The 72,089-nt window shown below is 35.5% G+C and overlaps 1 protein-coding gene across 1 annotated transcript; it reads right to left on the bottom strand.

Annotated features, from left to right (window-relative positions):
* Positions 1-21,693: 21,693 nt before the first annotated feature.
* LOC139853964 (uncharacterized) lies at positions 21,694-22,335 on the bottom strand. Its single transcript, XM_071843299.1, has one exon. The coding sequence runs from the start codon at positions 22,333-22,335 to the stop codon at positions 21,694-21,696; it is 642 nt and encodes a 213-aa protein (XP_071699400.1).
* Between the last annotated feature and the right edge of the window lie 49,754 nt (positions 22,336-72,089).

A 72,089-nucleotide genomic window follows, 5' to 3' on the forward strand; every position in this document is an offset into this window, starting at 1 on the left:
AAGTTAGGGTTAATCTGATGACTGATGTGCTTTGAAGATTGTTGAGTATAACACTCCGGGTATCTAAAGAGATTTTACTCAAAGGTTCAACGAAAGTGTATTTCCTGATGATCGTGTCGACTTGCGATTATTATTGGAATATTACAAGGATAAAGATGAAGAGAGAAAGTATGTACCATACAAGGGAGTTTATTGGTGCATAATGAAAAGTCAAGTGAAGCTAAAAGTAACGCCACATCTTAGGGGGAGTGTGTTGATCTTCAATGATGGTGTATAAGTCTGGCTAAAGAATGATTATTGATAGAACTAGGTCCTAGGGGGAGTTTGTTGGTGCATATAAGTCCCTAGTTCATATCAACGGAAGTGAGAATCAAGTTGAACGGGCCGGACGAAAGACATTCCGGCCAAATGAATGACCGAAGCCCATTGAGTATAAATAGAGGTTCAAGGCTTCATTTGTTGATTAATCGCCTCATTTGTTCCAATCGGTTCTCTCTAGTTACAGTAGATCCAAAACCCACCCAAGTCGAATAACGACTCTAGGCGTTGATCTAATCCAATCTACATGATCCGGTTCGACTAAATCGACCCCCGAAAGTCAACGATTCGCTAGAACATCGATCCGAAGATCCAAATAGCTCCTATAATATATATATATATATATATATATATATATATATATATATATATATATATATATATATATATATATATATATATATATATATATATATATATATATATGTTGGTCCCTTAATAACAACAGGAGTATTGTAGAGGGGGGGTGAATACAATTCGTTTCTTAATTAACTAGTCAGTTAAACACGTTTAGTATTCTGTAGTAAATAAGATAGAGTCACAGGTAATTTTCAACGGTTATTCTTTATTGATTAAATCAGAAAGAATCACAACTATCCTTGGCGGAAATGATAGTTGGTTGATACAGATTACCTAGATTATAGCTAAGAGATAAACTAAAGCTATTACACGGTTTGGACTCTAACAGATAAACCCACACCACTAGTTTTTACAATAGTGGATACAACAATATATATAGTAGTTCTATTAACCGTGTAATTGATCTATTGTCCACTGGTACATAGGATGTCTGTACTTGAGGGGACAATTGTGTAAGGAGGCGTGCTCCCTTTCTTTCCTCTTTAGTAGCTATTTGCAGGAACACCCCAATTTAGTTTGGCACCACTATTTGATTAAACAAATAGAATGTTGTGTTCCCTAGGTGTTGACAACGGATAACTTATGTCTGCACATAAGTTAAACTTCTGCATTCCCATGCGGTCTTGTAAGGTCACTTGTCAGCCGCCGACGCGTGTCCTTCTCTGTTCAACTTTGTCTTCGACTTTTGTTGAATAGTACATTTGATGTAGACCACTCAGGGAAGCTTATCATGCTTGTAATGGAGCATGGCTGTCTTGTGTTGTATGCTGATATCCAGACTTACTGGTCCTTCATATGCTGAGTCACTTGATATTCTTGATTTGCTGGGTGCACATCCTGTGCTGATTCGAAGAATACATTTCTACCTTGTGCTGATAGACTAGGCAGCATACTAAACACTCGACACAGCTATATTAGCTGACTATACATAAACAAACTTGTGCTGGCTGCACATAACACTTTAGTGCAAATAAATATTGTTTTGTCATAATTAAATCCTTAATTATTTTGGGGACTCAACAATCTCCCCCTATTTGATGATGACAAAACCTATGACTTGAAGAGAAAACACTAAAGCCAGCACTTAGGGACCTAGTGAGAGTAGACAGTAAATTCGTCCCTTTAAGTTTGTTTTGGGATCTTTTGCTGAGTTATCTATATCTTATAATTTGATATGATTTTGACTTTCATTACATCAGATATATACAATAATTACAAGATAATTCGTAATGAAAAGTAAATTACAAAAGATACAAGTTAAGCACATAGGAGACTATCTATCTTTATCCCTTTCTCTTTCTCTTTCTTCATCAGATAGCTCCTCTTGTTTAATCTTCCAGGCTTCAGGGAACAGGAGAGGTAATTCAGCAGGGTCATAAACAGGGATGAAAGGAGGTAGAACAATTCGGCTTCTCCCAGTTGGTCCTTCACCAGTAGGTTGTTTCCTTTTAGGCTTTTGAGCAAGAAATTCATCAACATCAACTACTGGTGCATTCCCAAACTTAGTTGCCTTCTTGAACAGCTGTTGGAGTTCAGTCTTAAGAGCACTCTTGATAGCACTTTCACCTTTACCAATGAAATACTCCAAGATTTCTATCCATTCACTGAATCCAAGAGTTCTTAAGTCATCAAAACTAATCCTTTCTTGAACATTGTTATCCCTGACAACATTGAAAGCCCTTTTTGTCCCTCTGTTTACCTTGATAATTCTGCAGGGATTAGATGTTCTATTCATCACATTACAAGATCTTCTATTCATCACATTACCATACCTGCTCTTATAATAAGTATCAGGAAACTCAATATTGTGATCAGGTACTACAGGAGCAGTGGTAGGTACTTTCTCAGCAGCTTCTATCTTATCAAAAACCTTATCCTGTTCTTTGACAATGGCTCTGGCTAGTTTGAGGGACTCAGCCTGTTGCTTTCTGTCAGCAGCCAATCTGTCTTCAATATCCTGAAGCCTTGATCGTTCAGCAAGTTCAGCATCAGCAGCTTCTCTGGCTTCCCTTTCAGCAGCTAAACCCAACAGATAATCATCATAAGAAATGTTCAGGGATCTTACTGCTTCAACCATCTTTCTACCCTCTTCTGTACTAAGGGCAGCACAATACTCCCTTATATCCATACCCAGCTGGAGAGCATCTTCAAAATGAATTCTTTCATCAGTAGTGGAGAGCCTGAGGCCACTGTTATTCAAGTACACCCTAATGTCAATGCCAGAGGTTAGTGCAGCAATATAGTGTGGCTGATCAAGAGGATGATGCAGCAGCCTGACTTGACGAATTCTTTCATTAAGCTCAATTTGTCTTTGTTCAATCAGCTCTGGAACAGTGATCTGAAGTCTGTAGGCTTCTCTTTCATCTGGGTTCATTTTACTGATGTTTGGCTCACCATGGGTTACTGAGTCATCTTCCCAAGTGATATGTTTGTCATGAACCCTTGGGGAAGATGGAGGATACATAGATGATTCATAGCTGCCAGATGAACTAACTGGATGCTGATTGACCCGGTTATCCTGTGTTCTGTCAAAGTAAGCTTGAATCTGGGGAGGAAGAGGAGATAGAACAAATGTTTGGCCATCTCTTCCCCAGACTGTGAAGTCAGCAGGATCAACCGTTTCATCATCTACTTGTTTAGCACCCAGCTCAACCAACTTTGCTGGGTCTTCAACACTTGTACTACCCAGCAGCACACTTCTGGCTGGGTCTTCTATCACAGCACTCCTTGCTGTGTCTTCAATGCCAGCTGACTGATTAGTATTAGCTGGCTCAACCACTTCAGTACCTTCATCAGCTGCCTCGAATAGGGGTCCTTTCCTCAGGGGCTGATTGTCCCTAGGAGCAGATTTCACCCTGTGTTTGTCAATAGGCCTGGGTTCAGCTGATGGTTCTTGTGTCGATACTGGTTGAATAGGAGGCAGGTAAGGAAAAATAGCAAGATGCTCCCCCTGACTAATAACATCATCATCATCAAGGATGATTGTTTCTGTTGGCTGTGTTTGTTGTGTAGCTGGCTGAGCAGCAGATGCTGGTTGAGGAGTAGAGCTGGCTTCTAACATAGCATCAACCCATTTCATGAAAATATCAGCTCTAACTCCTCCAGTTGACTCAGTAGAATCAAGGTAATCCTTCATCTCAGCAGGAGTCATGTTCCTGATTCTTTCTGCTCTCTGTGCATACAGCTTTGCCCTCTGTTTGTCGTATTTGACCATGAACTTGGCATTTCTTTTTCTTGCCTCTTTTCTGTGTTTATCAAAGGCAGTCAGGTCATCATCGATTGCCATTGCTTTTGGACTCAGCCATCTTCTGTGCATAATCTTACGACGTTTAAGTTCAGCAAAGGCCTCAAACTTGGCATTGAAGGCATCATCTAGTTCCTGCTGTCGCTTTTGATGTCTCTCTAACTTCCTCTTCATTTTACGTTCAATAGATTGAGACAGCACAAAAGCTTCAGCTACAGCCATATCAGAGACATCACTGGGCTTACTGCCAGAACCAATATCATCCACTGGTGTGGCAGACACACTGGGTTGAGTACCACCAGTTGCCTGTGCACCACCAGCTTCAGTATGAGCGTTGCTGGGCTTAGGGCCAGTGTCTTGACCATCACCATCACCATCTCCATCTCTCCTGGGGTGTTTAGGAGCCTTTTCATGTTCATGCTCCCCCTCAGACTGTTTTCTCTTTTTAGATTTCTTTTTGGACTTTTTCTCCCCCTTTTTGTCATCAGCATGGGCAGTAGGGTGAATAGTAGGGGAGACAGTAGCATCAAGATCACTGTCTGACTGAGGAGCAGAGAAGGCAAAATTGTTCCACTCAGCAACCTCTGGAGTAAGATGGGCACCAGGATCCACACCAAATTGTCTTAGCAGAAGATTGGAGGATCTAACTTCATTCCTGGCTACACCCATAGCCATTTGTTCAACGATGGCTCGAACATCACCTTGCAAAGCAGCCATTCGTTGCATGTTTTCAACCATCTGAACATAGGCAGCAGCAGGAATCATGTCAGCCATTTGAGCTTCCTGCGATTCCAATCTCTCATGTAACACCCTGTTCTCCTCATTTAAGAAAGTATTTCTGCGGTTAGCAGCATCCAAATCAGCTTGGAGTCAGGTGATATTTTCATAATACTCATTGTGAGAGATAATTCGCCTTTCAAGATCCTCTTCATCTTCGTGGTGCTTTGTGATTGCTTCGACTGCCACATCAGCAAAAGCACACACCTGCTGGAGTTTAAGATCAATAGGAGTTGTAACAGCCTCTCCAGCAGATCTGACAGCAACAGAGACACTATCAACAATAGCTCTGCGAATAGTTTCCTCCAAATTTGGTGTGATCCCTTGCAGTGTCTTATAGACAGCAAAGGTGGAAATATCAGCAACCTCATCTGCATTGAACTTTAAGTATGCAGAGGTTGAAGGTTGGTCAGCACCAGCTAACAGAGGAGTATCACCGTGGGGTGGTGGAGGTGGAAGGTCAGGAGCTGACTCATCACCATGATCACCATCGTTTTTACCTTCGCCCGAAGGCTTAGAACCACTGATATCCTTGTCAGCATTATTATCAGCATTGTCATCAATAAGATCCACTGGTTTGTCTTTGGAACCAGTCACATTATCATGAATGGCTGGTTCGCCCTCACCAGTACCTTTATCAGCATCCCCAACAGAAGAAGATGATGAGGAAGAAGCTGAGGAAGAAGAAGGTACTGGCGAATCAGGGACATTTTGCATAACACACTTACCAGTAGTAGGATCGATGACAAACTTGAGAGGCCTCCATGTACCAGGAAATGGCGAAGCAGCTGGAGCCATACCAAAAACATGATAGTAAGGTTGTTCATTGATTTGCTCCACCAGGGCTATCCTCTCATAAATTTCTTCTCTAGCTGGTCTATCAAGCTGAGATAATAGCTCAACCATCTCTTCACGAGGTAATCTGCTGGCTGAGACTATTGCAGATTCGGGATCAATGGTCAGCTGATCGACCAGCATAGCAATCTTGGGAGAGATTGAAGCTCCCTTGAAAATGAAGTTAGGAAAAACTTCATCTGGATCTGGTACCTGCACAACATATGGCTTTTTTTCCTCAGTAACAGGAGCCTTAGTCGAATCAGTAGTTGTGTCAGCAGAGGTATCAGCATCCTTAACATCAGCAACCTGTGCACCAGTATCAGAAGGAAAAGTAGCACTAGTACCAGCATCCATAGCAGAATCAGATGGAAACGTAGCACTAGCACTAGCATCAGATGTAACAATACCAGAATCAGAACCAGGAATGACAATAACATTAGCTGCATTCGGCTGAATGGTTTCAAACTCCATCTCAGCAGTTGGTTCAGTAGCAACCAAAATTGGACCAATAGGATGACGAACTGCAGATTCTGTAAGAACTTGACATTCCATAGTAGAAGAATTAGAAGAATCAGCAGGCTCATCAGACATTAATGCAGAGTCCACTCTTGGCTGGGTGACAGGTTCATCAAGAAGAACATCCTTGACAATATTGTCAATAACCTTCTCAAGAACAGGAGGTTCTTCCATGATAACATCTTCCACATCAGACTCAGTAGTGGAAGTAGTGGTACTGAGAGTTTGAGGAGGAACAGTAGTAGCAGTAGTATCAGTATCCATCTCCTCAGTAACAACAGTTGGACCAGTAGTAGTGGCCAACTCCTCAGTAACACCAGCAGCAGCAGAATCAACAGTACCAGCATCAGCACCACCAGTAACAGAATCAGTGGCACCAACACCAGTAGCAGAGGCAGCAATATCACCAGTAGGAATAACAACATCTTTATTTTGCTCCCCCTCTGCCTATTCATCTACCCTGCTAAGAACTGAAACAATAGAACAAGTTATGTTAGCAACTGTAGAACCAAATAAATTTGACTCAACAATTGCATCTGTTTTTGGTCTCTGGGGACAGACTTGTGATTTGGTCAGCCCTTCAAATGAGACAGAAGAAGGTGTCTGTAAGTACAGCGGTGACTCTGCTGACTCATTGGCAACACATGTTGACCCAGATAGTGTAAGAGATCTGGCTGGTAATGATGTAGGAGTGTGACTCTTATCAGTATCCGAGTAACATACTGGCAGTGCAGTCACCTGAGCTGGTTCAACACGATGAAGACCCAGCTCAAGCCTGCTTTGGGGGTCAGTTATGTTCTCTGCTGGTTGTACTGTCAGCAGAGAGTATTGCATTAAGTTCATTTCAGAAAAATGTGGAAGTGCCTGGTTAGAAGAGTATGGGTTGCTACTCTTCTTGACACCTGTTTTAAAACCAGTCAGCTTGGGAGCCAGGGTTATACCTTTAACTCCCTCAACATTTTTCAAGTCAGCAGTTAAAAAATTTTCAATTAAGTTAGATTGTTCTGCTGTTTGGTCTAGAAACGCACCAGGTTCCATAGCTACATCCTTTGCAGGAGCAGCAGCTGAGACTGGTGCAATCTCCCCTATGGTTCGCTTGGAGCCAGCTTTAGCACGCTTAGGTTTGCCTGTTACCAAGAAATAGATGAGCAACGGATTCCAACACTAGAATAGGGTAGTCAGTATATAAGACTAGGGCTGTTCTTTATGATAAGAGAGCACTAGATTCTAATACAACTACTGCTTTACCAGTATATGAGACGGTGGCTGTACTAGTTGAGGTAGCTGGCTGCTTCCTTCGCGTTGCTGGCTTTCGCTGAGGACCCTCCCCCTCAGCTGGTGCAGAACCAGAGGCAGTCGATTGGGTGGCTCCACGACGAGCAGCAAGATACTCGTTCATTGCTGGTGTCAACTCAGCATATGGAGCAGCAGGTACATCCTTTGGCATGCCCCCTTATTTTACTGGGACCTCAAATGATTGATCAGCAATTTGCTGATAAGCTTCACCCAGTTCACTTTCAAATACCAGGCTTAAGAATCGTGGAAATGGAATCAAGTTGGTTCTTACTCTAGCAGTCACCATTTCCCTTAGCCTCAAATAAATTTCAAGGGCGTAATCGATGTTCCTGTTGAACAACAACCCATGACCAAGCTTGAGCTCAAAATCTGAGCATTGGTCAAAGCTTCCTGACTTTTGACTCATGCACTGAGTCATCAACCCAAAGAAGTAGTACCACAGTGGTGGCATATGCTTTCTCAACGGTGTATGTGCCACTGGTCCAGCAAACCCAATGGTCTCCAACACCTCCCTTCTGAATTCATCACTAGTAGGTGAATCAACAAATGGTCCACCGGGCAATTGAAGAGCACGTCTAATAGCTTCGACAGTGACAGAGCAATTTAGGGTTTCAGTCACCATGCCACGAATACATGGAACGTTGCCGGGAGTGGTGGCAACAGTGGCAGTATACCAAAATCGTGCCAAACAGGCAGCATAGAATCGGGAAGGTACACCGGTGATGGCTCTTGCCAGAGGTGATTGACGGATATATTCGATGAGGGCCTCATACCCTTTGTTAACCTTCGATTTGGGGATAGAGAGGGCATGTGCAGCATTTCCTCTAGATAGGCGAATCAGTGAGTGATCAGGTGCATTGGGAGCCCTAATCAGGTTGGGGTGGAGATTGAACAGTGGTCCTTGAACGACTTGTTCTTGAACCACCGGTTCCTCCGGTGCCGGTGCCGGTTGCGGTTGTGGGGCAGGTTGTGGTTGCTGTTGTGGTTCGACTGTTTGAGGTTGTTGTTACTGTTGTTCCTCTTGCTGGCTTGCAGCACGTGGTGATTGTTGTTGTTGTTCTGCCATTGATGAATGTAGAATGAAGATTTGAAGATTGAAGATTGAAAAGATTTTGAGAGTAAAAGTGTGTGTGTTTTGAATAATGAATAACCGAAGGTTATTATGGAAGATGAAACACACTTTTATCCGTTGTGATTGGGTGAAAAAGTGCAGGAGAGAGAAAATTACTGTCATCTGCAGGCGCGTGGGCAGATGTGACAGACTGGCACGTTTTCAAGGGGACACAGACTGTTGACATGACATTTATACGGCTTAAACACTCATTACTCCCATTCAGCATTAAATGCATCAGATTTCATTTCAAACAAATTGATTTAAAACCTCAAAAATAATTTTTGTATTAAATACAAAATACTTTTGTTACATTTAATATGTCATGAATTTAATTTAAATCATTGGAAGTAAATGAGTTTCCAGTTTTAAGGAATCATTAAATTTGGAGAGCTCTTTATTATTTCATTGAAAACATTTAAGTAACCAAAATATAAAAGACCTTGCTGTACTGGTTGTTTGACATGTAGGCAGTAAGTAAATAAATGTGACTTACTGGTTTGCCCTACACGTTGTAGAGCCAGCACACCAACAAAAGTTGTCTTTTATTTAAAGTTCAAGCATACCCAGCTCAGAGATGAGATAGTTAAAACGTTTCTCATCTAATGGCTTTGTAAATAGGTCTGCTAATTGCTGGTCTGTAGAAATAAAATGTAACTCAACATCACCCTTTTGAACATGATCCCTTATGAAATGATACCGAACATCGATGTGCTTAGTCCTTGAGTGCATCACAGGATTGTTGGTGATAGCAATTGCACTGGTGTTGTCACAGTAGATTGGAGTTTTTGTAACATGAACACCATAGTCCTTTAGCTGGCTTTGCATCCACAGTACTTGAGCAGTACAACTACCAGCAGAGACATATTCTACCTCAGCAGTAGATGTGGACACAGTATTTTGCTCTTTGCTTGTCCAGCTGACTAGCCTACTACCCAGTAACTGGCAACCACCAGTAGTACTTTTCCTGTCTATTTTACACCCTGCAAAGTCAGCATCTGAATACCCAATTAGTTCAAAATCCTGGTCTTTAGGATACCAAACACCACGTTTAGCAGTACCTTTTAGGTATCTGAATATTCTTTTTACTGCCAGCAAGTGTGACTCTTTAGGATCAGCTTGATATCTGGCACAAAGACATGTGGCGAACATAATATCTGGTCTGCTGGCTGTGAGATAAAGTAGGGATCCAATCATACCTCTATATTCAGTGATATTGACTGGTTCACCATTTGGATCAGCATCTATTTTAATGGATGCTGCCATTGGAGTCCCTATGTCTTTTAAACAGGTCAGACCAAATTTCTTTAACATATCTTTGATATATTTATCTTGACTTATAAATATTCCATCATCAAGTTGTTTGATCTGCAATCCTAAAAAGTATTGCAGATCTCTTTGTAAACTCATTTCATATGCCTTTGACATACGTTTTGACAAATCTTGACAATGTTTTTCATTTTTAGAACCATAAATAATATCATCCACATATATCTGTACCAACAAGAGATCACCATCTATCTCTTTTGAGAATAGAGTGGTATCAATTGTTCCAACTTTAAAACCTATACCAGTGAGATACACATGAAGTGTCTCATACCATGCTCTTGGAGCCTGTTTAAGGCCATAAAGAGCTTTGTCTAACTTGTAGACATGGTCTGGATATTTACTGCTTACAAAACCAGGAGGCTGTTTGACATAAACTTCTTCTTGCAGCTTCCCATTCAGAAATGCAGATTTAACATCCATCTGAAATACTCTAAAGTTCATCCTAGCAGTATATGCTAAGAACAATCTGATAGCTTCCATCCTAGCCACTGGTGCATAAGTTTCCCCATAATCCAATCCTTCTTCCTGTCTAAACCCTTGAGCAACCAATCTTGCTTTGTTTCTGATAACGACACCATCTTCATCCATCTTGTTTTTAAACACCCACTTGGTACCAATGATCTTCTTTGTCTTATCCTCAGGTTCAGGTACCAATGTCCACACTTTGTTCCTATCAAACTGAGTAATTTCTTCTTGCATTGAACCAACCCAGCTAGGATCTTGAAGTGCTTCCTCAGGACACGTGGGCTCAATGGTAGACACAAAATTAACATGCATACAAAAGTTGCTGGTTGCATGCCTCCGTGTTTTAATACCACTCGCAAGATTACCAATAATCTGCTCAATCGGATGCTCCCTTGTCCATTTGGTGTTATGAACAGGTGAGCTGGTTATAGAACACACAGCATCTTGATCATCAGCTGGTTCAGATGAGTGAGCAGCAACAGAAGGTTGCTGATCAATATCAGTAGAATCAGTACCAGCTTGTGATCTCTCAGAACCAGCAGACCTAGGCTCAAGTTGCAGCACTTCAGTAGAGCCAGTAGGTCCACTTGGTTTAGACACAGATGGAACAGAATGTTTCATTTCATCATCAGAGAACCCAGCAGCATGGATTGGTGAGGGTTGTGCTGCTGGCTCTTCATCATCAAGAGCTTGCTGAGTAGGCTCTTCAAACAGTAACACTTCATCTTCACGATCAGTAGATGAAGCAGAGGCAGTTTCATCGAATGTAACATTAATGGATTCTTCAAAACAACCCCTTCTTTTGTTGTAGACCCTATATGCCTTTGACATGTTGGAATATCCAAGGAATATACCTTCATCAGCTTTAGCATCGAATTTGCCCAGCTGATCCCTATTATTTAGAATGTAACAGGGAGTGCCAAATACATGAAGAAATGAAATTGAGGGTCTTCTTCCTTTGAGAACTTCATAAGCAGTTTTCTGATGTCTTTTCACAATAAGAGATCTATTCTGGGTAAAACAGGCAGTATTCACAGCTTCTGCCCAGTAGGAATTCTTCAACCCAGACTCAGCCAACATAGATCTTGCTGCTTCAATGAGAGTTCTGTTTCTTCTTTCTGCAACACCATTTTGCTGAGGTGTTCTCACAGCAGAGAAATTTTGGGAAATACCTTTGTCAGCACAAAATTCTTCTAATGTAGCATTTCTGAATTCTGTACCATGATCACTTCTTAGTTGCTTCACCAGTTGCCCATTCAAAAGCTCCATTCTTTTGATAAAATTGATGATTTCATCAGCAGCTTCACTCTTTTGCCTCAAAAAGAACACCCAAGTGTATCTCGAGTATTCATCAACAATAACCAGTGTATACTTCTTCCCACTACAGCTGGCCACATTCACTGGACCAAATAGATCCATATGAAGTAAGTGAAATGGTTTCTCAACAGATGAGATTTGCTTTGATTTGAACGAGGCATGGTGATGTTTCCCCTTTTCACAACCAGGACACAATCTGTCCTTCACATAAGACATTGTGGGTAGCCCAGACACCAAACTTCTACTGGATAATTTGTGAATATCTTTGAAGTTGAGATGTGAGAGTCTCTTGTGCCATAACCACTTCAGGTTGTCAGCTGCCTTCGAATAGAAACAAGTATCAGTTGTTGTGACTGCTGTGTTCATGTCAATTTGATACATGTTTTCATGACGTTTTGCAGTCAGCAGTGGCTTCCCTGTCTTATCAAAAATAGTACCAATTTTCTTTCTGAATTGGACTATCTTATTCTTGCTTGTCAGTTGGCTTATGCTGAGTAAGTTATGTTTAAGCCCAACTACATATGCAACATTTGAGAACGTGACATTCCCATTTGTCAAAGTACCAAAACCCTTTGTGTAACCCAACGAATTATCTCCATACGAAACAACTGGACCATCCTTTTCCTGATAGTCCATCAGCAGGGACTTACTTCCGGTCATATGTCTCGAACAACCACTATCGAGATACCAGATTTGCTTGTTTTGAATGCCCTGCACAATAGCTTAGAGATTAGTTCTTTTTGGGAACCCATCCAAGGATGGGTTCTGAAGGAGTCACCTTTGATGACTTCTTCTTTTCTACTGGCTTGCTAGAAGAAGCAGCAGATGGGGTTTGGGTTTGAGTACACTGGTTAGCCAAGTGAGCTTTGCTGCCACATTTGTAGCATTTTCTCACTTTTGGCTTTTGTGGCTGGTCATGCACAGATCTAATAGGGGCAGTAAGATCGGGTCGACTTTTGGTTACTGCCTCAATTAGCTGGTCAAGCTTGACTGTCATTATCTCAGTGATAGACAGCTCATCAGTTGAGTCAATTTTTGCTTTTCCCTTATGGGCAGCTTTCCTTTTGGAACCAGTACCATGACCATGGCGAACTGTCTTTCCTTTATCATTTGACAAGTTAACGTGGGAAGTTGCTGGCTTGTCTTCTGATGCTGATGAACCAGTAGGTATCTTAACTGCTGCCTTAGATTTGCCAGTATTTCGTTTCACTGGCTTGTCTGCAGCTACTGGGTGACCAGTAGATTGGTCATCAGCTGGCTTAGCACTGGTAGAACTCGAACACGAAGGGGAATCAGTTGGTTTAACTTTTCTCAAATTGTTTTCAGTGATTTCCCTTTTAATACGTCTTTCTTTCGGAGTCATGTAGTAGATGCTTGAGGGGTCAGTAGTCTCATCAATTGAGTTACTGGCTTCTCTTGCTCTAACTTCATCCTCCAAAATTTCTTTCATGGCAGGTGGTGGGGACACAGTAGGTCTAACAAATTTGTTTGTCACAACCTTTTTACCTTCAACTATCTTGGCAAAAGTATTTGGCAAGACAGCTTCAGGATCAGTTTCAAGAATCGGGTCCATGAAAGTAACTTCTGCAATAGCAGCAGCAGCAGCATAGTCACCAGCAAAGAAGGCTTGAACTTGGACAGACACCTGCTCGTTAACACATTTAGCTGTGCGTTGAGCAGATGTGCACCATGAAGCAACAACTCTTTTGAGATTGTCCAGCTGGGTCTTGACTTCTGCTGCCTCAACGTGAAGAGTTTCTAAAGCAAAGTTTTGTTTTTCAAGTTTGGAAATTGTATCTTTTAAGATCTTAATTTCATCATTTTTGCCTTTGAGTTTTTCATTTAAAGATTTGTTACTAGATTTCAAACTCTCTTCACGTTTGCAGCTTCTGCATAAGTCAATTCTTAGGTGGTCAAACATTTCAGCTTTTTCATCATCAGTATAAGTTTGAAAATTATCAACCTTATACATCATTTCAGTTTTCCATTGAGGAGAATCTCTGTTTTGATCAGCTTCCCTCATATCAGCCAAAAACTTACTACCACCATCATCCTCATCAGACTCCTCGACCTCTTTGGCCATCAAACATAGCTTTTTACCAGTAGCGTAACCAGCACCATCATCATCAGTATCACTATCAGAAGATGAAGACGTGCTGGCTTCATCCCAGTCATGATGTTCAGCAACTAGAACCTTTTCTGGCTGTTTACCCTTCTTGTCAGTCTTTGCACTTTCCTTCATCTGAGCTTTCATAGCTTTGTACTTGTTTTTGTACTTATCAGCTTTTGAGAAAGAGTTAGCATGTGACGTGGAAGGTTTCTTGGACATGCATTCAGCAGCAAAATGTCCAACCTTCCCACAATTAAAGCACTCAGATTTAGGACCCTTGACTGACTTGCTGTTGTACCTAGCACTTGGCTTTTTGCTCCCTTTATATGACTTGCTGGTTCTACTACGATTGAACCTTTTGAACTGCCTAGCCAGCAGAGCCATACCTTCAGCAAACCCTTCTACATCACTTTCATCAGTACTGCTTTCTTCAGACCCAGTACCACTTTCCTCAACACTATCAGCTGACTCTTGTTCTGCCAGTAACTTTTGAACCAGTAAAGCTTTTTGAGCTTTCTTCCATTTAGCAGCAGCAATAAGAGCAGTATCATCATTTTTAGATGATTTTGAAGTGGTGGGGGCAGACCTAAAGTTTTCTTTCATGTTAAGTTCAAACTTGGCTTCTGCCTTCTCATGATTCCAAAGGGAACTGTAGAGAGAAGACAGGTTAAAGTTCTTTAGGGTCTGTGTGGTTCTTAATGGGTCAGTAACAGGTCTCCATTTACATGGCAGTGCATCAATGAATTTGTTCACTTGTTCAAATTCAGTGTAGGTCACATTTAAAGTGATCAGGTCTGCTATCAAAGAGTTAAACCTAATGAAGGTTTGCTTAAGGGTTTCATTCTTATAGGCAAAGAACATTTCATATTCTCTTTTAAGAGCAATCATCCTGTTCTGCCTAACTTCTCCCATACCCTCATAGGTGACATCTAGGTAGTCAAGCATAAGCTTAGCATTTTCTTTTCCCTTGATCAGTTTGAACAGTGGGTTAGGCAAAGTTATGGCTAACAGGGTTCTGATTTTAGGGTCAAGACCAACTCGACGTTTATCCTCATCATCCCATCTAGAGGGAGTGAGAATAACCTCTCTGCCAGGGATGGCAGGAGTGTCAGCTGTTGCTGGTGCACTACCAACTGTCTCAGTGGGAACAAAAGGGCCATCTTTGGCAATTCCAGGCATGAGTGAATTCACAGACTCAAGATGGAGCATGAACCTTGCCTTCCAGGTTTCATACTCATCTTCATCAAACTTAGGTGGTCTGTTAGACGAGCCATTCTCAAGGTAAGCTGAGTTTGAATACGAAGCCATAAGAGAATTCAGATCCAAGATATTAATTATCAAGACTAAAGCTCTGATACCAGTTGTTGGTCCCTTAATAACAACAGGAGTATTGTAGAGGGGGGGTGAATACAATTCGTTTCTTAATTAACTAGTCAGTTAAACACGTTTAGTATTCTATAGTAAATAAGATAGAGTCACAGGTAATTTTCAACGGTTATTCTTTATTGATTAAATCAGAAAGAATCACAACTATCCTTGGCGGAAATGATAGTTGGTTGATACAGATTACCTAGATTATAGCTAAGAGATAAACTAAAGCTATTACACGGTTTGGACTCTAACAGATAAACCCACACCACTAGTTTTTACAATAGTGGATACAACAATATATATAGTAGTTCTATTAACCGTGTAATTGATCTATTGTCCACTGGTACATAGGATGTCTGTACTTGAGGGGACAATTGTGTAAGGAGGCGTGCTCCCTTTCTTTCCTCTTTAGTAGCTATTTGCAGGAACACCCCAATTTGGTTTGGCACCACTATTTGATTAAACAAATAGAATGTTGTGTTCCCTAGGTGTTGACAACGGATAACTTATGTCTGCACATAAGTTAAACTTCTGCATTCCCATGCGGTCTTGTAAGGTCACTTGTCAGCCGCCGACGCGTGTCCTTCTCTGTTCAACTTTGTCTTCGACTTCTGTTGAATAGTACATTTGATGTAGACCACTCAGGAAAACTTATCATGCTTGTAATGGAGCATGGCTGTCTTGTGTTGTATGCTGATATCCAGACTTACTGGTCCTTCATATGCTGAGTCACTTGATATTCTTGATTTGCTGGGTGCACATCCTGTGCTGATTCGAAGAATACATTTCTACCTTGTGCTGATAGACTAGGCAGCATACTAAACACTCGACACAGCTATATTAGCTGACTATACATAAACAAACTTGTGCTGACTGCATATAACACTTTAGTGCAAATAAATATTGTTTTGTCATAATTAAATCCTTAATTATTTTGGGGACTCAACAATATATATATATCGTTATGTTTTGTTGGAGTAAAGACCTTGAATGTAATGAAATTGATGGATCGGAGAATCGGTTTTGTTAAAGAAGAACGGAGTGTTGTTGACTATTAGGGATCGGATTAGTACTAACATGTTATGCACTTGTAATGAGTTAACATAACATTTAACGTTGTTTGGTTAAGAATTAACAGCATGCGAATTTTCAAATCGCGAGAATATCCAGGGTAATTTTTGAAGAAAAGATAATAGGGGTAAAGTTTTGTAAAATACATAAATCATTCACATAATTTACTTAAGTACGAGTACTTATTACTGTGTATTTTACCGTACAATGAACCATTTAGTGACCCGAACTTTTCCATGTTTATATATATTAATTGAGATTGATATTTACATGACTAAATGTTTCCAACGTGTTAAGCAATCAAACTTGTTAAGACTTGATTAAATGAAATAAGTTTCATATAGACAATTGATCACCCAAGTTGACCGGCGATTCACGAACGTTACAAATTTGTAAAAACTACATGTTGTGGTATATATAGACATATATATATGGTTGACATGAGATTATGATGAGTAAGTATCTCAATAAGTACATTAACAATGTGTGATATACATAAGAAATGAGATTACTAAGTTAAGAAATTCGAAATGATATATATAACGATTATCGTTATGATAACGTCTACTAAATACATATGTATCATATTAAGATATTGATACACTATATTTAACATGATAAAATGATATTTAAATATATTATTAAGTGTGTTAACAATGAACTACATATGTAAAAACAAGACTACTAACTCAAGAATTACGAAACGAGACTTATATGTAACGATTATCGTTGTAACGATATTTTAATGTATATATCATATTAAGAGATATTCATACATCATAATATCATGATAACATAATAATTTAACATCTCATTTGATATAATAAAACATTGGGTTAACAACATTAATTGAGATCGTTAACTTAAAGGTTTCAAAACAACACTTACATGTAACGACTAACGAAGACTTAACGACTCCATTAGAATGTATATACATGTTGTGTTTTGATATGTATTCTTATTCTTTTGAAAGACTTCAAGACACATATCAAAGTACTTCTACTTAACAAAAATGCTTACAATTACATCCTCGTTCAGTTTCATCAACAATTCTACTCGTATGCACCCGTATTCGTACTCGTACAATACACAGCTTTTAGATGTATGTACTATTGGTATATACACTCCAATGATCAGCTCTTAGTACCACATGTGAGTCACCTAACACATGTGGGAACCATCATTTGGCAACTAGCATGAAATATCTCATAAAATTACAAAAATATTAGTAATCATTCATGACTTATTTACATGAAAACAAAATTACATATCCTTTATATCTAATCCATACACCAACGACCAAAAACACCTACAAACACTTTCATTATTCAATTTTATTCATCTAATTGATCTCTCTCAAGTTCCATCTTCAAGTTCTAAGTGTTCTTCATAAATTCCATAAGTATAGTTTCATAAAAATCAAGAATACTTCCAAGTTTGCAAGTCTACTTCCAAGCTTTCTAATCCATTCCAAGTAATCATCTAAGATCAAGGAACCTTTGTTATTTACAGTAGGTTATCTTTATAATTCAAGGTAATATTCATATTCAAACTTTGATTCAATTTCTACAACTATAACAATCTTATTTCGAGTGAAAATCTTACTTGAACTGTTTTCGTGTCATGATTCTGCTTCAAGAACTTTCAAGCCATCCAAGGATCCTTTGAAGCTAGATCCATTTTTCTCATTTCTAGTAGTTTTATCCAGAAAACTTGAGGTAGTAATGATGTTCATAACATCATTCGATTCATACATATAAAGCTATCTTATTCGAAGGTTTAAACTTGTAATCACTAGAACATAGTTTAGTTAATTCTAAACTTGTTCGCAAACAAAAGTTAATCCTTCTAACTTGACTTTTAAAATCAACTAAACACATGTTCTATATCTATATTATATGCTAACTTAATGATTTAAAACCTGAAAACACGATGAACACCATAAAATCGGATATACGCCGTCGTAGTGAAGCCGGGGGCTGTTTTGGTTTGGATAATTAAAAACTATGATAAACTTTGATTTAAAAGTTGTTCTTCTAGGAAAATGATTTTTCATATGAACATGAAACTATATCCAAAAATCTTGGTTAAACTCAAAGTGAAAGTATGTTTTTCAAAATGGTCATCAAGATGTCGTTCTTTCGACGGAAATGACTACCTCTTTAGTAATTGACATGTAACTTAAATTTCCGACTATAAACCTATACTTTTTCTGTTTGGATTCTTAAATTAGAGTTCAATATGAAACCATAGCAATTTGATTCACTCAAAACGGATTTAAAATGAAGAAGTTATGGGTAAAACAAGATTGGATATTTTTGATCTTTTTAGCTACGGGAAATGTTTAACAAATCTATACAAATCATATCCTAGCTAACTTATATTGTATTATACATGTATTCTAATATATTATGTAATCTTGGGATACCATAGACACGTATGCAAATGTTTTGACATATCATATCGACCCATGTATATATATTATTTGGAATAACTATAAACACTCTATATGCAGTAATGTCGGAGTTAGCTATACAGGGTTGAGGTTGATTCCAAAAATATATATACTTTGAGTTGTGATCTAGCCTGAGACGTGTATACACTGGGTCATGGATTGATTCAAGATAATATATATCGATTTATTTCTGTACATCTAACTGTGGACAACTAGTTGTAGGTTATTAACGAGGACAGCTGACTTAATACACTCAAATCTTTAAAACATAATAAAAATGGTTGTAATTATATTTTTATCATACTTTGATATATATGTACATATTTGTATAGGTTCGTGAATCGATCCGTGGCCAAGTCTTATTTCCGAGGAAGGAAATATCTGTGAAAGTGAGTTATAGTCCCACTTTTAAAATCTAATATTTTTGGGATGAGAATACATGCAGGTTTTATAAATGATTTACAAAATAGACACAAGTACGTGAAACTACATTCTATGGTTGAATTATCAAAATCGAATATGCCCCTTTTTATTAAGTCTGGTAATTTAAGAATTAGGGAACAGACACCCTAATTGACGCGAATCCTAAAGATAGATCTATTGGGCCTAACAAACCCCATCCAAAGTACCGGATGCTTTAGTACTTCAAAATTTATATCATATCCGAAGGGTGTCCCGGAATGATGGGGATATTCTTATATATGCATCTTGTTAATGTCGGTTACCAGGTGTTCACCATATGAATGATTTTTATCTCTATGTATGGGATGTGTATTGAAATATGAAATCTTGTGGTCTATTGTTACGATTTGATATATATAGGTTAAACCTATAACTCACCAACATTTTTGTTGACGTTTAAAGCATGTTTATTCTCAGGTGAATACTAAGAGCTTCCGCTGTTGCATACTAAAATAAGGACAAGATTTGGAGTCCATGTTTGTATGATATTGTGTAAAAACTGCATTCAAGAAACATATGTCGATGTAATATATTTCTTTTGTAAACCATTATGTAATGGTCATGTGTAAACAGTATATTTTAGATTATCATTATTTGATAATCTACGTAATGCTTTTAAAACCTTTATTGATAAAATAAAGGTTATGGTTGTTTTAAAAATGAATTCAGTCTTTCAAAAACGTCTCATATAGAGGTCAAAACCTCGCAACGAAATCAATTAATATGGAACGTTTATAATCAATATGAACGGGACATTTCAAATCAAGATACTTCACTAATCAAATACGGAGTAACAATTTAGTGACACTTTGACACTCTTGCAATGTAAGGTTATCCATTACTTAATAAAATACTAGTATCAATCAAGTTTTTGTTAGAAAAAAAATTAAGTGTATATATAATATTAACAAAATATCTTTTTTCTTTAGTTCTTAGACTACTCTCTCAACCATGACGTAGCTTCTTCTCAAGACTGACTGCAACATCACCGCCACATCAACACTTGATTCTCATCACTTACCCAAGACATTTTACTAATATCCATGATATAACTATCACACACTTCCTCACATCCAATTAATTAATTAATTAATTAAATGTACAAATTTCAAAACAAAATGTACAACAAAAAACTGCATTACCTATGTCGTTTAAAATGCGTTGCGAAGGCGAAAGGTAGAACAGATCATTAATGGCGAAGTGAAGACTACATGCTAGTAGTGGCGCCATTGGTTCTGCTTTGGAGCTGTGATGGTGATTCTTCTTTCTTTCGTATTTTTTTTTTCAAAAATGGCGGTTTTGCTTCACCCTCTTCTCACCTCCTTGGTTCTGCTTCGTTGGATGTGCTCGCCGAAGTTTGGCGATCTGGTCGGACATTTTAACAGGTGACTGGTGGACCTTTTAATGGGCCACGCTAGTTTTAGGGTTTGTGTACATCAGGCCTGGTTGGTTTAGGCCTTGCGTTTGCTTGGGCTCGTTTTTGTGACGACCCGAAAATTTCCGACCAAATTTAAACTTAATATTATTATGATTCGACACGATAAGCAAAGTCTATTAAACTGAATCTCAAAAATTTTAAATTGTTATTACATATTCAATTATCCTGTGACCATTCCCGACGATTCACGAACAAATATTGTTAATATATATATATATATATATATATATATATATATATATATATATATATATATATATATATGTATATATATATATATATATTAACTAATAAGATACGATTTAATCATTTGAATTGAAAATATAAAGTAATATACAAAATAACTAAATTATTATTAGAATAAATCTGGATATATATATATGACATCTATACACAATTAATATTATATGTAAGTTGTAATATATATATAAAATATACATAAATATTAAGTGTTCAAATATGTTATTATATAAAATAAGTATTACATATTTAACAAAATGTAAGGTTAATATATTAAATTTAATTACAAGTTTGAATATAATTGTTATGTTAAAATGATTAACAATACTTTCATTATAAATGATAATATTAATATTTGTATTATTATTATTATTAATATTTTTAATATAATATATATATATATATATATATATATATATATATATATATATATATATATATATATATATATATATATATATATATATATGAATATGTAAAATATGATATGTACAAGTATTATTAGTATTATTGATATTATTATTATTATTATTATTATTATTATTATTATTATTATTATTATTATATACCCTTATCATTAAAATCATTATTATTATTATTATAAATATTATTAGAAAATAATACAATTTATTATTTGTATCATTAATAATATTAGTATTATCAATCTTATTATTTATTATTAACAGTATTATTGAATTATTATCATGATTAATATTTCTATTAATTATTTCTATTTATATTTATTAAATCTATAATAGAAACAAAGTCTGTTTCCTTTCATTATCTGATTTTTTTTTTTTGGGTAAAGGGTTACCCCGATGAATATTATTAAAAATAATAAAATAATGAGTACAACGAAGAACTGGAGCAACAAGAGAGACTTGAAGCTACAAAAAACAACCAACGCTAAACATCAAAAGACTCTAGCAACAACTAAGAAAAACCAAAACATGACACAATAGAACTAAAGGTGCCATTATTCCTTCATGTGAACAACTTTTGGCGAGCTCTTGAAGTTTATAGATAAAAGTTTCAATATCACAGTAGCATATATATCCTCAAATAGTTTGACCTCCGTACGATGCGACTTCTTGAAGATTCTGTTGTTGCGTTCTTGCCATATAAAATAGATAGAAGCAGCAAACATAATCTTAGCCACCACAATATTAACGGAATTTCTAGAGGCCATTGGAGACAACAAATGCACAACTCCCTTCCAACAGTTTGGCATTGGGATATCGAGAAACTGACGAGCACGAGACCACACTTCCAGGGCATACGAACATCCAAAGAAAAGATGGTCATGTGAGTCGCCACAAGCTTTACACAGGGGGCATAAGAGAAGCATACTAGAATGGGTTTCCCAAGGTTTCAACCTATCCTGGGTTTTTAATCTCTCACCCATAACAAGCCACAACAAGAACGCATGGCGGGGAACACATTGAGAAAACCAATCAACCGCAAACCAACTAACCGAGATACCCGAAGGCCGGATGGATTCCCAAACTCGAGCAGCAGAACACGGGAGCAGATCACCATTGTTATGTCTCCAATATAAGTTATCATTAGTGTCACTAACAGTAGGCAAACCAATCGAGTGGAAAACTGGGTACTTCATCAGCCAAACATTCGGCTAGCTAGTATTGAACAACAAAATCATATCTTCAACAGAGGCATTCAAAGATAGGCCCACAGCATCCATATCTCGAGGAGTGACAATGTCGGAGAGCGGGCCTTCATTACACCACTTGTCAAAGTATGCTGATATGGAAGCTCCATTACCAATAGAATGATACACAAATTTTCTGATAACAGGCCTCATAAGTAATAATTTACTCCAACTCCAACTAGCAGACACTTTAATAGGCGCATCCCAAAAATTACGGTTAGAGAGATTGAAATCCCTATCCCAGCTAACCCATATCGACTTCAGACTTGTGAGAATGCTCCACACATGGTTAGTCATGAGCGCAATATTCCAATATTTAATCCGGCGAATCCCAAGACCACCCTCATCCTTTGGCATGCACACATCGTCCCACTTAACCTTAGCTTTACCCCGTTTCATATCACCTTGACACCAAAGGAAACCACGAAGAACCTTTTCAATATCTTTAATGATAGCTTCCGGTAAGATAAATGAAGAACACCAATACACTTGCATAGCAGACAACACGGAAAATATTAACTGCACTCTACCCGTAAAAGATAGAAATTTGTTTTTCCAGTCATCTACCTTATGTTTAACTCTTTCCACCAACACCTTACAATCTCTGTACATTAGCCGTGAAGAAATTAAAGGCACACCAAGATATATAACCGAGAGTTTACCTTCATCAAAAGGCATAATAGAGAGAATCTGAGATTTTAGCACGTCGGTCACATTAGCAAAAAATGCCGTACTCTTCGGTAAGCTCGGCGACAAACCAGAGCATTTTTTAAACTCCTCAAGAGAATTCCACAGAATAGTAACCGAATCCAGGTTCGCATGAGAGAACATAAAAAGATCATCGGCAAAGCATAAGTTAATAATCTTATGTTTCTCACATCTCGGATGAAACTTAAAAAGATTGGAACGGGCATTACGATTGCGCATTAAAGTAAGGACCTCCATTACAAGCGTAAATAAATAAGGAGACATCGGATCCCCCTGACGAAGACCCCTTTCCCCCTTAAAATAACCATGTAAATCACCATTAATCATAATATAGTATGAAGTGGTAGAAACACACTTCATGATCCACCGCACCATTTTCAAGGGGAAACCGAAGCATATAAGAATCTCTTCCAGGAAATACCAGTCCACAGTATCATAGTCCTTCTAAATATCAACTTTAAAAGTACAACGAGGAGTACCCCTGTCAATATGATAATTCTTCATCAATTCTTGAGTGAGAAGAATAATATCTGAGATCCGCCGACTTGGCACAAAAGCCGATTGGTTTGTGCTAACAATATCATCAAGGCTCGACTTAATTCTATTAGTGATGATTTTACTAATGCATTTGTAAAGTGAAATGTCCCGTTCTTATTGATTAAAAACGTTCCATATTAATTGATTTCGTTGTGAGGTTTTAACCTCTATATGAGACGTTTTTCAAAGACTGCATTCATTTTAAAACAAACCATAACCTTTATTTCATCAATAAAGGTTTAAAAAGCTTTACGTAGATTATCAAATAATGATAATCTAAAATATCCTGTTTACACACGACCATTACATAATGGTTTACAATACAAATATGTTACAACAAAATAAGTTTCTTGAATGCAGTTTTTACACAATATCATACAAGCATGGACTCCAAATCTCGTCCTTATTTAAGTATGCGACAGCGGAAGCTCTTAATAATCACCTGAGAATATACATGTTTAAAACGTCAACAAAAATGTTGGTGAGTTATAGGTTTAACCTATATATATCAAATCATAATAATAGACCACAAGATTTCATATTTCAATACACATCCCATACATAGAGATAAAAATCATTCATATGGTGAACACCTGGTAACTGACATTAACAAGATGCATATATAAGAATATCCCCATCATTCCGGGACACCCTTCGGATATGATATAAATTTCGAAGTACTAAAGCATCCGGTACTTTGGATGGGGTTTGTTGGGCCCAATAGATCTATCTTTAGGATTCGCGTCAATTAGGGTGTCTGTTCCCTAATTCTTAGATTACCAGACTTAATAAAAAGGGGCATATTCGATTTCGAAAATTCAACCATAGAATGTAGTTTCACGTACTTGTGTCTATTTTGCAAATCATTTATAAAACCTGCATGTATTCTCATCCCAAAAATATTAGATTTTAAAAGTGGGACTATAACTCACTTTCACAGATTTTTACTTCGTCGGGAAGTAAGACTTGGCCACTGGTTGATTCACGAACCTATACCAATATATACATATATATCAAAGTATGTTCAAAATATATTTACAACACTTTTAATATATTTTGATGTTTTAAGTTTATTAAGTCAGCTGTCCTCGTTAGTAACCTACAACTAGTTGTCCACAGTTAGATGTACAGAAATAAATCGATAAATATTATCTTGAATCAATCCACGACCCAGTGTATACGTATCTCAGTATTGATCACAACTCAAACTATATATATTTTGGAATCAACCTCAACCCTGTATAGCTAACTCCAACATTCACATATAGAGTGTCTATGGTTGTTCCGAAATATATATAGATGTGTCGACATGATAGGTCGAAACATTGTATACGTGTCTATGGTATCTCAAGATTACATAATATACAATACAAGTTGATTAAGTTATTGTTGGAATAGATTTGTTACCAATTTTTACGTAGCTAAAATGAGAAAAATTATCCAATCTTGTTTTACCCATAACTTCTTCATTTTAAATCCGTTTTGAGTGAATCAAATTGCTATGGTTTCATATTGAACTCTATTTTATGAATCTAAACAGAAAAAGTATAGGTTTATAGTCCGAAAAATAAGTTACAAGTCGTTTTTGTAAAGGTAGTCATTTCAGTCGAAAGAACGACGTCTAGATGACCATTTTAGAAAACATACTTCCACTTTGAGTTTAACCATAATTTTTGGATATAGTTTCATGTTCATAATAAAAATCATTTTCTCAGAATAACAACTTTTAAATCAAAGTTTATCATAGTTTTTAATTAACTAACCCAAAACAGCCCGCGGTGTTACTACGACGGCGTAAATCCGGTTTTAGGTGTTTTTCGTGTTTCCAGGTTTTAAATCATTAAGTTAGCATATCATATAGATATAGAACATGTGTTTAGTTTATTTTAAAAGTCAAGTTAGAAGGATTAACTTTTGTTTGCGAAAAAGTTTAGAATTAACTAAACTATGTTCTAGTGATTACAAGTTTAAACCTTCGAATAAGATAGCTTTATATGTATGAATCGAATGATGTTATGAACATCATTACTACCTTAAGTTCCTTGGATAAACCTACTGGAAAAGTGAAAAATGGATCTAGCTTCAACGGATCCTTGGATGGCTCGAAGTTCTTGAAGCAGAATCATGACACGAAAACAAGTTCAAGTAAGATCATCACTTGAAATAAGATTGTTATAGTTATAGAAATTGAAACAAAGTTTGAATATTATTATTACCTTGTATTAGAATGATAACCTACTGTAAGAAACAAAGATTTCTTGAGGTTGGATGATCACCTTACAAGATTGGAAGTGAGCTAGCAAACTTGAAAGTATTCTTGATTTTATGTAACTAGAACTTGTAGAATATATGAAGAACACTTAGAACTTGAAGATAGAACTTGAGAGAGATCAATTAGATGAATAAAATTGAAGAATGAAAGTGTTTATAGGTGTTTTTGGTCGTTGGTGTATGGATTAGATATAAAGGATATGTAATTTTGTTTTCATGTAAATAAGTCATGATTGATTATTCATATTTTTGTAATTTTATGAGATATTTCATGCTAGTTGCCAAATGATGGTTCCCACATGTGTTAGGTGACTCACATGGGCTGCTAAGATCTGATCATTGGAGTGTATATACCAATAGTACATACATCTAAAAGTTGTGTATTGTACGAGTACGAATACGGGTGCATACGAGTAGAATTGTTGATGAAACTGAACGAGGATGTAATTGTAAGAATTTTTGTTAAGTAGAAGTATTTTGATAAGTGTATTGAAGTCTTTCAAAAGTGTATAAATACATATTAAAACACTACATGTATATACATTTTAACTGAGTCGTTAAGTCATCGTTAGTCGTTACATGTAAGTTTTGTTTTGAAACCTTTAGGTTAACGATCTTGTTAAATGTTGTTAACCCAATGTTTATAATATCAAATGAGATTTTAAATTATTATATTATCATGATATTATCATGTATGAATATCTCTTAATATGATATATATACATTAAATGTCTTTACAACGATAATCGTTACATATATGTCTCGTTTAAAAATCATTAAGTTAGTAGTCTTGTTTTTACATATGTAGTTCATTGTTAATATACTTAATGATATGTTTACTTATCATAGTATCATGTTAACTATGTATATATCCATATATATGTCATCATATAGTTTTTATAAGTTTTAACGTTCGTGAATCACCGGTCAACTTGGGTGGTCAATTGTCTATATGAAACATATTTCAATTAATCAAGTCTTAACAAGTTTGATTGCTTAACATGATGGAAACATTTAATCATGTAAATATCAATCTCAATTAATATATATAAACATGGAAAAGTTCGGGTCACTACAGTACATTCCCGTTAAATAAATTTCGTCCCGAAATTTTAAGCTGTTGAAGGTGTTGACGAATCTTCTGGAAATAGATGCGGGTATTTCTTCTTCATCTAATCTTCACGCTCCCAGGTGAACTCGGGTCCTCTACGAGCATTCCATCGAACCTTAACAATTGGTATCTTGTTTTGCTTAAGTCTTTTAACCTCACGATCCATTATTTCGACGGGTTCTTCGATGAATTGAAGTTTTTCGTTGATTTGGATTTCATCTAACGGAATAGTGAGATCTTCTTTAGCAAAACATTTCTTCAAATTCGAGAAGTGGAAAGTGTTATGTACAGCCGCGAGTTGTTGAGGTAATTCAAGTCGGTAAGCTACTGGTCCGACACGATCAATAATCTTGAATGGTCCAATATACCTTGGATTTAATTTCCCTCGTTTACCAAATCGAACAACGCCTTTCCAAGGTGCAACTTTAAGCATGACCATCTCTCCAATTTCAAATTCTATATCTTTTCTTTTAATGTCAGCGTAGCTCTTTTGTCGACTTTGAGCGGTTTTTAACCGTTGTTGAATTTGGATGATCTTCTCGGTAGTTTCTTGTATAATCTCCGGACCTGTAATCTGTCTATCCCCCACTTCACTCCAACAAATCGGAGACCTGCACTTTCTACCATAAAGTGCTTCAAACGGCGCCATCTCAATGCTTGAATGGTAGCTGTTGTTGTAGGAAAATTCTGCTAACGGTAGATGTCAATCCCAACTGTTTCCGAAATCAATAACACATGCTCGTAGCATGTCTTCAAGCGTTTGTATCGTCCTTTCGCTCTGCCCATCAGTTTGTGGATGATAGGCAGTACTCATGTCTAGACGAGTTCCTAATGCTTGCTGTAATGTCTGCCAGAATCTTGAAATAAATCTGCCATCCCTATCAGAGATAATAGAGATTGGTATTCCATGTCTGGAGACGACTTCCTTCAAATACAGTCGTGTTAACTTCTCCATCTTGTCATCTTCTCTTATTGGCAGGAAGTGTGCTGATTTGGTGAGATGATCAACTATTACCCAAATAGTATCAAAATCACTTGCAGTCCTTGGCAATTTAGTGATGAAATCCATGGTAATGTTTTCCCATTTCCATTTCGGGATTTCGGGTTGTTGAAGTAGACCTGATGGTTTCTGATGCTCAGCTTTGACCTTAGAACACGTCAAACATTCTCCTACGTATTTAGCAACATCGGCTTTCATACCCGGCCACCAAAAATGTTTCTTGAGATCCTTGTACATCTTCCCCGTTCCAGGATGTATTGAGTATCTGGTTTTATGAGCTTCTCTAAGTACCATTTCTCTCATATCTCCAAATTTTGGTACCCAAATCCTTTCAGCCCTATACCGGGTTCCGTCTTCCCGAATATTAAGATGCTTCTCCGATCCTTTGGATATTTCATCTTTTAAATTTCCCTTTTTTAAAACTCCTTGTTGCGCCTCCTTTATTTGAGTAGTAAGGTTATTATGAATAATTATATTCATAGATTTTACTCGAATGGGTTCTCTGTCCTTCCTGCTCAAGGCATCGGCTACCACATTTGCCTTCCCCAGGTGGTAACGAATCTCAAAGTCGTAATCATTCAATAATTCAATCCACCTACGCTACCTCATATTCAGTTGTTTCTGATTAAATATGTGTTGAAGACTTTTGTGGTCGGTATATATAATACTTTTGACCCCATATAAGTAGTACCTCCAAGTCTTTAATGCAAAAACAACCGCGCCTAATTCCAAATCATGCGTCGTATAATTTTGTTCGTGAATCTTCAATTGTCTAGACGCATAAGCAATCACCTTCGTTCATTGCATTAATACACAACCGAGACCTTGCTTTGATGCGTCACAATAAATCACAAAATCATCATTCCCTTCAGGCAATGACAATATAGATGCCGTAGTTAGCTTTTTCTTCAATAACTGAAACGCTTTCTCTTGTTTATCATTCCATTCAAATTTCTTCCCTTTATGCGTTAATGCAGTCAAGGGTTTTGCTATTCTGGAAAAGTCTTGGATGAACCTTCTGTAGTAACCAGCTAGTCCTAAAAACTGGCGTATGTGTTTCGGAGTTTTCGGGGTTTCCCACTTTTCAACAGTTTCTATCTTTGCCGGATCCACCTTAATACCTTTTTTGTTCACTATGTGACCGAGGAATTGAACTTCTTTCAACCAAAATGCACACTTTGAAAACTTAGCGTACAATTCTTCCTTCCTCAATACTTCTAACACCTTTCTCAAATGTTCACCGTGTTCTTGGTCATTCTTTGAGTAAATAAGTATGTCATCAATGAAAACAATGACAAACTTGTCAAGGTATGGTCCACACACTCGGTTCATAAGGTCCATGAACACAGCTGGTGCATTAGTTAAACCAAACGGCATGACCATAAACTCGTAATGACCATAACGTGTTCTGAAAGCAGTCTTTGGAATATCATCTTCTTTCACCCGCATTTGATGATACCCGGAACGTAAGTCAATCTTTGAATAAACAGACGAGCCTTGTAGTTGATCAAATAAGTCGTCGATTCTCGGTAGTGGGTAGCGGTTCTTGATGGTAAGTTTATTCAACTCTCGGTAGTCGATACACAACCTGAATGTACCATCTTTCTTCTTGACAAACAAAACAGGAGCTCCCCACGGTGATGTGCTTGGTCGAATGAAACCACGCTCTAAAAGTTCTTGTAATTGGCTTTGCAGTTCTTTCATCTCGCTGGGTGCGAGTCTGTAAGGAGCACGAGCTATTGGTGCCGCTCCTGGTACAAGATCTATTTGAAATTCAACGGATCGATGTGGGGGTAATCCCGGTAATTCTTTCGGAAATACATCGGGAAATTCTTTTGCAATGGGAACATCATTGATACTCATTTCTTCAGTTTGTACTTTCTCGACGTGTGCTAGAACAGCATAGCAACCTTTTCTTATTAGTTTTTGTGCCTTCAAATTACTAATAAGATGTAGCTTCGTGTTGCCCTTTTCTCCATACACCATTAAGGGTTTTCCTTTTTCTCGTATAATGCGAATTGCATTTTTGTAACAAACGATCTCTGCTTTCACTTCTATCAACCAGTACATACCGATTATCACATCAAAACTCCCTAACTCTACTGGTATCAAATCAATCTTAAATGTTTCGCTAACCAGTTTAATTTCTCGATTCCGACATATATTATCTGCTGAAATTAATTTACCATTTGCTAATTCGAGTAAAAATTTACTATCCAAAGGCGTCAATGGACAACTTAATTTAGCACAAAAATCTCTACTCATATAGCTTCTATCCGCACCCGAATCAAATAAAACGTAAGCAGATTTATTGTTAATAAGAAACATACCCGTAACAAGCTCCGGGTCTTCCTGTGCCTCTGCCGCATTAATATTGAAAACTCTTCCGCGGCCTTGTCCATTCGTGTTCTCCTGGTTCGGGCAATTTCTAATAATGTGGCCCGGTTTTCCACATTTATAACAAACTACATTGGCATAACTTGCTCCGACACTACTTGCTCCGCCATTACTCGTTCCAACACCATTTGTCCCTTTCGTTCTATTAACCCCTGGTCTGTAGACCTCACACTTCACCGCGCTATGACCATTTCTTTTACACTTGTTGCAAAATTTGGTGCAGAACCCCGAGTGATACTTTTCACACCTTTGGCATAGCTGCTTCTGATTGTTGTTGTTGTTGCGGTTATTATTGTTGTTGGGATGATTGTTGTAGTTACTGTTGTTGTTGTTGTTGTTGTTGTTGTTGTTGTTGTTGTTGGGCCGTTTGTTGTAGTTGCGATTGATGTTGCGATTGTTGGGATAATTGTTGCGATTATTGTTGTAATTGCTGTTGTTGTTGTATTGGTGATTCTTATCACCATTTTCCTCCCACTTTCTTTTGACTTGCTTCACATTGGCCTCTTCAGCAGTCTGTTCTTTAATTCTTTCTTCAATCTGGTTCACTAGTTTGTGAGCCATTCTACATGCCTGTTGTATGGAGGCGGGCTCGTGTGAACTTATATCTTCTTGGATTCTTTCCGGTAATCCTTTCACAAATGCGTCGATCTTCTCTTCCTCATCTTCGAATGCTCCCGGACACAATAGGCACAATTCTGTGAATCGTCTTTCGTACGTGGTAATATCAAATCCTTGGGTTCGTAACCCTCTAAGTTCTGTCTTGAGCTTATTGACCTCGGTTCTGGGACGGTACTTCTCGTTCATCAAGTGCTTGAATGCTGACCACGGTAGTGCGTACGCATCGTCTTGTCCCACTTGCTCTAGATAGGTATTCCACCATGTTAACACAGAACCTGTGAAGGTATGCGTAGCGTACTTCACTTTGTCCTCTTCAGTACACTTACTTATGGCAAACACCGATTCGACCTTCTTGGTCCACCGTTTCAATCCGATCGGTCCTTCGGTTCTATCAAATTCCAAAGGTTTGCAGGCAGTGAATTCTTTGTAGGTGCATCCTACACGATTTCCTGTACTGCTAGATCCAAGGTTATTGTTGGTATGTAGCGCAGCCTGTACTGCGGCTATGTTTGAAGCTAGAAAATTACGAAATTCCTCTTCATTCATATTCACGGTGTGTCGAGTAGTCGGTGCTATTTCCTTCAAAATAGTCAAATGGAACAAGTTAATCATACAGAATATTAAGAGTAGTTAATAGTATTTCGTAGCATAATATGAACTCATTTATAAAAGCTTTTTCTTCATATTAGCGTTTTATAAGTTTAAATTCGGGTAGTACCTACCCGTTAAGTTCATACTTAGTAGCTAATATACAATTCAACTACTACAATTCTATATGAAAAACTGATTATAATAATATTTCGCGTTCAAACTTTTACACAATATTTTACAAACTTACAATACCGCTTATTTTACATATAGCATGAAATATAGCACACAATAAATTTGATACAAGATGGTTGTGAAGATAATTCTAGCTAGTACACAAGTCGTTCAGCAAAGGCAATAAAGACACGTAATTCATACGTCCAGAAACAAGTCATGCATTCTGGTTTTACTAGGATTACTTCCCATTCTTGGTCTTGTGGAACATAACCGTTATGGCCGTTGATAAGACAGCGTGTTGTAACGTCGTCAAAGGGACGAGGGTTACGTAATGTCCAACAGTCCCGTAACAATCTAAAAACCTCATTTCTTACCCCAATTACCGACTCCGTCACTTGTGGAAACGTTTTGTTTAATAGTTGTAGCCGGATGTTCTTGTTCTCACTTTGGTGAGAAGCGAACATTACTAATCCCTAAGCATAACATGCTTCTTTATGTTGCATGTTAGCCGCTTTTTCTAAATCACGAAGTCCAATATTCGGATATATTGAGTCAAAATAATTTCTTAACCCATTGCGTAAAATAGCATTTGGGTTCCCCGCAATATATGCGTCAAAGTAAACACATCGTAACTTATGGATTTCCCAATGTGATATCCCCCATCTTTTGAACGAAAGCCTTTTATAAACTAAGGCATTCTTGGAACATTCTTCGAATGTCTTACAAACTGATCTCGCCTTAAATACTTGTGCCGAAGAATTCTGACCGACTCTAGACAAGATTTCATCAATCATGTCTCCGGGTAGGTCTCTTAAAATATTGGGTTGTCTATCCATTTTGTGTTTTTATACTGTAAAATAGACAAGAGTTAGATTCATAAAAAAAATATTTATTAATACAAGCAATTTTTACATATATCATAAAGCATAAGCACACTATATTACATATATTACACCACACGAATACAACTATCTTATTCCGACTCGCTTGTTTCTTCTTCTTCGGTTTTGGTTCATTTTTCCAAGTTTCTAGGGATATATGATGTTCCCCTAATACGAGCCGTCATTTTCCACATTGGTTTAGAAAAACCTGGTGGTTTAGAGGTTCCCGGGTTATTGTTACAACTTAAGGACTTCGGGGGTTGACGATACATATAAAGTTCATCGGGGTTGGAATTAGATTTCTCTATTTTTATGCCCTTTCCCCTATTATTTTCTTTTACCTTTTTAAATTCAGTTGGGGTAATTTCTATAACATCATCGGAATTCTCGTCGGAATCCGATTCATCGGAGAATTGGTAATCCTCCCAATATTTTGCTTCCTTGGCGGAAACCCCATTGACCATAATTAACCTTGGTCGGTTGGTTGAGGATTTTCTTTTACTTAACCGTTTTATTATTTCCCCTACCGGTTCTATTTCTTTATCCGGTTCCGATTCTTCTTCCGGTTCCGATTCTTCTTCCGGTTCCGACTCTTCTTCCGGTTCCTCTTCGGGAACTTGTGAATCAGTCCACGAACATTCCAATTTACATTTGACTCTTCATTATTATTAGGTGAGTCAATGGGAATTGTTCTAGAGGTAGACATCTATCACATAATATCAAACGCGTTAAGAGATTAATATATCACATAATATTCACATGTTAAAAATATATAGTTTCCAACAAAATTTGTTAAGCAATCATTTTTCAAGTAAACACGGTCGAAGTCCAGACTCACTAATGCATCCTAACAAACTCGATAAGACACACTAATGCAAAATTCTGGTTCTCTAAGACCAATGCTCGGTTACCAACTGAAATGTCCCGTTCTTATTGATTAAAAATGTTCCATATTAATTGATTTCGTTGCGAGGTTTTGACCTCTATATGAGACGTTTTTCAAAGACTGTATTCATTTTAAAACAAACCATAACCTTTATTTCATCAATAAAGGTTTAAAAAGCTTTACGTAGATTATCAAATAATGATAATCTAAAATATCCTGTTTACACACGACCATTACATAATGGTTTACAATACAAATATGTTACAACAAAATAAGTTTCTTGAATGCAGTTTTTACACAATATCATACAAGCATGGACTCCAAATCTCGTCCTTATTTAAGTATGCGACAGCAGAAGCTCTTAATAATCACCTGAGAATAAACATGCTTAAAACGTCAACAAAAATGTTGGTGAGTTATAGGTTTAACCTATATATATCAAATCATAATAATAGACCACAAGATTTCATATTTCAATACACATCCCATACATAGAGATAAAAATCATTCATATGGTGAACACCTGGTAACCGACATTAACAAGATGCATATATAAGAATATCCCCATCATTCCGGGACACCCTTCGGATATGATATAAATTTCGAAGTACTAAAGCATCCGGTACTTTGGATGGGGTTTGTTAGGCCCAATAGATCTATCTTTAGGATGCGCGTCCATTAGGGTGTCTGTTCCCTAATTCTTAGATTACCAGACTTAATAAAAAGGGGCATATTCGATTTCGATAATTCAACCATAGAATGTAGTTTCACGTACTTGTGTCTATTTTGTAAATCATTTATAAAACCTGCATGTATTCTCATCTCAAAAATATTAGATTTTAAAAGTGGGACTATAACTCACTTTCACAGATTTTTACTTCATCGGGAATTAAGACTTGGCCACTGGTTGATTCACAAACCTATAACAATATATACATATATATCAAAGTATGTTCAAAATATATTTACAACACTTTTAATATATTTTGATGTTTTAAGTTTATTAAGTCAGCTGTCCTCGTTAGTAACCTACAACTAGTTGTCCACAGTTAGATGTACAGAAATAAATCGATAAATATTATCTTGAATCAATCCACGACCCAGTGTATACGTATCTCAGTATTGATCACAACTCAAACTATATATATTTTGGAATCAACCTCAACCCTGTATAGCTAACTCCAACATTCACATATAGAGTGTCTATGGTTGTTCCGAAATATATATAGATGTGTCGACATGATAGGTCGAAACATTGTATACGTGTCTATGGTATCTCAAGATTACATAATATATAATACAAGTTGATTAAGTTATGGTTGGAATAGATTTGTTACCAATTTTCACGTAGCTAAAATGAGAAAAATTATCCAATCTTGTTTTACCCATAACTTCTTCATTTTAAATCCGTTTTGAGTGAATCAAATTGCTATGGTTTTATATTGAACTCTATTTTATGAATATAAACAGAAAAATTATAGGTTTATAGTCAGAAAAATAAGTTACAAGTCGTTTTTGTAAAGGTAGTCATTTCAGTCGAAAGAACAACGTCTAGATGACCATTTTAGAAAACATACTTCCACTTTGAGTTTAACCATAATTTTTGGATATAGTTTCATGTTCATAATAAAAATCATTTTCTCAGAATAACAACTTTTAAATCAAAGTTTATCATAGTTTTTAATTAACTAACCCAAAACAGCCCGCGGTGTTACTACGACGGCGTAAATCCGGTTTTACGGTGTTTTTCGTGTTTCCAGGTTTTAAATCATTAAGTTAGTATATCATATAGATATAGAACATGTGTTTAGTTGATTTTAAAAGTCAATTTAGAAGGATTAACTTTTGTTTGCGAACAAGTTTAGAATTAACTAAACTATGTTCTAGTGATTACAAGTTTAAACCTTCGAATAAGATAGCTTTATATGTATGAATCGAATGATGTTATGAACATTATTACTACCTTAAGTTCCTTGGATAAACCTACTGGAAAAGTGAAAAATGGATCTAGCTTCAACGGATCCTTGGATGGCTCGAAGTTCTTGAAGCAGAATCATGACACGAAAACAAGTTCAAGTAAGATCATCACTTGAAATAAGATTGTTATAGTTATAGAAATTGAAACAAAGTTTGAATATGATTATTACCTTGTATTAGAATGATAACCTACTGTAAGAAACAAATATTTCTTGAGGTTGGATGATCACCTTACAAGATTGGAAGTGAGCTAGCAAACTTGAAAGTATTCTTGATTTTATGTAACTAGAACTTGTAGAATATATGAAGAACACTTAGAACTTGAAGATAGAACTTGAGAGAGATCAATTAGATGAAGAAAATTGAAGAATGGAAGTGTTTGTAGGTGTTTTTGGTCGTTGGTGTATGGATTAGATATAAAGGATATGTAATTTTGTTTTCATGTAAATAAGTCATGAATGATTATTCATATTTTTGTAATTTTATGAGATATTTCATGCTAGTTGCCAAATGATGGTTCCCACATGTGTTAGGTGACTCACATGGGCTGCTAAGAGCTGATCATTGGAGTGTATATACCAATAGTACATACATCTAAAAGCTGTGTATTGTACGAGTACGAATACGGGTGCATACGAGTAGAATTGTTGATGAAACTGAATGAGGATGTAATTGTAAGAATTTTTATTAAGTAGAAGTATTTTGATAAGTGTATTGAAGTCTTTCAAAAGTGTATAAATACATATTAAAACACTACATGTATATACATTTTAACTGAGTCGTTAAGTCATCGTTAGTCGTTACATGTAAGTGTTGTTTTGAAACCTTTAGGTTAACGATCTTGTTAAATGTTGTTAACCCAATGTTTATAATATCAAATGAGATTTTAAATTATTATATTATCATGATATTATCATGTATGAATATCTCTTAATATGATATATATATACATTAAATGTCTTTACAACGATAATCGTTACATATATGTCTCGTTTAAAAATCGTTAAGTTAGTAGTCTTGTTTTTACATATGTAGTTCATTGTTAATATACTTAATGATATGTTTACTTATCATAGTATCATGTTAACTATATATATATCCATATATATGTCATCATATAGTTTTTACAATTTTTAACGTTCGTGAATCACCGGTCAACTTGGGTGGTCAATTGTCTATATGAAACATATTTCAATTAATCAAGTCTTAACAAGTTTGATTGCTTAACATGTTGGAAACATTTAATCATGTAAATATCAATCTCAATTAATATATATAAACATGGAAAAGTTCGGGTCACTACATAAAGCACATTACAACAAGAGATAGGGCGATAATCAGTAACCTTACACGGAGATTGGACTTTTGGAACAAGGGAAATAATCGTACTATTAATCTCCGTAAGTAACTGGCCATTGATGAAGAACTCCTTAATAGCAATCGTGACATCTTCACCAATAACTTCCCACAGAAAAACCATCAGGACTGATGTGCAAGCGGAGGGGTACGAAATACTATTATTTTTATTACAAAATACGATACAAATTACACAAGTTTTATTCATTTATTTATGGAATATACCTAAACCTTGCTACAACACTTATAGGCAGTGTACCTAATCGTAGAGTAGTGTAGTTTTAGTAAGTCCGGTTCGTTCCACAGGGAGCTAGCTAAGTTTAACGCTATATTTTTAACAACTATATTTATATATATATAATTATATATAGTAATAATAATATATAAAAGGGGGTTTTTTACCGTTTAATGACCGGTTTGTCGATTTTAATTAAAGCGTAAAGATAAATGACGATAATATAAATGACAGAATTTAAATTGCGATAAAGTTAATTGCAGTAATTAAAATGACAGTAAATAAAGATACGATGAAATATGAAATAAAAGTATTATGCTTATTTAAACTTCCGTAATCATGATGTTTGACATTTTGATTTTAATTAATTGTTACCCGGGTTAATTGTCCTTTGTCCTGGTTTATTTGATACCTATCTGGTTTTTGTCCATAATAGTCCATCGGTCATAATTATAAAATGCTTGTCAAATTAACCTTATTTCCGAAGTCAAATATTCCAACTAATTAGGGATTCGAACTGTAACAAGGTTTTAATACTTTGTTAATAATTACACCAGGTTATCGACTGCGTGTAATCCAAGATTTTAATACTTTGTTAACAATTACACCAATTATCCTTGTATGTAATCCACCCCTGTTTTAATGAGATATGAATATTATGAGATATGAATATTAATTTACCCACTTGATCAGAATGAATAATCAATTACTCAACCCGAATAATTAATTAAATGATCGTAAAAGATGTCGTATAAACGTCACTAAATAGAACATACATAAATAATTATTAGATTAACTAATTTGAAGATAGGTTCGACAGATTCTAATGAGTTGTCATTCGATTAGACAATACCCCCTATCTATTAATAGTCAATAGTCCAATGTCCACAAGTGTCGGTCTTTTGTCCAAACCTTAATTATGGTACAAAATCTAATAACTCCGTCTTAATATTTAGTCTAACATCACGATTACTTTGGCTCAAATAAGCATAATAATAACTTAGTTACGAGACATTAAATTAAAAAGGAAGAACATAGCTTACAGTGGTGATTAATTGCGTAGCGTTGCACGGACAGAATTTCGACTTACAAAACCTTAAAACATTTCTTACATTAACCCAATTATTATTAAACTTAATTTAAACTTAATATTATTATATATATATATATATATATATATATATATATATATATATATATATATATATATATATATATATATATATATATATATATATATATATATATATATATATATGTTTTCGTTACAGAGAAGGGAAAGAAAAAGATGTGTAAAACTCGTCCGAAAAATGCTGAATTTATAGACTTGGCCACCATTTCCCTGCCATGCGATCGCATGGGAATAAGGCAGCCAGGCCATGCGATCGCATGGCCATCTGGATCCAGCTCAATCACTTTGTTTTCTAGTTTGCCGACATTTTATTTAAATATATATAATATATATAATTTATATTAATTATATATATATTATATTATATTCTTGTGCATAGTTGACTTGTAATTTTAGGTCCGTTGCATCGCGCGTTGATAGTTGGCTCAGGTCCCAGTTCCGGATTTTCGAACGTCCTTTCGTACGCGGAGATATCTTGTACTTTGCGTTTCGCGGCTTGCACTCTTGTAATTTTTAGATGTTTCTCATCATTAAATTGAACCACTTGAATTATATCTTGTACATTTGAGCTTTTTGGCCATTTGCGTCTTCAAATTGTCGTTTTCTTCTTTTGTCTTCGCACTTATTTATTTATACGAATATTACATAAAAATAGAACAATTACAACTAAAAGCTTTACATATTGGAAGGAAATTGTGCCTAAATATATGTTCATTTGGAGCACTATCAAATATTCCCACACTTGAGCGTTGCTTGTCCTCAAGCAATACAGAACTTAAAATAAAATCACACTTCACTCGAATCACTTTTTTTATTCTCACACTTTATACATCAGTGATTTTGATACGGCAGTATAAACAATGATAGTAACGATGTGGTTTACAGTCCCACATGACTTATAAAATTTAGATCCTTAAGGAAATTGGATCTTTATGAAAACATTTGATCTTTTGAAAATTCATTCTAGTTTTTACCCTAGATAAGTTTTCCAGAATAACCCTTCACCGGTGTTGCAAAATATTTTTGTGGGTTGCGTGGGTTTCAGATTTCAAAATTTTAGCTCAAAACTTGCGGTTTTGTGTCACCCACTTGCTAACCTTGTATTAGGAAAGCACACGTCCAGTATACTTGCTCCGTATATTACCTTTCGGTAAACTACCATCCGATTGTAAAGGAAAGCGTTGAACAAGCAACTGTTAAGGAAATGTCTAATGACATGCAGATGTTCATGGTCCACAACGTGTCGGATGCAATTACTATCCTTTGTAGGAGAAATAGTAAAGATCACCCTATAATTTTTCGGTCTGGCACAAGGTCCTGTCTTTGACCATGCTATGCAACCACCGTTCTTACGGTTGACACCCGATTTGGTTCAGGTGACCTAATGAATTCCAGGTGATTTCCTAGGATTTTACGTTCAATGGTAATGAACGCATTGAAAATAGGTTTTCAGAAAACAAATCAGTTTTAATTTGATCAAAATATTTTCTCGTTCAAGCTCGAGTTTAGATATCATTGAATTTCATGAGTTTGTAATTCTCAATCTTTAAGGTCAATCTCAAGGATTGAGTAATATCAGGCTTAAATGCTGATTTTTAATCTTTAAGGAGATTATCCTTTCTGGGGGTCTGATTCATTAGTCTTATCAAGCTAATTTGCATGGCGCCCTACCCATTTTACGAGACAGATCCTCTCATGGTTAGGATAATTCTGACCACTTGGCGACCCTGTTTGATGTTGAGGTCCGTGGATTTTCTGCTGATTTTAGAGATGACTTTTCTAGATTTTTCGTCAACCTACAGCTTGTCTGGACGATAACTTCCTGACCTAAATCAAGAAGCGCATGTCTTTTTCGGAAGACTTTACTTCCTTTTAATGATGAAATTGATTCATCGTGTAGATCCATCTTTCTTTCAAATATATTACAGTAAATCGGGTAAAACTGATTAGTTTATTCCAAAGCAAAAGTACCTGCAATAATCTTGTACAAATATGTGATATATGTTAAAGAACTTGGTGCATTCTTCCCACACTTAGCTTTTATTTTATTTCTTTCTTTGCCTTTTTATTCTCCTTTATTCCATTTTTAAATGAATTCTAGCATTTTGGGTTGTTTCTCGATTTATATTCTCTCCGAGGTAACAATAATTTCGGTAATAAAACCTAGTTTTATCATTCATAAATATGTATAAACATGATTTTGAATTCATTTAGTTGAAATTTTTTCAAATTTTCACAAAATTTGGCAATTAAACTAAGTGTAAACCCGAGAGAATTTATAACCCTTCCCCACACTTGAGATCTTACAATGCCCTCATTTGCATGAAATCAGACTATAATTATAAATTCATGAGGGTGATTAGTGTAGAAAAGTGATTAAAAATACCGAGTTTGCAAACATATTGTTTTAAATCACATTTGATATTTTGCATCTTGTCGTCAAAATTAGTAGTTTTTGCTGAACTTTAATGCCAGTTTTTGAAAGTGCAATGTTTTACCCTGTTTTGTACATAAACTACAAACATATATATATATATATATATATATATATATATATATATATATATATTATAAAACCTTTATTTATTAAAACAATTTAAATGAATAATTTTTAAAATTTTATGTCCTTTTACTTTAGGTAGTTTCGGTATGTTTACCTAGTCCGTCCCTCGACAAAATTTAAAATTTGTCATTTTTAAAGCAATTGTTTTAAAAGCAAAGATTTTTTTTTTTGGGTTTTTTAATTTTTTTGGTATACTTTAGATCAATAAAATTAATAATAATGATAACAAAATTTTTCGCCCCGCCCTCGGGTAAAGCAATTTCGGTTCCATGACCTAGTCTTCAACTTACGATGAATTTTAGAAATCATTTTTTAAACTTAATGAAATAAAGTAAATTTTGTTTTTAAATTCACACAAAACTTAAATTTAAAAAGCGTATTAATTGCATATAAAACCTACAAAACAAAAAAAAAAATTCAGAATGGGGGAAGAAAACTAGTTCTTTAGTGTCTGCTAGTGGAAAAAACTAATCGGATTCCATTCTCGGAACTACACGAGAACAGAAAAACAAACCCTAGACAGCATTATTTCTTAGAACATTTGAATCTCCCCACACTTAGGTAGCTGTGGTGTCGAATTTGTGATTAACTTCATTGTCAATTTCTTTTGGACCATAATCAACTTGCATATCTGTGACTTTTGCTTTAAGCCATTGGTCGGATTCCTATGTAATATCCACAAATTCAACTAGTTTTGCCTTTTCTTTAGGCGATAGATTGGATACTAACCGGTTACATAACTTAAAGTTCCCCTTGGTTCTGGCATCACGAATCCGTTTAATAAGTTTCTTCATTGAACTATTAATAACGGAGTCATTTAATTTTGTATCAACAACGGGGTTCTTTGTTATCAGGTCATCATTAGGTGTTACTTCATCTTCCCCACACTTAGGTGTTTTATTATTATTAAGCACTACCGTTGGAGTTGGTAAAACAACATGGTTTTTACCAATCGTCTTTGTTGGTTTAACGGTTTTGGTTGGTGGAGATTTAGCCTTTCGACTCACAAAGGTGATTGATTTTTCATCATTACTAAGTGTCATTCTTCCTTTTCTTACATCAAATAATGCCCTGGTGGACGCTAAGAATGGTCGACCTAAAATTAGAGAAATGTTTGGGTCCTCTTCTATGTCAGTGACAATAAATTCGACTAGAAAGGTTAAATTACCTACTTGAACGGGTAGGTTGTCAGCAATTCCAACTGGGTGCTTAATGGTTTGATCAAAGAGTCGAACACTCATTTCCGTTGGACTTAACTCACCTACTCCTAATCTCTTATATAATGAAAGAGGCATAACACTCACACTCGCACCTAAATCTGTTAGTGCATCATATATGACACAATTACTAAGTAGACAAGGAACAATAAATTCACCCGGATCACCCAACCTGGGTGGAGGTTTCGGTGGAACTGTCTTCTCCGGGTTTATTTTTACGGTTTTTATTCCTTGCACTTTCTTATTATTCTTCTTCTTTCCAAAGATATCACAAACTTTATTACCTATCACTTGCTCATACTCAACTCATTTTCTTGGAAATGGGATGGGTGGTCTGTATGGTGCCACCACTGGCTTTATATACTCGGGTGGTGGTGGTGGTGTAACTTCTTCATTATTACTCACATCTAAAACCTTCCCATCTTCTAGTGCTGGTTTTTCAGAATTTGTTGACACCATATTAACATTCTCATTCCGAGGATTTACTTCAGTATTACTTGGTAGCTTTCCTTGTTCCCTCATACTCATCATGCTAGCAAGACTACCTACGTGTTTTTCTAGATTCAAAATGGAAGCTTGTTGAGTTCTTAATGACTGATCAAACCTCTCATTCGTTTGGGTTTGAGTTGCAATAAATTGTTTTTGAGATTCCATTAGCTTTGCCACCATTTCTTCCATATTTGGCTTTTTCTCTTCGGTTTGTTGTGGTGGTTTATACAAGCCAGGTCTTTGTTGATTGAAAGTGTTGTTTTGAGTTGGTTGGTTATTCGGACCTTGTTGGTTGTACGAGTTATTGTTGGGTCCATTTGAATTGTAAAGAATGTTTTGATTTCGATTGAAGTTTGGCCTTGGCGGTTGATAATTATTTCCCTGCCTTTGGTTCATGTAGGAAACATTCTCACGTTGTTCCATCGTTTGCTCAATGTGACAATCTTTCGTTAAGTGTGGTCCACCGCATTGCTCACAACTGATTCGTATTGCGTGAATATCTTTAGTCATCTTTTCCATTCGTCTTTCGAAAGCATCTATTTTTGCGGAAACAGAATCAAAGTCATGGCTAGAATAGGCTCTAGCCGCTTTAGATGATCGAAAAATATCTTTTTCCTGGTGCCACTCATGTGAGTAGGAGGCTGTGTTATCAATAATTTTGTGAGCTTCGGTTGCGGTTTTCTTCATAATGGAACCACCAGCTGCTGTGTCGATGTCTTTTCGTGTAGCAACATCGCATCCTTGGTAGAATATTTGTACTATTTGATAAGTGTCTAAACCGTGTTGAGGATATCCTCTCAACAACTTTCCGAATCTTGTCCATGCCTCATATAATGTTTCATTTGGCTTTTGCGCGAACGTAACAATTTCTCCTTGAAGTCTCACAGCTTTAGATCCCGGAAAGAATTGTTTAAGAAATTTTTCAACTAAAACATCCCATGTATCAATCGCCCCATCAGGTAACGATTCTAACCAATCTTTGGCTTCTCCCTTTAAAGTCCAGGGAAACAACATGAGATAGATTTGTTCATCCTCAACTTCTCTGATTTTGAATAGAGTACAGATCCTATTAAAGGTTCGAAGATGTTCGTTTGGATCTTCTTTTGGCGTACCACTATATTGGCATTGATTAGTTACCATGTATAGGATTTGTCCTTTGATTTCATAATCTGGCGCATTAATGTCTGGTTAAATAATGGCGTGTCCTTGGCCAGTGCGTTTAGCTCTCATTCGGTCTTCCATACTTAGAGGTTCTGTTACTTCCATAATTGAATTTGTTGAATCTGAATCACTAGAGGATTCTGACTTAATGGTTTCTTCCTCGACAATCTCTGGATGTGTAATTTGTGGTTCCGGAGGAATGATTAGTGGTTCAGGATCTCTGAATTGTCCTTGAATATCCTCCGGGTTCTCAATTGTGAAGTCGGGTTCAGAAAATGGATTATCGGAAATTTGAGTTGGATTACTTGATCGACTTGATGATGATTCTAAAGAAAAATCAACGACGGCAATATTAGCTAGATGTCTTGATCTGGTTACAGGTGGTGAACGTATGAAAGGTGGTGAATGTTTTGCTCGGTGCATTCACTGAATATCCTATTAGTTATAAAAATAAAAATTATTAAAGCTATCAAATTAATAGACTTTTCTGATTTTGCCCATGTTTCGAATAGCCAATAGATGCAGCAGGTAGCCAGGACCCTTTAAATCGGAAGCCCACAACTCACCACTAACAAATCCAACTATTACTACGAACCAGAAAATTTTGGATGTCTATCAATTTAACGACTTAAAATAATTTTTCGTCGAAATTTTGAAGAAAAAAAATCTATGTCCTAATTACTAGAGCGTCGACAAATAAGAAAGAAAAAGAGTGCGTCGAAAAACGTCGAAAAATAAAAGGTCAAAAAATAATAATAAGAAAGAAAAGCGTCGAAACTTAAAAGTTTAAAAACTTAAGACTAAAAAGTTGGGCCTAAAGGTATTAAAGCTTAAAAGGAATTATATATCCAAAATGGCAATAACTTAAAAAGGCACTAAAATTTATTTAAAATTAAAGCGATAAGCAACGTCGTAAAATTCTAAAGCACCTAAATCTTAATCTAAAGAAAAAGCACTTAAGGGATTTTACGACAATGCCTAAAAATCTAAAAATATAAAACACTACGGCAAAAACTAAGTTTAAAACTAATTACGAACAATAAATATACAAATTACGATAAAAATACAAATTATAACTAAAATAATAAAAATACAAATTTTATAAAAATATTATTTTTATATTATTATTTTATAAAAGTATTTAATATAATAAACTTAATAAAACTAAAACTAAAAACTAAAACTAAAATATTAAATAATTAAAACCCTAATTTAATTAATAATAATTAATAATTAAAAACCCTAAGCGTATTAAATGCTGTACGAGGTCAGGTCTGCCAATTCAATCCATGCGATCGCATGGATTTAAGGTCCCGGGCTCATGTGGTCGCATGGCTATAGAGTCCAACTCAAACTTGGGCTTGCAAACCATTCGGCCCAATTCTATTTTATATTTATTATTTGATTTTAATTTTCTGATTTATATTTATATAATATAAAAATAACTTATATTTAAAATTCTAAAAAAAAAAAATTTGTTTATTTGATATATCTTAAAAATATATATGTATTTAAACACTTATATATATGGATATATATATATATATATATATATATATATATATAGTATTTTTTTTATTATTCTATATGTTTTTATATAATTACAAAATATTTTTACGAAATAATATATTTTTACAAAAATATAGTTTACAAAAATATAGCATTTTGCTTCGGCATCCCCGGAAGCAGCGCCAAAAATACTTGATGTGCGAGCGGAGGGGTACAAAATACTATTATTTTTATTACAAAATACGATACAAATTACACAAGTTTTATTTATTTATTTATGGAATATACCTAAACCTTGCTACAACACTTATAGGAGTGTACCTAATCGTAGAGTAGTGTAGTTTTTAGTAAGTCCGGTTCGTTCCACAGGGAGCTAGCTAAGTTTAACGCTATATTTTTAACAACTATATATATATATATACACACACACACACACACACACACACATATATATATATATATATATATATATATATATATATATATATATATATATATATATATATATATATATATATATATATAATTATATATAGTAATAATAATATATAAAAGGGGGGATTTTACCGTTTAATGACCGGTTTATCGATTTTAAATAAAGCGTAAAGATAAATGACGATAATATAAATGACAGAATTTAAATTGCGATAAAGTAAATTGCAGTAATTAAAATGACAGTAAATAACGATACGATGAAATATGAAATAAAAGTATTATGCTTATTTAAACTTCCGTAATCATGATGTTTGACGTTTTGATTTTAATTAATTGTTACCCGGGTTAATTGTCCTTTGTCCGGGTTTATTTGATACCTATCTGGTTTTTGTCCATAATAGTCCATCGGTCATAATTATAAAATGCTCATCAAATTAACCTTATTCCCGAAGTCAAATATTCCAACTAATTAGGGATTCGAACTTTAACAATGTTTTAATACTTTGTTAATAATTACACCAGGTTATCGACTGCGTGTAATCCAAGGTTTTAATACTTTGTTAACAATTACACCAATTATCCTTGTATGTAATCCACCCCTATTTTAATGAGATATGAATATTAATTTACCCACTTGATCAGAATGAATAATCAATTACCCAACCCTAATAATTAATTAAATGATCATAAAATATGTCGTATAAACGTCACTAAATAGAACATACATAATCATTTTAATAATTATTAGATTAACTAATTTGAAGATAGGTTCGATAGATTCTAATGACTTGTCATTCGATTAGACAATACCCCCTATATATTAATAGTCAATAGTCCAATGTCCACAAGTATCGTTCTTTTGTCCAAACCTTAATTATGGTATAAAATCTAATAACCCCATCTTAATATTTAGTCTAACATCACGATTACTTTGGCTTAAATAAGCATAATAATAACTTAGTTACGAGACATTAAATTAAAAAGGAAGAACATAGCTTAAAGTGGTGATTAATTGCGTAGCATTGCACGGACAGAATTTTGACTTACAAAACCTTAAACCATTTCTTACATTAACCCAATTATTATTAAACTTAATTTAAACTTAATATTATATATATATATATATATATATATATATATATATATATATATATATATATATATATATTCGTTACAGAGAAGGAAAAGAAAAAGATGTGTAAAACTCGTCCAAAAAATGCTGAATTTATAGACTTGGCCACCATTTCCCTGCCATGCGATCGCATGGGAATAAGGCAGCCAGGCCATGCGATCGCATGGTGTCACACCCCCAAATTAGGGCCTAGGGTATTTGTGACTAATTATATCAAATCACAGTTGTATAAACGAGAACGACTCTATATGAGACATTTTGAATAAAACATTTATTAATAAAACAGCGGAAGCATTAAAAGTTTTACATCAAATTTAAACTGAAATAATAATAATAGTCTTAATGCAAAGTAAATGTAATGAAATGAAGACTCCATGTAGCAGCATTCAATTCATCAGGTAGCAATCATGGCAATCATCTTATTCGTCACCTGAGACAAAACATGCTTAAAGTGTCAACCAAAAAGGTTGGTGAGTTCATTAGTTTATCAAAATCAATCATTTCCGTTATAATAATAGGCCACAAGATTTCAGTTTCATAAATATCCGTACACTAGCAAGTGTATAAAATCATTCTATAAGTTGTAGGCACCCGGTAACAAGCCTTAACGTTCATGTTTTACCCTCTGAAGTATACCAGATCAGGTGTGTTTAAAATAACCTCGAAGTACTAAAGCATCCCATAGTCAGGATGGGGTTTGTCAGACCCAATAGATCTATCTTTAGGATTCGCGCCTACCGTACATAGACAAGTAGTTTAATGTTACCAAGCTAAGGGTATATTTCTGGTTTAAACCCACATAGAATTAGTTTTAGTACTTGTGCCTATTTTGTAAAACATTTATAAATCAGCGCATGTATTCTCAGCCCAAAAATATATATAAAAAGGGAGCAAATGAAACTCACCTTAAATAGCAGTTGAAGTATTCCACGCAAGAAAGGAAAGTAAAGCAAGTAAGTGACCGAGATATTAACTAGAAGTAGTTCTTTAAGAGAGAAATAAGAGATTAAGGTGTAAGTTTGAAATGAGAAATGTATGTGGTATTTATAGTTGAAAATGTTAGGTAAAAAAAAATTAAAATAAAATAAGTAAATCTTAAAAGTTAAAATAAGAAAAATTATTTTGTATTTTTATTAAAAGTAAATCTTAAAAGTTAAAATAAGAAAAAGTAGTTTGTATTTTTATTAAAAGTAAAATCTTAAAAGTTAAAATAAGAAAAAGTAGTTTGTATTTTTATTAAAAGTAAAATCTTAAAAGTTAAAATAAGAAAAAGTATTTTGTATTTTTATTAAAAGTAAATTTTAAAAGTTAAAATAAGAAAAAGTAGTTTGTATTTTTATTAAAAGTAAAATCTTAAAAGTTAAAATAAGAAAAAGTAGTTTGTATTTTTATTAAAAGTAAAATCTTAAAAGTTAAAATAAGAAAAAGTATTTTGTATTTTTATTAAAAGTAAATTTTAAAAGTTAAAATAAAAAAAAGTAGTTTGTATTTTTATTAAAAGTAAAATCTTAAAAGTTAAAATAAGAAAAAGTAGTTTGTATTTTTATTAAAAGTAAAATCTTAAAAGTTAAAATAAGAAAAAGTATTTTGTATTTTTATTAAAAGTAAATCTTAAAAGTTAAAATAAGAAAAAGTAGTTTGTATTTTTATTAAAAGTAAAATCATAAAAGTTAAAATAAGAAAAAGTAGTTTGTATTTTTATTAAAAGTAAAATCTTAAAAGTTAAAATAAAAAAAGTATTTTGTATTTTTATTAAAAGTAAATCTTAAAAGTTAAAATAAGAAAAAGTAGTTTGTATTTTTATTAAAAGTAAATCTTATAAGTTAAAATAATAAAAAGTAGTTTGTATTTTTATTAAAAGTAAATCTTAAAAGTTAAAATAAGAAAAAGTAGTTTGTATTTTTATTAAAAGTAAATCTTAAAATAAAAGTAGTTTGTATTTTTATTAAAAGTAAATCTTAAAAGAAAAAGTAGTTTGTATTTTTGTATTTATTTATTAAAAGTAGATATAGTTTTGATTTTTTTTTTATAAAATTCTAAAAAAAAAATTGTTTAATATATTTCTAAGAACATTTAACATTCTATTTCTATATTTGTTTAATTATTAAATACGAATTTTATATAAAAATTATTATTATATTTAGTTTTTATAAAAATTAAAATTTATGATTATTAATTTATAGTTTTTATTAGTTTTATAAATGTTATAATATTATGTATTATTTAGTTAATTATATATTCTATTAACTAAATAACAAAAGTAATATAAATATTATATATATATATTCATTGATGTAATTATGTTATATTATATATCATAATCTTATTTATAATATTTATAATTATATTATTTATTTTAAGCGTACGTTTATTCGGTCAACGTTAAATTTATTCGTATATAACAACTCTAGGTATTTTAGTAAAATCGGAAGTCGAAAAGTGAGGGTTGTTATACATGGCCATCTGGATCCAGCTCAATCACTTTGTTTTCTAGTTTGCCAACGTTTTATTTAAATATATATAATATATATAATATATATTAATTATATATATATATATATATATATATATATATATATATATATATATATTATATTACATTCTTGTGCATAGTTGACTTGTAATTTTAGGTCCGTTGCGTCGCGCGTTGATAGTTGGCTCAGGTCCCGGTTCCGGATTTTCGAACGTCCTTTCGTACTCGGAGATATCTTGTACTTTGGGTTTCACGACTTGCACTCTTGTAATTTTTAGACGTTTCTCATCATTAAATTGAACCACTTGAATTATATCTAGTACATTTGAGCTTTTTGGTCATTTATGTCTTCAAATCGTCATTTTCTTCTTTTGTCTTAGCACTTATTTATTTAAACGAATATTACATAAAAATAGAACAAATACAACTAAAATCTTTACATATTGGAAGGATATTGTGCCTAAATATATGTTCATTTGAAGCACTATCAAGGACCCGGAGATTTAGAATCACCAATATCAAAAATAGCCTCCTTGACTTCTTGAGAAGTAACGGGCCTGATCATGCTAGTGCCTTATGCTCACTAACTCTATTCACAAACAAACTACCAGGATCGTGAATTTCGTTACCAAGATTAGCAGTACCCAAAAACTCCTTGTACTGGGAGACGAAAACATCACTCACCTTGGCACCCTCAACATAATAATTATTATTATCAAGAACAGTGTGAATACGATTACGATTCGTCCTTCCTTTAACCACTTTATGTAAGAAACTCGAGTTACTATCACCATCCCGAAGCCACTCAATTTTGGATTTTTGTTTCAAAAAACTTTTTTCCTCCAAAACCGCTTCATTATACTCCTTAAGGGCCACACGTTCTTGGTTTCTAATATCCACTCGAAACGGATTCTGGTCCAATCTAACCTGCACATCATCTAAAGCTTGGCGACATGCTATAACCCGTTTATGTAAGTCCCCTTTTTGCCACATCAACTTACGAATTGGAGACTTCAAGCTAAGCAATTTCTTCACCACACGAAACATGGTATAACCCTCAACATGAATGTTCCACCCCTTCCGAATGGTTTGAATGAAGCTTTCATGTTTCGCAATATAATTGCTAAACCTGAATGGTTTATATTTGTGAACCTCAACCAAAGGGATGGATAACACCGCAGGCGAATGGTCCGAAATACGATAAGGATGGAACATTACAAAAGCATTAGTAAAAGAATCAAAAAAGCTTCATTTGCCATAACCCTATCAATTTTCTTCAAAATCCCGGACGCAGCATTTGGCCGCTGATTCCATGTGTACCGAAGCCCAGAATGATTAATATCCTGTAACTACCCGACTTTTTCGACTTGCTTTTATGCCTTGTATTCTAGCGAAACTGCGTATTTGTGCGTACTGTGTTACTTTATTACTCCGGAACCTTGACACACGTGTTTTATATTCATATTTACTTTAAAACGTGCCTTGGTGTATGTAGAATGCTTAACTTGTCCATTGGATGCTTTATAACCGTTAGTGTTATTTACCGTTACGATTAAAACGCGGACTGCGCGCACGTTTGACTTTTGTCAAAACCGGAACTTTTGGACTGCGAAATATTAATTATTATTTTCTAATAATAATTACCTGGGCCTTTGGATGCTTAATTTTATTTATTTAATTGCTAAAGCCCAATAGTTAGCCTTTTTGGACTTTTTACCTTGTTGGGCTCAAGCCCACCCTACTCTAGCTAATGACCCAATTAATTAGCCCCAAGTATTATTACTAGTGGCCCATAATAATAAATAAATAATAAATTAATTAATTAATGAGTCATACTAGCATAATGGATAAGGATTATCAACTTTGTTACATAAGATTCTAGCAAACAGACATACTTTAGACACCATTAGCCAAAAAGCAAGATTTTGTCTCCCCCTCCCCTTAAAACCGTCCACCCCATCACCACCACCACCCTTGCCATGTCATCAATCTATGTGCTCACTCTTTGCCTATAAATACTAGCCTTAAGTCCCTCATTACAACACTTGATCATTTTAGCATTTCACACACTTCTCCTTTCTTTCTTTCTTCTACTTGTAAGTTTTCTTTTCCCTTTCCTTTTCCTTTCAAAATCGTGGTCATCATCATCATTTATGGAGATCAAGTTTCCTTTTAGCTTTGATCTTACTTATATCTTGTTGATTCAAGCATGAATCTTTCAAGAACATGGAAGATTCAAGCTTTCTAGCTTGAATCTTCATATCTTTTGTAGATCTACTTCTTTTATGCTTTAATCTTTCTATTTTATGATAAAGATTCAAACTTTTGTTTGTAATCTTCATGCATCTTCAAGATCCAAGCTTTATGCTTCAAGATCTTCAAGAACAATCAAGATGCAAGCTTTCTAGCTTGAATCTTCATATATTGTTGTTAGATTCAAGTTCTTTTTACTTTGATCTTGTTATTTTGTTAAAAAGATTCAAACTTTTGTTTGTAATCTTCATGTATCTTCAAGATCCAAGCTTTATGCTTCAAGATCTTCAAGAACACTTAAAGGTTCAAGCTTTCTAGCTTTGTAACCTTGTAACTTGTGTGAAATGGATTCAAGCTCTCTAGCTTAGGGTTCCATCACCTCTTTTGACTTAGATTGTGTTCATACTTGTTAAATTGATGTAAAGTTTGTAACTTTAGTTGTTATTGTGACTTGTATTAGTGTTAAGACTAAGGATATGATGTAACCTTGGTTCATCATCCATCTAAGACTCATGAATGAGTTGTATTCTTACTTGGTCTTAATATATTGTGTATTTATGGTGAATCTTGGTCATAAGTGATGCTAAACCATCAACGAGTTGTACACTTGAAGCTACAAGCATCAAGGATGAGAACCGTGATGAGCATCGAGCACCAAAAACCCCACCGGAGCACTTGTCCACTAATTTTCATATCTGATCAGACCACCTGGGCTACTGGAAATCTGATTTTCAGTTAGTTCGGTTCGAGTAGATTATTTTCCGTTTAGGCCTCGCCTTAATCCGAGTTACGGTTTAGGATTTTTGGCCCTCCGAGAGTCACTACACCCTATTAACGTTGTGCTGAAATTTCTGACCTACTCGCACTTAAACTGACGCCACGGTCAAACGAAGACGAGTTAGGTTCTGAAAATTGGTCAGCTGTTAGGGGACTCATGTACGAAGCCATAGCCACTGACCATGCATCTTTTCGATTTACGTAGAGGTCGTAGCTACTGACCGAAGTCAGCCTATTGTTTCGATCTCTATTCTTGTCAAACTCACTTAGCTTTTACAATGATGAATGATGATGATGATGACACTTAAACTTATTTTATACACTATTAGAACTTATTAAGACAACCTACTAACCTAGTAACCTTTGATTTAGGTTGACGACCTTTCGGACCGACTTACTACTTGCGTACTTTCATTACCGACTTTACCGCTTTTATCACTGTGAGTTATAGCATCCCTTTTTACTACTTTTACTATTTTTGGGACTGAGAATACATGCGCTTTTTACGTTTTACATACTAGGCACGAGTACTTAAACTTTGTATGTATGTGGGTTATATAACGGCATAAACATTCCCTTTAGCACGGTAACGTTTAGTCATTGGTTTTTGAACCGGTGAACACGAATCTTAGATATGGATCCATAGGGTTTGACATCCCCACTCAGGCTAGTCGTGCTAGCATTTAACGGGTGTTTAATACTTCATGAACATACGCACTCGCCAAGTGTACTTTCAGGGGGTTATAAACGTTAAGTTTAGTTACCGGGTGCCCACGGTTATGCATATACTTTTTATACTGTTTTGATACGCTGTTGCAGCACTGAAATCTCGTGGCCTATCTTACGTTACTATTACAACTTAAACTATAGCTCACCAACATTCGTGTTGACTTTTTAAGCGTGTATTTCTCAGGTGCCTAGAGGTTTATTGCTTCCGCTGTTACACTTGCTGTCATGCTATTATTGAATTGCTGTTAAGGACCTGCTGTGTTAGATATCCGCTGCATAACTTAGAGATGTCTCAATCATGAAACTTATGTTTTGCATTCGTAAACTTATGTTATTTTGGAACAATGGTTTGTAATAAGTCTTATGACATGTTATCCTTGTAAAACGTTATCTTTTTAATGAATGCAAATCAGTTTTCAAACAGCATATAGTGTTTGACCTTGTGATGATCCTGTGGTTGATGATCCGTACACGATGGTTTTGTACGGGGCATTACAGTTGGTATCAGAGCATTGGTTGTAGGGAATTAGGTTGCATTAGTGAGTCTAGGACCGACCCGAGTAGGATTCACTAATAGGACTAATCTACAACTTGCTAGTTTACTTGTTTCTGCATGCTACTGCTTACTTTTACTACTATGTGATCTTACTGCATGATATTGCTTATCTTTACTGCCATGCGAACTTGCTGTATGCCTATTTCTTCCTTTGCATGATTACTATCTGCTTTCACTGTTATTACTGTTTAGCACTGTTGTTATTGCCATGCTAGGATGCTATAGTTCCTAATACTTGCTTGCTTATGACTTACTGATATGGAAAATTTATTTTCCTTGTTCAGATGTCGGATATTCCACCTGTCATTATTTTGGACAGCGATTCAGACACGTCAGCCACCTCACCTACTGCTGCTACCGATACACAGATCTCGTTAACCAGTGACCCCGGCGCTTCATCCTCCGAAACAAGCAGCCATACACCTGTACCAGTGGTTACCGCAGTCGGAGCCCAGAACCCTCCGTAGATTCCAGCTCCAGTTGCCCCGGTACCTCAGGAGCCACAGCCTCGCCCCAGTGGTGTTGTGATTCCTGCGGATCTTGGGGAAGGTCCGGTTCGTAATGAACGTAACCACTGGTGCCGACGCACTCCTGATGGACGTCTCGTGCCAATCGGACCTTCCAGATACGGACAGATGATGGCCGCTCTAGGAGGGCCACCTGTGGTGTCACCCCCAGCTAGTTCAGACGACTCATCCACAGACGACTCTAGAGACGATGATTCCGATGAGGAGGACCTTGATGATACACCTGTCCAGCCACCCTCCACCCCGCCGAAGAAGCGGTACCGTTTCGATGGCACCGTTATTCCGGGGATCAACGGAGGACGAGCATTCACTGACGCACATGGTCAGCGTCGTAGGGTTACCGCCCGTAAGCGGGTCGTGCCTTACCCGGCTGATCCGTTCGTGCGTAAGCCTTACCGCCATGCAGCATCTACCTCTGGAGCCGGACCATCTGCACCACCAGCACCACCTGCACCAGCAGCACTGCCTGCTCTGCCAGCCCCTCCCTCTGTCGAGGAACTGGCAAGGGAGGTGGAGATCCTACGTGCTCGGGTAACTGAGCTCGAGGAGCAGATGTCCCATGTGCTGGACATCCTTTACCCACCATCACCATAGAGCTTTGTAGTAGGTTTCATTTTGTAATCTCGTTTGTAGATCCATGTTTTCCTTATGTAATGTACGAACTTATGTATGCAACTCTTTATTAATGGAACTTTGTATTGTTAAATTCTTGCACGGTGTTCTATTTACATTAGTGTATGTTGGTTTTGCGGTATTTGTACCTAGTTGCATCACTATATTGGCATGCGTTATGTTGTTTCCCTGTTTACTATATACTATATTATTATATATTAAATGCTGGATTTTGACTTAAGTCAAAATTTCTGTTTCGAAGGGCAATGGCAAACACACGAACAACACCCACAGCAGCTCAAATCGAAGAGATGATTAATGAACGAGTCGTCACAGCCTTGGCGGAAATGAACCCTCAAGCTGAACCACCGCCGGTTATCCAACCCGTTCGAAAAGAGTGCACCTACAAAGAATTCCAGAGCTGTAAGCCACATAACTTCAGCGGAACTGAGGGGCCTGTTGGTCTCACAAGATGGTTTGAAAAGCTTGAATCAGTATTCCGAGTCAGCAACTGTTCCGAGTCTAACAAAACCAAATTTGCTTCCTGCACGCTATCTGATGGCGCCCTCACGTGGTGGAACACCATGGCTCAGGCACAAGGTATTGATGAGGCGTATGCTACACCATGGGAGGAGTTTAAAGCGGCTATGATTGATGAGTATTGTCCGAGAACCAAGATACAAAAGATGGAAATAGAGTTTATGCAATTGAAAGTTGTTGGCAACGTTCTCGATGGTTACAATCGGAGGTTTCTTGAGTTAGCTCTTATGTGTCCTACCATGGTCACCCCGGAATTCAAGCGTATGGAGAGATACTTTTGGGGACTCCCTAAGTCCATTAAGGGTAATGTCACCTCGTCCAATCCACCGAATGTTCCCGAAGCAATGCGCATGGCGCATACACTCATGAATCAGATTCTCATCGATGAACCGGAGAAGTCCAAGTCTGAAGCGGGTAGTGGTGAGAAGCGTAAGTGGGATAATAACAAGGGAAGAACCTATGATCAAACCCCTGCCCAGAGGCACAACAACGGTGGAAACCCCAACCCAGGCACAAGTTCAAACCCGAACTACAAGGGCACTCTACCTCAGTGCAAGATGTGTTACAAACATCACACTGGGTACTGTAATGCGGTCCGTGAAAAGTGCAACCGGATCGGACATGTTGGTAAGAACTGCAAGATTCCCGTCCCAGCTGCAAGGACAAACCCGAATGGGCCAAGGAAATGCTATGAGTGTGGACAGCAGGGCCACTTTAGGAATGATTGCCCTAATAAGAAGAAGGACAGCAGACCACCGCGTGGTAGAGCTTTTAATGTTAATGCAAGGGATGCACGCGAGAACCCCGACTTGGTGACAGGTATATTCACTATCAACAATCTTTTAGCTTCTGTCCTATTTGATACTGGTGCCGATAGAAGTTATGTATGTAGACACTTTTGCGATAAGATAAATTGGTCATTAGTTCCTTTAAAAGAAAGTATGCTTGTCGAGGTAGCCAACGGTAAACTTGAAAAGGTTGACCAAATTGGCCGAGGAGCTATTATTAATGTAGCTGGTGTGGATTTCGAAATTGACTTGATACCTATCAAACTGGGAAGTTTTGACGTGATCGTCGGTATGGATTGGTTGACCAAGGTAAGGGCTGATATTATTTGTGGAGATAAAGCTCTTCGTATACCACAAGGAGACGGTGAGCCACTGACTATTTACGGAGAGAGATGTAACTCGAAACTGAACCTCATTAGTTGTATAAAAGCGCAGAAGATCATGAAGAAAGGACGACTTGCCGTTTTAGCACACGTGAAGGATTTAGAATCAGAGGAGAAGAGTGTGAATGATGTGCGAATCGTTAATGAATTCCCCGACGTCTTTCCAGAAGAACTGCCTAGATTACTGCCACCAAGAGCAGTGGAGTTCCAGATCGATCTGGTGCCGGGAGCTGCACCCGTAGCTCGTGCGCCTTATCGTCTGGCACCTTCAGAACTGCAAGAATTGCAGAGTCAACTAGCGGGAATTGCTCGACCGAGGGTTTATCCAACCGAGCTCATCGCCTTGGGGCACACCTGTTTTATTCGTGAAGAAGAAGGACGGATCTTTCCGCATGTGTATCGACTACCGCGAACTCAATAAATTGACGATCAAGAATCGATATCCTCTTCCCCGAATTGACGATCTTTTTGATCAGCTGCAAGGATCAAGCGTTTACTCTAAGATCGATTTGCGATCCGGTTATCACCAGTTGAGGGTGAAGGAGAGTGATGTGATGAAGACTGCGTTTAGAACCCGCTACGGTCATTACGAGTTTCTCGTGATGCCATTCGGTTTAACCAACGCACCCGCTGTGTTCATGGACCTCATGAATCGTGTCTGCAAGCCTTATCTGGATAAATTCGTTATCGTCTTCATAGACGATATCCTCATCTACTCCAAGAGCAAAGAAGAACATGAACAACATCTTCGGTTAGTGCTCGAACTCTTGAGACAAGAGCAGCTGTATGCCAAATTCTCCAAGTGTGAATTTTGGTTGAAGGAAGTCCAATTTCTGGGTCATATTGTGAGTGATCACGGTATCAAAGTTGACCCCACCAAGATTGAAGCTATCAACAAGTGGGAGACACCCACTACTCCGACTCACATGCGCCAATTTCTAGGTCTTGCCGGTTATTACCGAAGGTTCATTGAAGGTTTCTCTTTGATTTCACGTCCTTTGACTGCGTTAACTCATAAAGGAAAGAAGTTTGTTTGGGAAAAAGAGCAAGAAGCAGCATTTCAAACCCTGAAGCTGAAGTTAACCACCGCACCTATCCTATCTCTTCCTGAAGGCAGTGACGACTTCGTTGTGTACTGCGATGCTTCGAGGAATGGTTTTGGCTGTGTGTTGATGCAAAGAACGAAGGTCATTGCTTATGCATCTCGTCAACTGAAGGTCCACGAGCAAAACTACACTACTCACGATCTCGAATTTGGAGCCGTTGTCTTTGCGCTTAAATTATGGAGACATTATTTGTATAGAACTAAAAGTACTATCTTTACCGATCACAAGAGTCTCCAACACATCTTCGATCAGAAGCAACTAAACATGAGACAGCGTCGATGGATTGAGACGCTAAACGACTACGATTGTGAACTTCGCTACCATCCGGGCAAGGCCAATGTTGTAGCTGACGCATTAAGTCGAAAGGAGAGGACGGTACCCCTTCGTGTTCGGGCTCTGAACATCACCACCCATTCGAACCTCCACAGTCAGATTTGAGTAGCCCAAGAAGAGGCTCTCAAGGAGGAGAACATATCTCGTGAATACCTGAACATTCTCGTCTCTAAATTCGAGGTTAAGGAGTCTGGACTCCGATGTTATGCCGGAAGAATTTGGGTACCTCGTTATGGAGATCTACGGAACCTTATACTTGATGAAGCCCACAAGTCGAGATATTCGATTCATCCAGGAGCTGGCAAAATGTACCACGATCTTAAGGAACAGTATTGGTGGCCAAATCTTAAGAAGGATGTTGCAACTTATGTTGGAAGGTGTTTGACTTGTTCGAAGGTTAAAGCTGAACATCAGAGGCCATCTGGATTACTTCAACAACCAGAAATCCCACAATGGAAATGGGAAGCAATTACAATGGGTTATCATTGACCGTCTTACCAAATCTGCTCATTTTCTAGCAATGAAAGAAACAGATACAATGGAGAGACTTGCTCAACTGTACATCAAAGAGGTGGTATCTCGTCATGGTGTGCCCTTATCAATCATCTCAGATCGCGATCCCCGTTTTGCTTCCAGATTCTGGCGTTCTTTGCAAGAAGCCTTGGGAACTCGTCTCGACATGAGTACCGCGTATCACCCCCAGACCGACGGTCAGAGCGAACGAATGATTCAGACTTTAGAGGACATGTTACGTGCCTGTGTTATTAACTTCGGAATGTCTTGGGAAAGGCATCTGTCGCTGGCCGAATTCTCTTACAACAACAGTTATCATTCAAGTATTAAAGCCGCACCTTTTGAAGTGTTGTATGGCCGCAAGTGCCGTTCTCCTATTTGTTGGGCCGAGTTAGGCGAAGTGCAAATCACCGGACCCGAGATAGTCCATGAAATGACGGAGAAGATTTCTCAGATTCAAGCGAGACTTAAGACTACCCGTGATCTCCAAAAGAGTTATGCTGATCTTAAACGTAAAGACTTCGAATTTAACGTAGTTGACCGTGTGATGTTGAAGGTTGCACCTTGGAAAGGTGTAATTCGTTTTGGGAAACGTGGAAAGTTGAACCCGCGATACATTGGTCCTTTTAAAATTTTGGAACGTGTTGGACCCGTTGCTTACCGTTTGGATCTTCCGACTCAGTTGAGTGCCGTTCATCCTACCTTTCATGTATCAAATTTGAAGAAATGTCTTGCTCCACCGGAACTTATCATACCATTTGAAGAACTTACCATTGATGACCAACTCCACTTCGTGGAAGAACCTATCGAAATTATGGACCGTGAGGTCAAAACCTTGAAACGCAATAAGATTCCAATTGTCCGAGTTCGATGGAATGCCAAGCGTGGACCTGAGTTTACCTGGGAACGAGAGGATCAAATGATGCAGAAGTATCCTCACCTTTTCCCGACTCCAACACCTGCCTCAGCTTAAATTTCGGGACGAAATTTCCAATAACAGGTGGGTAATGTAATGACCCGACTTTTTTGACTTGCTTTTATGCCTTGTATTCTAGCGAAACTGCGTATTTGTGCGTACTGTGTTACTTTATTACTCCGGAACCTTGGCACACGTGTTTTATATTCATATTTACTTTAAAACGTGCCTTGGTGTATGTAGAATGCTTAACTTGTCTATTGGATGCTTTATAACCGTTAGTGTTATTTACCGTTACGATTAAAACGCGGACTGCGCGCATGTTTGACTTTTGTCAGAACCGGAACTTTTGGACTGCGAAATATTAATTATTATTTTCTAATAATAATTACCTGGGCCTTTGGATGCTTAATTTTATTTATTTAATTGCTAAAGCCCAATAGTTAGCCTTTTTGGACTTTTTACCTTGTTGGGCTCAAGCCCACCCTACTCTAGCTAGTGACCCAATTAATTAGCCCCAAGTATTATTACTAGTAGCCCATAATAATAAATAAATAATAAATTAATTAATTAATGAGTCATACTAGCATAATGGATAAGGATTATCAACTTTGTTACATAAGATTCTAGCAAAAGGACATACTTTAAACACCATTAGCCAAAAAGCAAGATTTTGTCTCCCCCTCCCCCTTAAAACCGTCCACCCCATCACCACCACCACCCTTGCCATGTCATCAATCCATGTGCTCACTCTTTGCCTATAAATACTAGCCTTAAGTCCCTCGTTACAACACTTGATCATTTTAGCATTTCACACACTTCTCCTTTCTTTCTTTCTTCTACTTATAAGTTTTATTTTCCCTTTCCTTTTCCTTTCAAAATCGTGGTCATCATCATCATTTATGGAGATCAAGTTTCCTTTTAGCTTTGATCTTACTTATATCTTGTTGATTCAAGCATGAATCTTTCAAGAACATGGAAGATTCAAGCTTTCTAGCTTGAATCTTCATATCTTTTATAGATCTACTTCTTTTATGCTTTAATCTTTCTATTTTATGATAAAGATTCAAACTTTTGTTTGTAATCTTCATGCATCTTCAAGATCCAAGCTTTATGCTTCAAGATCTTCAAGAACAATCAAGATGCAAGCTTTCTAGCTTGAATCTTCATATATTGTTGTTAGATTCAAGTTCTTTTTACTTTGATCTTGTTATTTTGTTAAAAAGATTCAAACTTTTGTTTGTAATCTTCATGTATCTTCAAGATCCAAGCTTTATGCTTCAAGATCTTCAAGAACACTTAAAGGTTCAAGCTTTCTAGCTTTGTAACCTTGTAACTTGTGTGAAATGGATCTAAGCTCTCTAGCTTAGGGTTCCATCACCTCTTTTGACTTAGATTGTATTTATACTTGTTAAATTGATGTAAAGTTTGTAACTTTAGTTGTTATTGTGACTTGTATTAGTGTTAAGACTAAGGATATGATGTAACCTTGGTTCATCATCCATCTAAGACTCATGAATGAGTTGTATTCTTACTTGGTCTTAACATATTGTGTATTTATGGTGAATCTTGGTCAAAAGTGATGCTAAACCATCAACGAGTTGTACACTTGAAGCTACAAGCATCAAGGATGAGAACCGTGATGAGCATCGAGCACCAAGAACCCCACCGGAGCACTTGTCCACCGATTTTTGTATCTGATCAGACCACCTGTGCTACTGGAAAGCTGATTTTCAGTTGGTTCGAGTAGATGATTTTCCGTTTAGGCCTCGCCTTAATCCGAGTTACGGTTTAGGATTTATGGCCCTCCGAGAATCACTACACCCTATTAACGTTGTGCTGAAATTTCTGACCTACTCGCACTTAAACCGTCGCCACGGTCAAACGAAGACGAGTTAGGTTCTGAAAATTGGTCAGCTGTTAGGGGACTCATGTACGAAGCCATAGCCATGACCATGCGTCTTTTCGATTTACGTAGAGGTCGTAGCTGCTGACCGAAGTCAGCCTATTGTTTCGATCTCTATTCTTGTCAAACTCACTTAGCTTTTACGATGATGAATGATGATGATGATGACACTTAAACTTATTTTATGCACTATTAGAACTTATTAAGACAACCTACTGACCTAGTAACCTTTGATTTAGGTTGACGACCTTTCGGACCGACTTACTACTTGCGTACTTTCATTACCGACTTTACCGCTTTTATCACTGTGAGTTATAGCATCCATTTTTACTACTTTTACTATTTTTGGGACTTAGAATACATGCGCTTTTTACGTTTTACATACTAGGCACGCGTACTTAAACTTTGTATGTATGTGGGTTATATAACGGCATAAACATTCCCTTTAGCACGGTAACATTTAGTCATTGGTTTTTGAACCGGTGAACGCGAATCTTAGATATGGATCCATAGGGTTTGACATCCCCACTCGGGCTAGTCGCGCTAGCATTTAACGGGTGTTTAATACTTCGTGAACATACGCACTCACCAAGTGTACTTTCAGGGGGTTATAAACGTTAAGTTTAGTTACCGGGTGCCCACGGTTATGCATATACTCTTTATACTGTTTTGATACGCTGTTGCAGCACTGAAATCTCGTGGCCTATCTTACGTTACTATTACAACTTAAACTATAGCTCACCAACATTCGAGTTGACTTTTTAAGCGTGTATTTCTCAGGTGCCTAGAGGTTTATTGCTTCCGCTGTTACACTTGCTGTCATGCTATTATTGAATTGCTGTTAAGGACCTGCTGTGTTAGATATCCGCTGCATAACTTAGAGATGTCTCAATCATGAAACTTATGTTTTGCATTCGTAAACTTATGTTATTTTGGAACAATGGTTTGTAATAAGTCTTATGACATGTTATCCTTGTAAAACGTTATCTTTTTAATGAATGCAAATCAGTTTTCAAACAGCATATAGTGTTTGACCTTGTGATGATCCTGTTGTTGATGATCCGTACACGATGGTTTTGTACGGGGCGTTACATATCCGACACGCATAACTCATCAACACATTCTTTGAACTCCCGCATCGCAATAGTCAAGCTTGCAGTACCCGCAGTCGAATCATCCAAAAATAAGGCTGCATTGAAGTCACCCATCAAGACCCAAGGCCAATTACCCACAAACCTCTTATGCATAGATAATTCCCTCCATAGCGGCCTACGCTCAACATACTTATTTCTTGCATAGATGAATGAAAAAAAAAGTTGCAATCATTATTCGTCGTACAAACCTGACAGTGGATCGCCTGATCTGATAGAGCCACAACCACCAAATTAATTATTCCTGGATCCCATCCAATGATAATCCGGGTACCCTTACTACACACATTATTATTAGACGACCAGTTCCAACCAGGGAAAATATGATTTGCCACAACATTCAATTTTGAAATGGAAACATGGGACTCAAGAATTGCACAGATAGAAAGCTTTTTACTTGCAACTACCTCTAGAACCTCTTTTTGTTTAGGGTCAAGGTTTAGACCCCTTATATTCCAGGACGCGACATTAATCATTGGAAACCGTCTAAACAGGGAGTGCTTGCCCCCTCAGAGTACTTTTTATCCATAACAAATTTTGCGGTTTCCTCGACCACTTCCTTAACATCACTTTCCTCATCAACTAGCTGCATGTGAGGATCCACATCCTTCCCACTTAAAGGGTCATCTTGAAGATCATTCAGAGCATTATAAACATTATGAGTAGTAATAGGAACATCTTCTTTTTGTTTCATCTTAGTAGCCGAACCTTGAGAAGGACCAGCTCCATTTGGCTGCTGTTGCTGCAAATTTTGTGGCTCGACCTGCTTAGGCCGATATACAAGCTTAGGTTTGAATTTGCCAATCGCAATACCCACAGTATTCTTGTTCTTCTGTCCACCTGATGAAACTTTATTTTTTCGCTTATTCACCTCTTGGAAACCATCCTCACTTGGTTGCACCGCAACCTTAGCAATTTGTTTTGGACAATGAACATCATCATATCCAAAGACACAACAGCAATCACAATGAGGTGGCTTCCAATCATAAAAAACCCAAACCACCTCAACTGTACGGTTAACCCCATCCATGCATGAAGTAGCAACCCTAGTGCTCTCCTTAATAGCTTCTATTGAAGATATATCAATTAGGGCCCGAGCAAAATTAGGTCTGCCCCACGCCTCAAGACACATCGTGCTAGTATAAGTATCAAGCATCATTGGTTTACCCAGTTTAGATGCAATAATACTTAAACCATCCTCATTAAACCAAGCAAGAGGTATGTCATACAGTTTCACCCACACCGAAACCTTGGTAAGGTCCTCTTTAGTTAAAGAAACATCAGAGTTCCATCTATTAAGGATAATCGGAATATTCCTAATCAACCACGGGCCATTTTCAAGCACATCCATGAGACCCGATTCAGAATTAAACTTAAAGAAGAAGAAGCCATTAGCATTCATCATGACCTTATCGAGCCCATACTTTTTCCATACATTCAACACATAATTTCTTACCAGAGGAAAAGCTACCCTCTGACCCAAGAAATATCCATATAGAGTGTTTTTATATTTATCATTAGCTGCAATAACATAATCCATGGGCAGGACCACATCATAATCGTCATTAGGGATAGCAGGCTGCTCAACGAATCTAAAATTCACCTTACCCTTCGTCACACCACCTGCCACACGCAGGTAAGATGGTTGCTCTTCATTGGCAACAACCTTATTGACATCAACACTTTCAACAGGTGTCTCCTTCTCCACTAGACCAGAAGGTGATTTGACATATTTTGGGAACACGGTATTAAGTTTTAAAAAGTCCTCAACAGCCTGCCCCTTGCTATTATCACCTTTCAGCAACTCTTCTTCATCAGAAGATTCATTATGAACACTAACCTGTTCTATCAGATCATTCTGCAAAGAATCCTCACCCTCAACCGAACTAGTAACTCTTAAATCATATTGTTCTTCCCTCTTTGACGAAGTATCTTCATCCTTGTTAGATGTTGCTTGGTTCGATTCGGGTTTGGATGAATCATCATAAGAATCCCCACCAATTTTCCTATTTCTCAAAACCCTAACAGATGATGCCGACACTTCTTTTTTATTTTTACCCCCAGAATTTTTCCCCATGATCTAACATTCACAGGGAATCAACCACAAGACAGATTGGACGTGAATAGAAGGGAAATAAATCACACAGCAATGGTCGCCAGAATCGCCCAAGAAAATCGGAGCGTACGGCTAATTTTTAGTTTTTCTTCACTGATTAAAAATGTGTCGACTGGTTTCACTATAAAACAACCATGTATACTGCTCCAATGTTGAATTAACATCTTCATATTGGTTATATATTGAATTGTAACTGCTAATGATAGAATTTAAAACAGAAAGCTTATTTATATTTTTTTTCTTTCAAGACCCTGTTCTTCATCTTTTTCATCATATTTCAATTACGAAAGAATTTTCAAAAAGTAATAATGCCAAGTTGTTAGAAATCGTTTACTGAAACTATCTGAAAAGTTTCAGACTTCAATTCATCGAATTGAATTCGAATTTTGGAGTCAAAGTTTTAAATCAAAAAGTCAACTGAATCGTTCATGGTAAAATTCGAACTCATCTTTATGTTTTAAGTTTAATTGGAGATTCAGAAAGTTTATAACATTGATTTAAAACCTTTTTCAAGTTATAATTTTTATGTAAAACGATCTAAAATTAGAAATTTGATTTTGAGTTTATGTTCTTGAACTTTGAAAAAGCAAATACTCAAATTCGAATTGTAATTAAAAATTCTTAAATGCAGTGTTGTTAGGAATCTCATGCTCAAACTATCTGCAAAATTAGAGGTTCCAATTCACTATATTGATTGTGAATTCTCGAGTCAAAGTTTTGGTTTTAAAAAGTCAAACAATTTTCTTCAAACGAATTTGTGTAATCTGTTACAATTCAGGATCAATTGATGATACCAGTGTGTTCTAATGATCATTTGTAAAATATTTCAAGAAGATATCAGGGTCTCAAAACGTTCCAAATTCAGAATCTTTTTTTTTCTCTTCATATTGTTCAAAGACAGTAGGCCTTTATATCTATTTTTTTTAAGGAATCATTACAAGTCTTTTATAATTAAGCTGCAAGCGTAATGAAAATCTTGATTCGTTATTGTGCTTATAAAATTGTATCCTCTGGTCGACTTATTAAGAGAAGAAGAAGATGAAATAGAACACAAATTAATACGGTTTTTAAATAATTGAAAGGGTACCAGATCAGGAAGAACGAAATGGAAGAGTGGTTAAGTGTGTTTGTGTGAGAGCGGGAGGTCTCGGGTTCGAGCCCGGCTCGAGGCGTTTTTTTTAGGAAAGCTTTTAAAGGTAGTTCTCAAATGCCAAAATTTCTATTATTAATATTATTGTTATTATTATTATAATAATAATTGTTATCATTACACTTATATACTAATTGAGACCCAGACTTTGGTCGTTGCATCACCAAAATACGACACCAAACACAAAATTTATAATATACCCCCTCAACAATGTTAACATTGCAAAATTTTCAGGGGTAATAAGTGTCAACAAAAAAAATTTATTAAAAAAATTTAAACAAACTCTACCCAAATTTCCAACGAGCCATATCTCCAAAATCGCCGCGAGTTAAATTTTTCAGACGCCTCCGTTCAACTCAGAAAAAAATCACGGACACAAAGAAACTAGGTATGCGCAAAACAGACTCTTTTTTAAAAACACTAAACATTTCGATCTATCTTCCATACATATACATAAGCGTAACACAAACAACCCACACTTACTACATCATATCATGTTCCTGTTCCCCTTTTCCCCGCGATTTTCCTGCCATGAAAAACGCATAGGTCATTAGGTATAATAGGTAATAACCACATGCTTCCAAACATACCCCTAACAACGTGTTTTTAATTCCATACATACATATTGTTACGTAAAATATGAATATGAAACCCGAAAGACCCCGCCGCATCGCGCGGGCAGTATTTTTCTAGTTATTATTATTATGAATTTGATTGTTACTAATATTATTAGTATTATAATTACTAATATTATTATTATCATTAATAAAAGTATTAACTAACAAATACTATTATTATCATAAATGTAGTTACAATTATAATAATTATTATTATTATGGTCGAGTTAATTATCAGTATTACTATAATAATGCAATTACATATGATTATCATTAAAATGAGTGTTATTATCATAACTATAATTATTATTATCATTATAAATATTAATGTTAAGATTTCTATTATTATTACTACTAATATTATCATAAGTATTATTACTAGCATTATTATTTAGGTTATTATTATTAGTATTATTATTGAAATCATTATTATTATAAGATTACTAACATATAGCATCACTATTATTATCATACGCATTATCATTACTATTATTATGAAAATAATACAAATTATTATTATTTTCGTAAATAATAGTATTAGTATCTTTTTACAAATAATAGAATTGTTAATATTAACATAAGTATTATTATTTATATTATCACGAGTATTATTATTCTGTAATTACTAAAATCAATATCATAACTATCATTAACAGTAAAATTAATATTTTTACAAGTATTAATATTAATATCATCATTATTATTACTAATAGAGTTATTATTAACATAAGTATATTATTAATGTTATTATCATTATTTTTACTAATACTAACTTAGTATAATTTGAACTACTGTTTTGATAAACAAATGAAATACATAGATATATATATATATATATATATATATATATATATATATATATATATATATATATATATATATATATATATATATATATATATATATATATATATATATATATATATATATATATAGATATATATATATATATATATATATATATATATATATATATATATATTTAACACATATAACATAACAAAATATTTTATTATATAAAAGGAATATATGAAATCTAAATATATTATTAATATAAAAATAATATCATTAATAGGTTATATATATAAACTTATTCGATTACGATTATGTGTATTAATATATATACATAAATGATATAGGTTCTTGAATCCGAGGCCAACCTTGCATTGTTCAGTTCCGTCTTATGTATATTTTTACTACAAAATATCGTATGGTGAGTTTCATTTGCTCCCTTTTTAAATGCTTTTGCAATATATATTTTTGGGACTGAGAATACATGCGCTTTTATAAATGTTTGACGAAATAGACACAAGTAATTGAAACTACATTATATGGTTAAATGATCGAAACCGAATATGCCCCTTTTAGACTGGTAATCTAAGAATTAGGGAACAGACACCCTAATTGACGCGAATCCTAAAGATAGATCTATGGGCACTAACAAGCCCTAATCAGAGAATTTGAACTGCTTTAGTACTTCGATTTTATCATGTCCGAAGGGAGTCCCGGAATGATGGGGATATTCTATATGCATCTTGTTAATATTGATTACAAGGTGTTCAATCCATATGAATGATTTTTATGCAGATTGCTGTTATGCCTGCATGTTGTTTATGAGAAATGGAAATATGACAATCTTGTGGTCTATTAAAATAATGGAAATGATTGTTTACAATAAACTAATGAACTCACCAACCTTTTGCTTGACACTTTAAAGCATGTTTATTCTCAGGTATGAAAGAAATCTTCCGCTGTGCATTTGCTCATTTTAGGGATATTACTTGGAGTCATTCATGACATATTTCAAAAGACGTTGCATTCGAGTCGTAGAGTTCATCAATATTATTATTAAGTCAATTTTTAGTGGGATATATTATGAAATGGTATGCATGCTGTCATCTTTCGATGAAATGAAAGTTTGTCTTTTAAAAACGAATGCAATGTTTGTAAAACGTATCATATAGAGGTCAGAACCTCGCAATGAGATCAAATGTAATGTATTCGTCCAGGTGGATTATGACGGGTTACTACAGTTTTTAGCTAGATAGTTAAGGTTTTGTGTGGGCTTGTTCGGTGTTGTGGGCTTTAGGTTCGTGTCATGACCCGGATTTTTCCATGATTATATATTAAACAATATTAATATTTACATGATTAAATATTTCCAACATATTAAGCAATCAAACTTTTTAAGACTTGATTAATTGAAACGAATTTTATGTAAACGTGTGACCACCCAACTTGTCCGATGATTCACGAACGTTATAACTTGTAAATAACATGATAATATATATATGAACTTATATATATATTTAACATGATGAAATGATAATTAAGTATCTCATTAAGTATATTAACAATGAACTATATACATAAAATGAGACTACTAACTTAAGGATTTCGAAATGATATATATACGTAACGATTATCGTTGTAATAACGTCTTAATATTTATATATCGTATTAAGATATATTAACACACTATGTTATCATAAAAATATAACAATTTAACATCCCATTAGATATAATAACAATGGGATTAATTACACTTAACAAGGTCATTAACTTAAAGGTTTCGAAACAACACTTACATGTAACGACTAACGATGATTTAACGACTCAGTTAAAATGTATATATATATATATATATATAGTGTATTAAGATGTATTAATACACATTTGAAGGACTTCAATACATATATCAAAACACTCTTACTTAACAAAAATAATCACAATTGTATTCCCATTTGTTTTCATCAAGAATTCTACTCGTATTCGCTCGGTATTTGCACTCGTATTATACCTAGCTTCTAGATGTATTTACTATTGGTATATACCAATAAAAATCTGCTCCTTAGCAGCCTTAAATGATTAAGGAACATGTGGAACTAACCCTTTTTCAAGTAGCATGAATTATTTAGCAAGAAAACAAAATTAGGAATCTTTTCTTTCTTTATAAACTAAAAACATTTTTATGCATACACACCATTTCTTCATTCCATTTTCTCATACTTACACTCACAATTCTCTCTTGCTAAACTTGTAACCTGTAACTCCAACTATAAACCACTACTTTTTTAGTTTAGTTCTAAATACTACAGTTCATTATGAAACCATAGCAATTTGATTCACTTTAAACGTATTTGTAATGAATATTTGGCGAGCAAAATAAAATCTGCTAAAATTAACGTTCTATGGACGAAATTAATATTGTAAAAACTATATTAACCATATCCTTGCTAAACTTTCCTATATATATTTGGACATGTTATCATTAGTATAACAAAATATTATAATCTTAGTTAATTCCGAGATTGTATATATATATAATAATCTTGGTACATTCCATGACAATAAGTATACAATACGTTTTGATAAATCCTAAGACAATAAGTGTGACGATCGCTCCAAATCTATATGGACGAACACGTCATTCATTGATTTCATTGCGAGGTATTTGACCTCTATATGATACATTTTGTAAACATTGCATTCTTTTGAAAAGGCACACCATAAATGAATATTTAAATCAAAGGTTTTCGACATCTGATGATTTCTACATATAGACAATCACCATAAATAATAGTTTACAACAGTATTTCCGTTGACAATGCAGTCAAAATAAGATACATGGTGATGATTTGGTGAATGCAACGTCTCCTTGAAAAATATGTCATGTAAGACTCCATGCACATAGCTTGTTTAACATCTAAGCAAACAGCGGAAGACTTCTAGGAAACCTGAGAATAAACATGCTAACAAGTGTCAACACAAAGGTTGGTGAGTTCATGGTTTTAATGTTGCACATAATCTATATATAAAGGTGGATCACAAGATTTCAGTTGTTCAATCCAGAAACGTTTATCAAAATATTCTACGAAATTGAGCACCCTGGTAACTAAAATTAACGTATATATAATTTGTACCCTTTGTATAATCATCTTAATAATACACGCAAACCAACGTGTACGCTTCTCAAATAGCATACGTCCGTTAAAAGGCTAGTGCTCTAGCTCGGACGGGGATATCAAGCCCTATGGATCCATATATAACTACTCGCGCCCACCAGTTCTTATAACCGGCAGTTACTAGTTACCAAAGCTAAGGGATTTTCGGTTCAAACTCAGTGTAGAATTTAGTATGTACTTGTATCCATTGCGTTTAAAATAAAGTGCATGTATTCTCAGCCCAAAAATATATATAAAAAGGGAGTAATGAAACTCACCTTAGCAGCATATAAAGTCATTCACCAAAATGTGATCGAAACACGGATTACCAAATAACCGTAGATCTCAACCTAGAGAACATATGTTGGTCAATAAAAGTCTATCAAGCTAGGTCAGGTCATAGTGTATCACAATCCTAATGCTCGATATTGACATACAAAAGTTATCCAATGTTGTTTCAAAAAGTCAATTTTGACAATAGTTTAACAAAACGAGACATACCTTATATAAGGATTCATTTACTCGGTTGGTAATATTCAAAAATCTAATTTATCAATCTCGTAAACAAGTTGTTTAAATCTTAATTGTAGATTCAAAAGCAATTTCAATTAACTTCAATCATAATTCAGTTGCTCATATCTTTTAATCCGTTCATCGAAATTATTCGATATCTAAATGAAAAGTTATTGATTTTTCGCCAGCTTTTCAAAAACATGTATATCATATACCTTTTACCAGTAATATATGTATTTAATTCGTGGTACATCATAAACTGTTTAACAAGAAAATTTAGCATACAAGCATGTATAAATATATATACTCGAGCACTAGACATGGATACACAATTATTATATAAAAGATAAAATATAAGTACTTACATATCAATATTGAGATTCAATATTGTAGAAAAGTACGTACACGTAACGGAGATGATAACACTAGGTTTAACTTGCAAATAATACCCATGAATATTACCCATAACCTCCTTGGCAATAACCCATAATTTCCTTAGCTTTATCCCGCTCATAAAACTATTTTGAAAGTGACACGCTCATGACCTCATCGTAGTATTTTATGTATAATACTAATAATAATACAAATACTACTAATAATAATAAGATTAATAATAATATTAATCTTAATAATAATTATAATAATAATAATAATATAATTAATAAATATAATACGGAGTAATTTTTAAATTAAAACAGAGGCAGATATCTCGAGCTTTATAGGTGTGGCCTGTCCAGGACTGCCATGCGATCGCATGGCCTCCAAGACCATTTCCCATGCGATCGCATGGGATGGATTTCCAGCTCATGATCTTTTAACTTCTAGTTTGTCGACATATTTTTTAATTATTAATATAATATATTTAATTTATATAATTAATTATATATTATATTAAATTCACATGCATAGTTGACTTGTAATTTTCGTTCCGATAAGTCGTACGTCGTCACTCGACTTATGTCCCGGTTCCGGTTTTTCGAGCGTCCTATCGTATACTGAGAAAACTTGTACTTTACATTTCGTGAATCGTACCTTTGTCAAAATATAGTCTTAAAGCATCCATAAACTATACCACTGTAGCAAGTTACTGTAGCAAAGTCAATTTTTTTACTGTAGCAATTTACTGTAGCAAAGTCAATTTTCACTGTAGCAAAGTCAATTTCGCTGTAGCAAATAGTGATTTTCAAAAACACTGTAGCATTTTGGGTACTGTAGCAATTTGAAAATCTTACTATCGTTTACTAAATAACTTGAAATTATATATATGTATATATCTTTTTAATATATATAAATCAGTTTTTAAATACACATTGGAAGTTATTTATAAATAAATTTTAATAATAAATATTTCAACTTATCATATATATTCAAATAGATATTTAAACCAATAAGTTTAATGTACGGTATCAAATAATTAATA

Source organism: Rutidosis leptorrhynchoides, chromosome 6 (genome assembly GCF_046630445.1).
Source record: "Rutidosis leptorrhynchoides isolate AG116_Rl617_1_P2 chromosome 6, CSIRO_AGI_Rlap_v1, whole genome shotgun sequence".
NCBI classification, from domain to species: domain Eukaryota; kingdom Viridiplantae; phylum Streptophyta; class Magnoliopsida; order Asterales; family Asteraceae; genus Rutidosis; species Rutidosis leptorrhynchoides.

What these genes read in the sequence shown, in the direction of transcription:
- LOC139853964 (XM_071843299.1), bottom strand. Translation starts at nt 22,335, where the DNA reads ATGAAGTACCCAGTTTTCCACTCGATTGGTTTGCCTACTGTTAGTGAC.